We start from the raw sequence: 72,089 nt of genomic DNA on the forward strand, positions 1-72,089 counted from the left end.
CCTCGCAGCTGGTATCACCATGGGTTAAACAGGCTTCTTTCCAACTGTGCATCTGTGGCTCTTAAAATACCCATCCAGTCTCCAGTTGAGGTTTGCATATCATCCATGGTGACTGGCTGAAGCAGCTGCTGGGCCCAAGTGTTACTTCATGCCTTCTCTTCTTTGAGGTTCACCTTCATATCGAACTACAGTGCCAAGAAGCATCACATGTGGGATCTTGGGGAGCAATGGCAGCTAGGAGGTTGTCAATATCTAAGAGAGGTCTGCTCCAAAAGGAGGTGATGAGAGACAATCTTGAGATGGTTGGTGAGAAGTTGCAAGAAGAATCCTGCTTGATGTATAAGCCAGTGGTGATATTTGAAGGGGATATGAACAAGAAGGGCATATAAGAGGTGCAATACACTGGATAAAATGGGAAAAGAGGACAGAATGGGAGGGGAGCAAAAAAGCTCCCACCTCATTTGAGCTGAGGAGTATTCTGACATTCAAAAGCACCAAAACATAAACACACACACACACAAGTACTTCTTTTCATGATCAAGTGCATGACTGATGTGTTGGCAATGTTTCCTTGCTGCTCTGCATGGCTTTTAGTTGAGGTTACCTAGAAACAGAAAGGAACAAAAATGTTTCAACACGACTGAACTCTAACCATGGGAGAGTTCATAGGAAAACCAAAAACTACCATGGAGAAGATTGGAAAGTTGAATTATATTTTCCTTAGTCTTTTTAGTTTCCCTTTTATTTGTAGGTTTTTAAAGTAAACAAACAAAACTCAAAAAAACCCCAAACAAATAAAACCCCAACCAAGCACATAAAACCCAAGCAAACAGACAAAAAACTATCCCCAACCCCCCCCAACAAACCAGAAGGAAGTTATGCAAACAAGTTATGGTTTAGTTCCTTCCTGTTTATCTTCTACCTTTTTTTCCCCACCTTTTTTTCCTTTCCTCTTTTCTCATATAGGGAAAAAAAAAGAAGGAAAGGAGAAAGAGAAGTGAAAAATAATTAGGTTTAGTGTCCTTAATGGAAGCAAAAGTTACATTTTTAATCTCACTACAAATTTTCTTAATAATTTTCATTTTTTTAATGAATGACAAAGTTTTAATGTTTGTTGGAGAAGCAAACCCAACCAATATGCATGGAAATGTTAAACCACTCTCTGCTTGCCAGAGTGAACAAATTGTTCCTGCTCTCTGCATAAGCCTCTGCCTCAGCAGAGCTGGAGATGCAGTATACCTAAAGGAGGTATCATAACAATACCATTTGCCAAGCTGCAGTGCAGGTCACATTTTGTGTGATGGGTTAAAAAATGTGTTTGAGCTGAGCCAGCTCATGCATGGACAGCAAATAAATAAATGAGCTGCTAACAGGCTATCAAGGATATGAAGCCATTTTGTGCCCTTTGTCTAATTATGAAGTTTAAAAAAAAATATGCACATATACACAGAAGTTCTGAGATCAAAGTGTCCCTGGGATAAAGAAAGGAAAAAAATATAAAAGATTTGCTGGAGTAAAGTGGTTTCCAAACAAACTCTGGATAGTTACACTGTTAGTGGAGCCAAGCCCCCTGAAAGCTGCCAGCCATGCTGTGTGTCTTTTGGCACCTCTGCCACACACATAAATAGCTGGAGACCTTTCTGCAGCCAGGAACAAGTGAGATGAGAAAAGGCCCTGTTTCTAAATTTGAAAAGAAAGCTGTAAACAACAGGCATGCTGATTGTGAGTATGCCAGGGGACTTCATGAGTCTGCCCTTCGGCCCTCTCTGCAGGCAAGGTCAACTTCCCCTCCGTTTCTTTGTAAACACAAACTGTGTATGAGCACAGCCTGAGACTGCTCTTTCCTGAGGAACAAATCCCAAACTGGAAAGAGGAAACTCACCCTGGTGTGATCAGAAGCTCCACACTTGCACCTTTGCTTTAATAAGGTGGCACTTACTAGTTGTCCAGAGTGACAGGGTAGGTTAGGGGTACTGAGAGCAATCACCAGAGACCTTAGGCCATAGGACATGGTGCTAAGTTAAGGAAATGGAAATTCACTACAATATGAGTGGTGTAAGAGTCCATATGCTACCACTATCCAGGACCAACATGTATTTGATATTTGGCCACAAGAACCTGCAACAGCTGTTAAGTGTCTTAGCTGTTTCCCTGGTGCTATTCATCTGCCAGCCATATTTTCAACCATGACCTCTGAGGCTGCACCTCAAATACTGGGTTCAATTTTGGTCCCCTCACTACAAGAAAGACATTTAGGCGCTGGACAATGAAGCTGGTGAAGGGCCTGGAGAACAATTCTTAGGAAGAGCAGCAGAGGGAACTGGGTTTGTTTGGTCTGGAGAAGAGAAGGCTGAGGGGAGACCTCATTGCCCTCTAAAATCCCTGAAAGGAGGATGCAGTGAAGTGGGGGTCAGTCTCTTCTCCCTAGTATCAGGCAATAGGACAAGAGAAAATGGCCTGAAATTGTGCCAGGGGAGGTTTAGGTTGGATATTAGGAAAATTTTCTTTACTGAGAGAGTGGTCAGGCATTGGAACAAGCTGCCCAGGGAGGTTATAGTTTTGGGTGAGTGGCTGGACTTGATGATCTCAGAGGTCTATGCCAACCTTGACAGTTCTATGGTTCTATTTTGCAGAAGTGTTTTTATAATTTCACCAAACCAATGTATTTGGAACAGCCCCTGTGTCACATCTACATGTTTGTGTATCTGAAGAGAAGCATAACCCCACAACATAGCTGAGCACTGGCCTGCAGTGTTACATCACAGCATTTTAATTCCTTTAGGAAAAAAGGTTGTATGATACACCAGGAGCACAGCTGAAAGCAGTGGATACCTAGGTGGTGGTGCACACCAGTGAAAACTAGAGCTGAGTAGGGAGGAGCAAATGGTGCATTTCACTCCTCCCCAGCTCATAGCCACTGGAATAACTTGTTAACTGCTCCTTCTTGCAAGCAAGCTTGTGAACGCCAGAAAAAACATAAACCAATGTCTAATCCCCTGAATGGATTAAAGTACTTCAGTTTATTTTCCTTTTTTTGGCTTCTTTTTGCACTTGGCTTTTCGAGTTCACCAAAGTGATTCTTCTAAGTTACCAGCACTTTACTGAGGAGCTCTGGCTTACAGGCACTATTTGTTAGCTTTTTTGCTTATATAGAATCATACAGCTGTTTTGGTTGCAGAAGACCTTAAAGATCACCAAGTCCAACTGTTGACCTAGCACCACCATGGCCATTAAAATATGTCTTGAAGGGCCAAGTCTACAGGTTTTTTGAACACCTCCAGGAACAATGATGCTACAGCCTCCCTGGGCAGCCTGTTCCAATGTCTGACTCTTTCAGTAAAGAAATTTTTCATAATATCCAATCTAAACCTTTCCTGGCAAAATTTTAGGCCATTTCCTCTCATTCCATCATTGATACTAGGTTGAAGAAACCAACACCCACTTCTCTTCAACCTCCTTTCAGGGAGTTGTAAAGAGCAGTGAGGTGTCCACTCAGCCTCCTCCAGACTAAACAATCCCAGTTCCCTCAGCTGCACTTCATAAGACTTTTCTCCAGGCCTTTCGCCAGCTTCATTGTCCTTGCTCCAGCACCTAAATGTCTTTCTTGTAGTGAGAGGCCCAAAACTGAACACAGCATATGTTTCATGTGTTTCAAATATTGTTCTTTAGAGTAATTGTTTTATCAGTTTTTTCCTTCCATCTTTGTAAACCTAGCAGATGCTGATCAATTTTTATACCCTTTTTTTTTCTTTTTGAGGAGGGTTAGTTCTATGGGCCAGCAAAAGGTTTGTGGTAGGACTCTCTGTTCTTCTATTTGCAAAGATGCTTCCTCCCTCTGGCCAATCACATTTACCCAAGTGGTTTTTTCCCAACACCTATAGCCCTTTTATCACAAATGGTCCAGGAGTGTTCAACCACTTTTGCAAAACTTGTCTTTTCAGCAATCTCCAGTCTGCTGTAGGTTTGACTTATCTTTTCCATGATGTACTTGGAAATATCATGACACTGTCCAATTCATTGCACCTATCACCACAAACCCCTCAACTTTGTTAGTAGTATGTAGTACTAAAAATTATAGTGTTTAATAACTTACACATCATCGTCTGGATACTACAAATGCTATCAGTTTCTCTCTTTCACAAGGGAGCACTGTTCCTCTTGTTTTACAGAGGACAAGGCCTTGAAGAGATTAACAAGGAAACCATGCAAAACCTGGTTTATTTCCTACATCCTTTTCTTTTTATCCTCATCAGAGGACAATCCTGCCTTGCTGGCATTGCTCTGGTACTGTGGACTATGGCCTGCTTAATTGCCAAGTAGCGGCATTCTTCCATGCAAGAATATTTTGTTCTCAATCTTCTTCACTTCAAGACACAAGAAATAACTATGTGGATGAAAGAGCTGTTACTTCAGACCAGCTGTTCAAATGCACATAAACACCCTGCTGAAATTGCTCTGGCTATTTTGCATGTGATTTACATTAGTAAGAGGCCTTAATAACTCTTTCTAGTATGAAATTTCATCTTGTGCTTACAGCAAATGCTGGTACAAGTTGCAGGAGATTAGAGTGCTGACAGAAATTGTTTCTGTGAAATTACCTGCTGAGGGTGGAGGTGGCTGGGGGAAAGCTGCCTCAGGAGCACATACTGGAGGACATTTTCCTTACCTGTTGCCTAATGTTTTTTATCAATTTTATCTCCAAATTTGCTACTCCTAATAGCTTCCTAATGTTCTCTGTGCTGGGCATTACACGCATAGTGAAGAGTTTCTGTATTAACATAACTGATACCTTTGTATTTTTCTTTGTATTATCATAACAAAGAAAGAACCAGGGCAGCGGAGAAATAAAGCTGTTCCCTCGGGGTGGGGCTGGACTAAAACCTCATTGTTGTGGAATGAAAATATACTTGAGGTGCAGAAAAAGAGGGGGCTGCAATCTCCGTCACACTGCTGCTCTTCTTAGAGGAGAATATTTTTCTTCTCACATAATCAGTTGCAACATGACTGATGTGAAAACAGAGAGACTGATCCAAATGAGACAGAGCTGCGTTTTGGACGTTCAGTACAACTGCAGGGAAAACTGCACGGGATGATCATAGTATCACAGAATGGTAGGGTTTGGAATGGGGCCTCCAGAGATCATTGCGTTCAAACCCCATGCCAAAGCAGGGTCACCTAGGGCAGGTTACACAGGAATGCATCCAGATGGATCTTGAATGTCTTTAGAGGAGACTCCACAACCTCTCTGGGCAGCCTGTTCCAGTGCTTCAGCACCCTCACAGGAAAGAAGTTTTAACTCACATTGAGGTGGAACTTCCTGCATTCTAGTTTGTTTCCAATTCCTCTCATCCTACCACAGGATACCATAGAAAAAAGACAGGCCCCTTCTTGACACCCACCCTTCAGGTATTGGTAAACATGTCTGAGATCGAGCAACAAAGTTGGTGAGGGGTTTGGAACACAAGCCCTACGAGGAGAGGCTGAGGGAGCTGGGGTTGCTTAGCCTGGAGAAGAGGAGACTCAGGGGTGACCTTATTACTCTCTACAACTACCTGAAGGGAGGTTGTAGACAGACGGATGTTGGTCTCTTCTCCCAGGTGGCCAGTACCAGAACAAGAGGACACAGTCTCAGGCTGCGCCAGGGGAGGTTCAGGCTAGATGTTAGGAAAAAGTTCTATACAGAAAGAGTGATTGCTCATTGGAATGGGCTGCCTGGGGAGGTGGTGGAGTCGCCATCACTGGAGGTTTTCAGGAGGAGACTTGATGGGGTGCTTGGTGCCGTGGGTTAGTTGTTTGGGTGGTGTTGGATTGGTTGATGGGTTGGACGCGATGATCTTGAAGGTCTCTTCCAACCTGGTTTATTCTATGTATTCTATGTATTCTATTATATTCTTTCAGTTTGATGTTTTGATAGTAAAAACAGATATGTGCATATCCATGTTGATCAGATCTTGAAATATTTCCTTAAGCACTACATCTACACAACTCTTAAATACCTACAGCAATGGGGACTTCACCACCTCCCTGAGCAAGCTGTTCCAATGCCTGATAACCCTTTATGTGAAGAAATTCTTCCTTATATCCAACCCAAACTCCCCTTGGTGCAACTTGAGGCCATTTTATCTTGTTCTGTCACTTGTTTCTTGCTTGAGCAGACCAACCCCCACCTCTCTACAACCTCCTTTCAGGGAGTTGTAGAGAGCAAAGAGGTCTCCACTCAGCCTTCTCTTCTCCAAATTCAACAAGCCCAGCTAGCTCAGCCTCTCCTCACAGGACTTGTTCTCCAGCCCCCTCACCATCCTCACAGTGGGAGCTGGACATTGATTTTCCAGCACACCAGCTCATGCTCTCAGTCACAGACCAGTCCCCAGTGAAAAACTGTGGTGCTTGGTGTCAACGTTTTGGCAGTGGAAGGCAGCAAGGCAGCCCTGTGAGGAGAGCTGGACACAGCTGGTTTCAGCCGGCACCGACTGGCTAACCACTGGGCACAGCTCGGCCCTGCCGCCAGAGGGGACCTCGGGCAGAGCCTGTGTGAGGAAGGGGGAAACACTGTCTGACAGGGAAGAGCTAAGAGGAAAAAGTGAGTAACAGCCCTGTGAGCACTGGGACGAGGTTGGGAGGAAGGGGCAAAGCTGCTTCGTGCTCTGCAGGCCCCAGGACTGCAGCCAGCAGCAAAGAGCTTCTGCTGGGAAGATTCTCTCCATGACCGTGAGAGTCTGCCTTTGGAGATATGATGTTAGAATCCAGAAGCATAGGCTGCTTCCAGGCTGTCTCTAGGGCCCCTTTTTCCTCCCCAAAATGCTGTTAGCATCTTGAAGTTCATCCCAGTTTAGAAACTGGGACTTTGTGAGGCTGGAGAGGGTTATGAAGGTGTGGGGAACTGTATCTGATGTGTTTGTCTGTGGCAGTTTATGCTGGATGCCTCCTGTTCCTGCCACACAAGTTGCACCTCTGGTGTCCCAAGGGTCCAACCCAGCAAGGTGGACACATTAAACAGCCTATTTCATACCCATAATATCCTGTGCCCTGTAAGTCCATCTGCAAAGTTATTTTCTTCCTCATGCTTCCCTCTCTGCTCCCATGAGAGATGCTCCCTATTGGGTACTGGTGGGGGAGCATCTCAAGGCCTGTTAGGCCTGGCTAGGCCTAATGCCAGGAGAAGGCGGGGTGTGTGTGTGTGTGTGTGTGTGTGTGTGTGTGTGTGTGTGTGTAGTGTCAGACCTGGCCAGCCTGAGATGAGCCTAGCAGTGGGGTAGGGGAGTGGAAGAAAGAGTCCTGGGGGCTTTGGGTGTACCCTCAGGTGGGGAGATGGGAAATGTTAGGGACCTTTGGGTGTGCTGGAAGGGACTCTGTGTGCTTTGGGGTATCGTTATCACTGTGCTTCTAGTTTCTGTAAAACACTAATTGCTTTTCCATTTTAACTTTCCATCACTTTGCAATCCATTTGTGTGAATGTCATTCTTTTGCCCCTCTCAGGGGCAAAAGAGGATCTGCCTGGCCTCAAACCAGGACATTGTCAGAGAGTGATGTGGCTGTGTAAGTGAATACTCCCTTTTTCTAGACCCAAAGGAATGAAATTTTGCCCATCCCTGTGGGCTGTACTGCTTTAGTTTACTTGCAGACTGATAGATAAAATCATCTGTTACACAGAATGGGAAAAATAAATTTTCAGTTTATTTTCTGAATGTTAAAGTTAGCTTTCCAGCCAGGGCTCCCAGAAGGCCAGTCTAATGCCTTCTTGCACAGGGACAGTACACCCATCTAAGCACATCTGTGCTCTGGAGATTTCAGCCAGAGGGGCCAAGGATTTTTCAGTGATTTGAATGGCACCTAGTTTTTCTGAGACTCCTGGCTTTCTGAAGAGATAGAGGTTTCTGAGCAACCTAGATGGCTTCCTTTAGAAGTTGCCTTGGAGGGTCAGTTACTTGCAAAACTGCACTTCTTGGGGCATGGTGATCTTCGGACCAGTAACGGGATCTATGATAATGAGAGAAGGGCAAGGTCAGGCTGTCTGCCTGGGAATGTGTCGGACATAGCAAAGGACCAGTAAGACATTGCATACTTCTTCCTGATTTCAGTGTGCACATTTTGTGGCATCTAAAATCCTTGATCCTCCAGTGAAGTTGCTGGTGAAGCTGAGCCCTCGTCCAGATCCAGGTAGAGCCTATTGTGCAGTTCCATGGAGTCCTAAGATTTTTGATTTATTAAGTGAAAAAAAAAACACAAACAAGGGCCACACCCAAGTGTGCACAAGCACAACAGATGACATTGTGACTGAAGTCGGTAGGGGTTAAGAGAAACAAGAGCTTTGTGAAGAGAGGAGAGGGAATATCATCTGGGTTGAAGGGCAAAAGTAATGGAAGGGTAAATTTGAAGGATGGAGGACAAAGGTTTACTGGACAAAGACTGTCAAAAAAAGAATATGCTGGTGCAATTTTGTTTTGATGAGCTATTACAGGCTGGCACCAAAGTCTCTATGTAGTTTACTTTAAAAAATCTAGATGAGCTCAACAGTTAATCTTCACTCAGCAATCAGTCACTTGCACTGTGATATGTTACAGAGAGAGACTGTGTTTTAAATAAAGTGATTTATTGAGAGCAAAACTTCACACGCCTGTGTCAGGATATAAGGGGAACAAAGAGACTGATACATTTGCAACTACACATTTCCAGCAGCCTGATTACAGAACCTGCATCTTTTAAGTAAAGGATGTCACATTTTTAAACACAATTAGATCCCCAAGGATGTGCAGAGCTGCCTCGTGGCACTCACAAGATTGTCTGCACACCCTGCTTCAGGGCAATAAGTGAAGTTATTTTCATTTCATTACTTGCATTTTGGATGGTTAATTTTTTAAGAGGCTAATGCTGGAAGGTCAGATCTGCCACAGTTTATTTCCTGTGCTCACAAGAACTCTTTAAACATTTTTGCTATATTTGTAGCTGTCATACAGCACACATGTCACAGGATTATTTTAAAGCATTCTATATGCTTTTAAAAGGAGCTTAGTATTTTCTTCTTACTTTCCCGTTTTCCTATAAAAGGCATAAACAATACAAAGTATTGTAACAGGAATATGTAACTGATCTGAATCTGGCATGACTTGTGGAGCCTACTGTGATTTCCTTTTAAACAATTATCCATCTCTTCTAGAGAGATTTGATTTCCCAGTGAATGCCTAATCATGCCTCTTATTATAAATACTGAGTTAGACTAGGCATGGAAATGAAACATCACCTTTAGCAGAGGTGAGCAATCAAACAAACCAAGTACATGTTGCAGAATGCACAGACTGAAATATGTATCAAATGCAACAACATTTTTCATCAGTTGTTTTTCTTTTCTCATTGCTACTTCATTTTTTTCTCTATCTCCTTCCTTCTCCTGCTTTGTATTTCCTCTTCTTTCTCTTTGCCTTTCCTGTTTGCTTTTCTTTTTTTTTTTTTTTTTTTTTTTTTAGGCAGACTCTAATAATGAATGCAGAGACATAAATCCCATTAGCTGGAAGGAATAGGATTGTGATGTGCCTTAAGTTTGCAGGTTGAGTTTGGATGTTTTCCCATTATTTATATGGTCCCTTAGTGTAAAACTATCTCATGTTGTGCTATGCAACCTCCAAAAAGTCTTCAGAGTGTATTGCTCATATTATACTGATAGCTAAGTCATAAGAGTCTAACAGGGGAAAAAATAAATGAAAATCATGGAATATGAAGACTTGTGATGGCTGCTAAGTGGTCTGCAGCACCTGATCACTAGAAGCTGTAATGCAGATAGGACTGAAAAAGCTAATGCCAAGAGAAAATACCAAGGTCACAGGCAGAATTTTGCTTTTCTTATTTGGATATTAGCTTGAACTATGTATTACCCTGTAGAATTAGCTCTCTCACCAGACCTCAAAGCCAATGTTCAGACTTAATATTTTTAATGAGAAACAGGAAAATCATCAGGAAACCAACCAGGTCACTTAACTTTCCTTGTGGGCCACAGGGTGATACATTCTGCAGGTAACCAGTTCATCAGTCTGCCTGCAGGAGGGAGACAAACCTCTGCAGCCACTTGTATTGGAGCTGTGCCTGGCATCACTTTTTCATCCTCCATCCCCAGAGCTGCTTCCAGAATCACAGCAAGGGAGCCAGGTTAGCAGCCACTCTGGAGCTGCATTCCTGCTACATACCCCTGGAGATTCCTCTTTCTAAGCTGCCAGAGACACTAATAAAATCAGTAGCTCTTGATGTGCCAACAGGCTTGAAAGAGTGTCCTGCTGGTCGTATCCCTAGTGTCTGTCAGATTACTATTCAGCCTTCAGTGGTGAAGAAGAGTGGGAATTCGTGGTGCTGAGTCAAGCACCAGTACAAGCCTGGGAGGAGGTAAATGAGCCTGAGAAAAGGATTTGTATCATAATTAATGTTATTGAACAGTGCTGGGTAATGCTTGTTCTTTCTGTGAAGTCACTGTGGGTGATGGTTTGAAAATGTAAATACTCTCTGGCTAGCTGGCAAAAAGATGCAAGTTAAACCAGCTGCATTCCCGACAGGGCACAGCAGTACCTGCTTGTGTTATTGCTGCTTCAGCTCTTGGAGGAGAAATGTGGAAAAGCCAGGGGAACACAGAAATCTCAGTGAAGACAGAAAATGGTAGGCATCAGCTACTCAACCATGGAGGCTGTAGGCTTTCCCTTCCTGCCACTGATAGGGTGTTCAGTGCTCTGACCAGCTTTCTACTCTGGTGGAAAACAAAGCTGGCAACAGTCCACTGATTTTCCACAGCAACCTAAGAACATGGTCTTGCTGAGAAGCTTGCAAACCTGTGATACAGAAACAATGCTTCTGTGGTTATTCTATAAAAAATTCCTGAATGTATCCTTTGACCTGAATAATTTAAAATTGATAGTAAGGAGGTGTATGGAAGGTCCAAGAAGCAAGAAGGTGCTGAATGACATGAAATGGATTTACTTCCATTAAGAACTAGAAGACTTTGTTTTTTTACTCCACATTTCTGATGCAAATCATTTGCAGCAACAGTTTTAACATTAGTTTCTCAGTAGAAAATCAGACTGAATGTGGGATGTTTGCTATAGGAACATCTGGGACTTTCTTTCACCCTTGTTGCAAATCTCCACTTGAAAACGTCTTTACTTTCATGCAGTGGTGCACCTGCTTTCATACTTTTCCTGACTGCTGTTTGTGTAGCCTCACAGAACTCTAAAAGGAATTTCCTAAGAACAGAAGTCCCCTGTAGTGGCCATGGCTGACCAGCATCTTACAGCACTTAATACTTTGTTAACAGCTACTGTTGCATGTATTCCCCTCTGAAAGTCCAATACATAATTCTACCAAATTGATATCTACAGAAAACATTTGTTGCCATGTTTCTAGCTTTCCATGGGCTGAGATTTTAACAGGACTGAGTATTGTATGCAAAGTGTACGTTTAATTTCTGTCTAATTTTTTATTGTCACCCTCATAATTGAGGCAGGATGGATACTGAAGTATGGGGTAAGAGACATGATTGCTTTTCATTTCATTTTCATTATGCAAGGAAGCCAAGGAACTGAAGTGATTGCCTGCACCTTGTGTGTTAGCCCAGATAGCACAAATCAGGAAGCTGTTACAAGCTTCTAGACATGATTTTTGGGGAAGGAGTTTTCAGGTGAAAATTCCCACCTTCCCCAGGCCTGACACAACCTTTGCTGACTTACATTTGGTAAGGCTAGTTCTCTACCTGGCTTCTTCAGCAGGTTTTGGCTGGATGAAAGCATATGAAGAAACTGTTCTTCTATGGCAAGTGAATGTGGTGCTATTGTAGTTTGTACATTGGCTTGTGGGTTATATTCTGAGTCCTGTATGCATTGTAGTTTTGACAAACAATATAAATATTTAAAGCCTGTGCTTCCTTCTAATTCTCAAAATGGGTGTTTTAATGAGAGACAGAACTGAATAGTATGTGTTTCCCATGAAATCATTAAGATATGAACTGGGTTTTGACTCTGTGCTGATTGAGCCCACCACATTCAGAGGTTTATGTACAGCCATGACGTGACCTAACTCTATAGAGAGAGATGGGGAGCTGTGGCAATGTCACATAGCAATAGAACAAGAGGAAATTGGTTTGCATTGTGCCAGGGGAGGTTTAAGTTGGAAAATTTTCTTTACTGAAAGAGTGGTGAGGGGTTGGAACAGGCTGTCCAGGGCAGTGGTGGAGTCTCTATCCCTTGGGGTCTTCGAGAAATGTGTAGCTGTATCACTTCAGGCTGTAGTTTAGTGGTCATGGTAGTTGAATTATGATTGGACTTGATGATCTTAAAGGTCTTTTTCAACCTTAATGATTCTATGATTCTGTAGTGCAGGACTGAAGATTGCACTGACTGGTGCTGGTAGAAAGGCTTCATTTGCTAGTAAATGTGTGGTGGAGTCCACAAACCCAGCATTTAGGGAATGAAGGGAATACTGGTTTTGTTTTTCAAGACCTTATGTTTCATTGGCAGTTCATGAAGAGCTATTAATGTTGAATGAGGAAGTATCATACATAGTGAAACTCTTCTCAGGGACAGAAATAATGGCTTCTGAATTTATTAGCAATGCTGTATGTATATGCTCAGTGGTTGCATTCTTTTTGCCTAGTGGTGCTGTTTACTACAGTTTCAGTATACAAATAAATAGGCAGATGTGGCTGTATAGTGTTCAGTGGTTTCGTCAGGCTTCCCCTTTAGCTAGAGCATGAGCACAAATGAGTAGGAAAAGCTTTACTAGGGCTAGTTCCTGGTCTCCTGAGTTGCCCAGGCAACATCCTTATAATATTGACTTCTGCCCTCTGAAAGGAATCAGATTTAAACCATCAACTGATTTCTACAGCCAAACCAGATTAAACCAGCTTTTGACCACTGTAAAAATGGACCAGGTAGAGGTTGTGTGGAAAATTATATGCAGCTGTATTACACTCATTGGCCCAGATAGGTCTACTCAGTTCTCACCTCAACTTTGCAAGAGTTTTAACTCAGTTTAATTTCAGTTTCTATGCTAATAGTAGCTGAGTAATTTATTTTTCATGCCATCTTTGTCTTGTTTCTTCATCTCTACTCAAGATGCCCTTTTGCCATTATGAAATAATGAACAGGTTGAGACTTTTGTGGTAAACTAGAAGATAGAAAGGAAAATGTAAGTGTCTAAGGATATAAAGGAAAATGTAAGTGTTTAAATGTAGTTTTGCTAGCAGTTATCACTCTCCAGTTTTATGATATCAATTCCTAACCTCATAGTTATTCAGATCTATCATTTTGTGCAAAGATTCATTATGAATTTGAAACAAACAGGGTGACTGCTCCTTTGGGTACCCACACACACCTACACATTTTTTACCTTTTTTAAAATTCTATAATAATGAGAGAGAAGCCCAAGTAAGAATTATGGCTTGGCAGAAATTTAGATTAGTTTATGTTGAAAGGATTTGATATTGTTTTGACGTAAAAACAGTTCATTTCCCTTGTGTCAGAAAGGGCTACATAAATCATCATCTTTTACCTAATTACTTCTCTAATTCTCTTCCTTGATGAAAGGATGTGATCGATTGCCATAAGCTAGATAAATTGATTTTCAGTGTGCTGAAAGAAGCTAGTAGGATGCACAGGCAAGAAACAAGGTTTAGTGGCTGACTCCAAGATCACCAAGTCCGGCCACTGACCTAAGATCACCATGGCCATTAAATTGTGTCCCAAAGTGCCATGTCTACATATTTCCTGAACATCTCCAGGGATCCTGGTTGTGTGATTTTTGCAGCAGTGCAGCTCTATACTCTGCTCATAGCTACTATTATATATCTCCTCTTTCTGTGTGAATAAATGGACAGTTATGCTTGAAAGGCCTACAGGTGAAAGGCAAGAGACTCAGAGGGATCAAGGGATGGCCTGCTGGCATTACTGTCAGCCTTGCCCGGGTGCTTTGCTCCCTCTGTAGAAGGGACAACATGCTCCAATTATGTGCTAGAGGGCAACCTGTGAGAACCACCCTCGGGAATACCTCAAATGTGTTCAGTTTTGGGCCCCTCAATACAAGAGGGACATTAAGGTGCTGGAGCATGTCCACAGAAGGTCAGTGAAGCTGGTGAAGGGTCTAGAGAACAAGACTTATGAGGAATGGCTGAGGGAACAGGGGTTGTTAAATCTTCAGGAGAGGAGGCTGATGGGAGATCTCATCACTCCCTACAACTACTTCAAAGGAGACTGTAGTGAGGTGGGGTCAGTCTCTTCTCACATGCAAGAAGGACAGGAGAAGAGGAAATGGCCTCATGTTGTGCCGGGGGAGGTTCAGGTTGGATATTGGGAAAACAATCTTCACAGAACAAGGAAGCAGTGAAGTCACTGTCCCTGGAAATAGTCAAAAGATGTGCGTGTATGTGATGCTTAGGGACATGGTTTAGTGGTAGTGGCTTAGCAGTAGTGGTGGGATGGGGAGCTCTAGGTGAGAGGTTGGATTTGATGTTCTCTAAGGTCTCTTCCACCCTCAACATTTCTATGGTTCTAGTATGCTGTGAGAAACAGGGATGGTGTTCATTCACTGTGTGTTGCTTTCACAGCCTCCCCAAAATAAAACCAGTATGCAAATAGAGCAATAGGATAGAGGGAGCAGGATTGCTGTTGCTGTCATGGCACTAAATCGGTATGATCCTGGATAAATCCTTTCTCCTCCCTTAGGCTCATTTTCATGAGCTAAAGAATCAGCCACTGAATGATATTTGCTTCTGTTATCATGAGCTGTAAATGACTGGCAAATGCTTTGAGGTCTGTAGGCAAATGGCACCAGATAGATTGAATACAATGTGCTGCCTAAAACGCTGAGCGTATTTGAAAGGGACAGATTAAACAGGGCTGATTATGGAGCCCTTTGATGTCTGTGTGAAAGTTTTCACAGATTTCTGTGGGCTCTGGATCAGATAATCATTGCGGAGGGAGAGAAAACCTTGTGCAAGGTCATCATCCACTCGTTTTTAAACAAGGAAACAATCTTGTAAACTTGTAGCTGATTGCCCTTTATACTGGTCCTGGGAAAGAAGGAAGGGGAGGTAAACGTTGTTGAGATCCCATTGATGTGCAGCCAGTTTAGGAAGAGATCATGGAAAGTCTCAGTGTCAATGCTGTCTGAATTTGTCTGAAAATGAAGCCCCTCTGATGAACACACTCATAAAACTGGAAAGAATGCTCTATGCTGCAGCCCTGCCTGGCAAATCCTCTCACAAATAGACCCTCCAGTTACTCAGAGTCACGTTGCCTGGGTTATTTCAAGGGTCAGTGCCCGGGTGAGGAATGGGATGCCTTGGGCCATTTATGTAACCACCTAATCGTGTGACAGGTGAGCAGGGAGCCCGTGTACAGTGTAAACAAATCCCTTTGCCATTTCCCCCTGCATTGTCAGGGTAATTCTGATGAAGAAAGCATGTGAAGCTGAAGCCAGGGAATCAAGGCTTGGAGCCTGGCTGGAGCTGTAAGAGGAAGTGCTTCAGGGAGGGTACTTTCCGGCGTGTTTCAGGGGAAGGCTAAAATATTTTTCCCACCTCTTTTATCTCATTTGTTTGTTCACTTCCGTGCCACCCCGGCTGTGTGCCGGAGATACTTGTGCTCTGAGGAGACAGGGTGGTTGGCTCTGCAGCATGTGGCTTGGCACCAGGACCTGTGGTCTGTGTGCAAGTTGTTACTTGGTCCTTGATCAAGTTACAGTGTCTTGGTTTTGTGTCTGTGAGCAATGCATTATAGAAGAGGCTGTTTTCATTTGGTGCTTCCTGAAGGAGGAGCTGAGTGTCTTCATTGTCTCTGCTACAGAATTCTCCTTACCTGGGATCCAGTTAAGCACTGGCTGCAGGTGCCCCTGACTGCACTTAGTCCCTAATGAGCAGGCACAGCAGCTGGTAATCAACAACTTTTCTCCCTCAGTGAATTTGTGCAAAAGAAGAGCTCCTGCATCTACTGCTCATCATCAAAAAAGAACATTTATAATGAGCACCTCTTCATTGTTCCCAAACCATCAATTTACTCAGCTGGTACACAGCATAGATTTTGGCACGTATTTCACATCTTTGGCAGTTTCTTCTCTACTGAAGTGCAGCATGCTCTTATACCTAGGAAACTCAGCCTCAGATATTTCTCTAGGTTTACCAGGGCTTTGCTGTAATTACAATTAGCAACTAGTTGCACTTTCTTGAGAGAAATATGTGTGTGTACAGAGAGCCATTGCTTGATGCCCAGTGAATATTTTCTAGCCAAGTTTTGTATGTTGCTTGATTTTTTAATGTATTTTTTTAAAGGTATGTTTTCTCTGGCAAGCATACAGTTACAGACAGCCTTGTACATATTTTATACTACCTAGTAAATATTTTATTAGCGTTATTAGTCAGGTCAAAGGGAAAAGAATAGAGAATTAATAGCTTAGGTTAAGCTGATCTCAGAAGGCATATAAACTCTCAGAGCTAATATATTTGTCACATTTCCTAGATGGCCACCAAAGTGTCATGTATCTGCCCAGCACTCCGCTGGACTGTTTCCCTCTGTGCATGTAGTATTTATCATTACTGTGTCCATTATGTCAGCATGAAGTTTGGACTAGATGATCCCTAGTGGTCCCTTCCAACCTCTACTATTCTGTGATTTTATGTGATCTTAGAGGTCTTTTTCAACCTTAATGGTTCTATGAGTCTGTGATCCTTTAATGGATCTTCGTGTTGCTTGTATTTTCCCTTTGTAATGATTATTTCACATCATATATTGGGGGAAGATAAAAAACAAAAGCAGCAGTGCTCTGATAATGAGTCACAGTGAGCAGGACATCTTACTCTGTATATGAGTGTGTGTACCTGCAAGTGCATCCTCACACTGCCTCCCTAAGTCAAGAAAGAACTCATCTTAACTCTGTGCATGTATACATCAGAATAACAGCAGCTCCCTTCAGTTAACACAGCTTTATATTCTGTCCCTGTGTAGATGCCCTTCCAAAGCCTCCTGAATTCCTACAGAGCTGGTTTGTCAGCTAAGATTGTCTTTGTTTTACAGAACAGAGGTAGGAGAAAGAGACTACTACAAGCAAGTAAACATATAAGAGGGTTCACAAGCAGTCACTACTCCTGGATGTTACATAGAATGCAGGCAGAGGGAGAAGTACAGAACTCTTTTGTTCATCTAGGAGTTCCAGAGGTGGATCTTCTTTATGGAATGCTTAGTGAAAATGTCCATGGAAGTACAGAAATCTCAGAAGGAGAGATACTCCACTGAGAATCGTTGACAGAGAACTGCAAATCTGCACTTCTCCAGTCCTGTTTGAAATACCCTAAGTACAGGGCTTCAGCACTCAAGCACTCAAAACATCCAAGCAGTTTGCAGAAACAGTCTTTATGTTTTACTGCTAAGCAACTGAGATTTTCCTATTTTTTTTTTTTGTTTCCTTCAGTTTGTGCTAACTCATCTTTAGTGGAAACACAGCAGTGAGAGAATGGAAACAATTTAACAGGATTTGCAAGGAAGGGAATGATGCTGTACTAAACCTGACTCACAGTAAACCCACTAAGCCCCATGGAGAGCCTTAGTTACAGCTTTGGTGTGGAAAAATATGTCAATAATAGCTCAAAAATGAGGCAATTTCAGCATTACGGAGAGTTTTCCTCTGAGAATTCCTGTGTGAGTTGTGCCTATGTCTGATGCGCTTAGCTTACTGTATGAAGACTGCCTGGATCACCATGCTCTGTGCTGTGCTCTTCCTTTGCTCATTTCTGGACCCAGTCCAGTGTCCCTGACATCCCTTCGTTGATTGCAGCTTGCACTAGATTAAGCCTAGCAGTCGCCTAAGCATATTCATTTCATAGCTGTTTGTGGGTTATGTTTTGGAGGTTATTACTGACTGTTATAAATATCTTTATAGTTTGGCCATATAAAATTGCAGTGCCTCCACCATGTTCTCATGCCTTTGTTATTACAATTACTGAGCTGCCCCTTTTAAACACTCCATGATTTAAAAGTGGAAAAAAATTCCATTACAAAAACATAGCAACCTCCTCTGTAGAAGAATATGCTTTGATACGAAGTTGTTAGCCATGGAGTATTTTGACTTAGCTTGTGAGCATTCACCCTTATCTACCAGGCAGTGTTAGTTCCACAAGGTGAGTCTTAGCTCACGCCACTCCTCACTCAAAGTTTTTCTCTAAGCTCTGTGAAAAGCTGTGCTAACTTGAACAGTGACTATGCCCATATGTCACGAGCTATCTATGGAGGCAAGTTTTGAGAACATGGAGCTAAAAAGGGTTCACATTTTCTTGGCTACTGTAACAAGCAACTTATGTCAACATCTTCAAGTTACATCTAGCCTTGACCTTCAGTGTCTGGCTTGGGACTTTCCAGGGTGAGATTCTTTAAATGAAAAGTACCAAGAGCTTGGAGCCCAGAGTCTAATCTCTTTTGTGTGGGCCACCACAGGAAATGCACATACAGATGCACTAAGTTTTTAAAGAGCTGGAACTTCGGCCTAGTGTCTTAGTTATAAACAAGAACACAAACTTTCTGGACATCTTTGAGTAAAAAGTAAATAAAATGGAGGATTGGATACAAAACATGAGCCTATTCCAAAAAGAAACAAAATTGCCCAGTTCGGTGCTTCAACATTTCCTTTCAACCCCCATCCAGCAACTGTTTTAGCCAAATGTATTTGGTTTCTGTTTGTGTATGAATCTTCCAGGAAAATCCTGACTGATTTATGCTGCTGGGCACAAACCTAGATGCTCAGTTTCAGTTGGTGCCAAACTTAAAACCCAACATGGTTCTCAGGTATCTTCCAGCTGCAGGACCCAATTGTTAGGCATTCCTCGGGCTGGCCGTCTGGCTCACAATGTGCACAAAACAGCAGTGATTAAGCTTACCTAGGGGTAGGTTGAACCAGCTTGAGATCCCTCCACTGCCTGATTTAGAGTAAGAATTTGCCTCCAGATTTTTCACTTGCTGCCTCGTCTTCTGGCCCATATTGCTTGTTTTTCTGAAGTCCCTCTCCTCTAGATGATAAACTTAAGATCTGTTACAGGAAATTGCTTTTCACAGTTGAAAATGTGAGTTATCAAGTTGCTCTTTCTCAGTGAATGCTAGCAGTGTGTATGCTGCTGTGGGCTTGCACAGAAAGTTATTTTCTTCTGAGATGAGTAGGAGCAGTATGGAAAGCAGTCCTAGGTTTGAGAGGAGGTTAAGAGGTGGTTAACCTTGCCCAGTGCCATAACCATGGGAATCTTCCTGTGCTGAATGGGGAAAACCACACACATAACACACAGGCATGTGAAGGTCTCTGCTTCCTGATAACCTTCCTCACCTGGGAGACCTTTACTCCTTTATAGGAAGATCCACATGAGGGACTGTATGTGAGTGTATAAGAAACAGTTTTTCAGCCACCAAATCAGTACTAGTAAGAAACTATAATAAGCAGCTACATACTATAGTATGTTTCTCAAGTCTTGGAGGGACTTGGTTTTTTCTCTCTGAGTAAAACCAGTATGTTGTTGACTGTTTAAAGCATGCATATGCCAGCTTCTACCTCTTTTACTTCCTGGAATGGGAGGTTGAGATAAGAATAGAAGAACAAAGGAAAATAGCAATGATTTATGATGGTGCTTTTGAATTAGAGAAATCTATTCTTACACCCTGTGAAGAGTGTAAAATGAAGCATATTGAATTACTTGGGTTGGTAGTAACACAGAAACACAAGTAGATCACAGCCTGCACTCTCCCGAACACAAAGTGTATGTCTTATACTCTAATACAAAAATGATAGCTCTGGTTTTGGGGGTAAATCCTTAGATAGGTGTCTGTGTAACATTTTAATCCAAGTGTCATTTTGATCCTTTAAGAACCTGTTCCCTTTTTCAGCAGCAGAAGTGTACAGTGATGGCTGGGGAGTGTCCTTTGTACCATGTGTTTTATCTGCAGCATTCTAACAGTTTGTGATCAGGAATGGATGAGAACTGAAGGCCTGGTAACTTAGGGGCAGCAAAGTAGCTCAATAGCTCTATCATGAAAGACCCTAGCCCAGAAAATAGGTAACTGGCATGGCTGAAAAAGGTGGAATTTGCATAGACCACTGGTGCACTTTATCTTTTCAGCAAATGATCCTTGAAAGGTGTAGAGAGCCAAGTCCAATTCACAACTGCTCATTGACACCGTCTGTGTGTGGTGGCTGACCTGGCAGCAGAACACCAAGTAAGAAGGGTGCTGGTTGCTTGTCATGTGAGTTGTTATAAACCACTACTTTCAGAAGAAGTAGCCATATTTCACAGAATTGTCAGGGTTGGAAGAGACCTCAAGGATCATCTAGTTCCAACCCTGCTGCCATGGGGAGGGACACCTCACATTAGATCAGTTTGCCCAGAGCCACATCCAGCCTGGCCTAAAAATCTTCCAGGGATGGGCTTCCACCACCTCCCTGGGCAACCTGTGCCAGTGTCTCACCACCCCGATGGTGAAGAACTTCTTCCTAGCGTCTAATCTAAATCTACCCTCTAGCTTAAATCCATATCAGTTGATCAGTTAGAAATGGTGACCTGAATGGAGAACTTGGCATTGTTTGGTGCATTGTGCTGACTGTGCTGAGTTGGAAACTGCGCCTGCTGTGTTAGCTCTGAAGAGAGTGCCGGGCAGCAGAGCGCTGAGAAGCCAGACACAGTATTCTTGGCATTGGTACTCTGGACAAGCACAAAAGACCAGAGCATGAAGTCAGCACGATCACACACTATGATTCAACTGACCTGTCATGTTTAGAGGTATCCCTCTGCTGCCTTCTCACAAGAGTATCTTAAAGCCTCACTGTTGTCATTGCAGTGTCAGAAGTGATTATTTTCCCTTCTTAACAGAAAGAGAAGTGAGATGCAGAGAGACACAGGGCTTGTTTAATATGTCTAAGTTACACAGGAAGCAAAGCACAGTTTTAGTACTAACCAAACCATTCTGGAATCAGACAAGCTGCATTAGCTGAAGCATGTTCGTTGATTAATTAACAGCCTGGGCACAATGGAGGTCTTCCTCTGAGAAAGTGTGCTGCTCTTAGGAGCATCACCCTGCTCAAAGCTCACAGAGTGACCCTTAGCTTTGTTCTGCAATGTGGCATGGGACCATAACCTGAATGACCTACTCTGCTCACAAGGAGAGTGGATGGCCAAGCAGAACTGGACATGACCCTCTCAAGTCCCCATTATTTTAACCACTGAGTACTAGTCACAGTGGGACTGTTCACAGAGATTTATAAGAGAGGTTTTTTTATGGGACTAATCATGTCTCAGCCCTGCTATGGATGCTTATTCCTGAGGACTCCCTTGTTTTGTAGAGATTTCTTCCTTACAACCTTTCTTTTCTCTCTTTCTTCTCACTGTGAATGTCTCTAGTATGGCCCAGCCAACTTTTTGCCTTGCACAGCTTTCAAGAGTCAAATTGAAGCTTGAACAGCATTGTCCTCTGGCTAGAATAATAGATTTGTTCCTTCCATTGAAGTAATTAACAGGAATCAGGTTTTGATTTTCTTCACCTTTTACAGATTCACAGATTACATCTGTTTGGAAGGAACCCTCAAAGTTCATCCTGTCCAAACCCCCTGCAGTGAGAAGGGGCACCTCCAACTAGACCAGGACACCCATGGCCAAATTGTGTGATCTTGAATGTCTGCAGATACGGGGCCTGAACCACATCCCTGCGCAACCTATTCCAGTATTTTACCACTCTCACTGTAACAAACTTCTTCCTCATGTTTAACCTTAATCTACCCTGCTCTAATTTAAAACCATTATCCCTCTTCCTGCCACTACAAACCCTTCTAAACAGTCCTTCTCCAGCCTTCCTGTAGGTCTCCTTCAGATACAGAAATGCAGTTATAAGGTCTCCCTAGAGCCTTGTCTTCTCCAGGCTGAACAACCCCAACTCTCCCAGCCTGTCTTTGTAGGAGGTGTTCCAGATCTCTGATCATCTTCATGGCCCTCCTCTGGACCTGCTCCAGCAGGTGTATGTCTCTCTTGTGTTGGAGGTCCCATAGCTGGACACAGTGCTCCAGGTGAAGCCTCAACAGAGCAGGATGTAGTGGCAGAATCACCTCTCCCAGTCTGCTGGCCATGCTTCTTTTGATGCAGCCCAAGATGTGATTCACTTTCAACTGGAAGATGATACAGGTGTTTCTGCACTGCACTTTCATCCTGAAAGCCTCCTAAGAAACAGGCAGTGGTAATTATTTAGTTTGGAATTATCTTCAGGTTTATTATCCTGTACCCACATGAGCACACTTTGTTTTTTAAGATTTCAACTGACTCTTGGGTAGCAAAGACTCAAGATGAATATTCCTTCTTAATGTGTTTTAATTAAGGTTTTCACACTTCATCGGTATAACATTTAAAGACAACATTAGCTCTCTTCCTGCTGTCAAGTTGACTGCACATGATTTCAGGGTATATATTTCTTTTCTCCTTCTCCCTGTCAGAGCTTATGCTATTTTAGACATGTTTGTGGCTCTGGCATTCAAATCTATGGCAGAGCTTGGTGTGGAGTATAGGGGACCATGTTATTGTACCAATGACATCTGCCAATAATGAGGCAGATGTCACAGTCTTATCCTCTCCCATCTCCTATTAATCTCAGTTTCTGTCATTTCCGCCCCCCGCCCCCCCCCCCCCCCCCCCCCCCATTGTCCATGCATAAATCAGGAAAGTACAGTATCTCATTAGAGGTGCAAAATGAAGAACACTGGGGATTTGTCTGTAAGGCTCAAGGAAGTCCTGACCAAAGTATCTGGGATATGGAAATATATCTAACCATGACAGAGGTGGCCGTGGTGGGCTAATTTGCCTTCCTCCTCTAGAAATGTGTCACATAGCATTAGGCTTTGTATCAGGAAGAAATAGGTCTTCAGCAAAACCAAAGACCCAATGATAGAAAATGCAGTTTCAAGATGCTCTAGTGTGTCAGCATCACACTGCACTTTGTTCTCTGTTATGTGTAAGACCCTTGTTGGTAAATGGAGACAAAGGAGAATTCAGAAACAGCATAGAAATTAAGACATGTCTTCCATGGCCCACACACTGCATCATTCCCCTCTTTGTTTATTTGGCTTGACCATCTAAGCAGCAAACTGATAGCAGAGCCATTTTATTTTAATAAAGCAGGCAGGGAAGTAATACACATTAGCCACTTTTTTTTGCTCCTTCCTTCCTTCCTTCCTTCCTTCCTTCCTTCCTTCCTTCCTGGCAGGATGCTTGGTTGCATGGTTTAGTTGATTAGGTGCTGTTGGATGATAGGTTGGACACGATGATCTTGAAGGTCTCTTCCAACCTGGTTTATTCTATTCTATTCTCCCTTTGATCAAAAAGAGTTAATTCTTTGCTGCTGTAAAACTTCAGCTCACAAAGATGTAGCAACAGCCTTTTATCTTTGCAGGTATTCATACAGCATGCTATGGAAATATGTCATTAGCTTTATTGAATATGTATATAGAGTTTGAGTATTGGGGTACATGGGAATGTATCTGACTTTGCAGAACCAGAGTTGTAGCAATCTAACTCAAATAGAGGCAAAACAGATGGAGAACAAGCGCACACATCCACCATTTAACTAATTTGATATCCTATGGTAAGGTCACTTGCATAGTGGATGAAGGGAAGGGAGGGGGTTGTAGTGGGACTGCTGGTTGACAGCAAGCTCAGCCTGAGTTAGCAGTGTGCCGTGGCAACCAAGAGGTCAAACCTCACCCCAGAGTGCACTAAAGCATAAACAGCCAGTGAAAAGAGGGGATTATCTCACTGTATTTAGTGTTGATGCAATGTCTCCTGGAGTACTGTGTGCAGTTCTGGGTCCCACAATTTAGGAAGGATGTGAAGGTCCTTAAAATGCATCCAGAGCAAGGAAACAAAGCTGGTGGAAGGGCTGGAAGGAATGTTCTATGAGGAGTGAGTAAGGACTTTGGCTTTGTCTAGCCTGGAGAAAAGGAAGCTGAGAATTGACCTCATTGCTCTCTATAGCTTCCTGAGGAGGAGAAGTGGAAAGGAAGATTCTAACCTCTTCTTGTTATCCTTTGACAGGATACATAAGAATGGTTCAAAGCTAGACCAGAGGAGGTTTAAACTTGATGTTAGGGAGCATTTCTTACCGAGAGGGTGGTCAAACTCTGGAACAGGCTTCCTAGAGAGGTGGTTGATGCCCCAAGCCTGTCAATGTTTATGAGGCATTTGGACAATGCTCTCAACAGCATGCTTTAAATTGGACAGCCCTGAAGTAGTCAGGCAGTTGGACTAGAGGATCATTGTGGGTCACTTCCAACAGAACTATGCTATTTTATTCCATTCTGTTCTAGATGGCTGCTAGTATGATAACAGTATATATGCTAGTATATGGTAACTGTAGAGAGTACCCAAATGTGAATTTGCAGAACTCTTGCTATCAGAGAGAGATGTGTTAAAAACACCAGAAGAGTGGTTGCTAATGGGTTGAGGCTGTTTTTCAACAATACAGGGAGGTCCCACTGCACTGTGTTTAGGTATCTGAAATTCCATATGCTGTCAGCAATTTCACTGGTGATGTTAATGATTTTTGTTGTTCAGTCATTACAATTGTTACTACGGTGTCAGGGGAAGGAGATGGACATCCTAGAGAGTGTGACAGGAGCCAGGTCAAAGTAGTTGCACTGTGGAGTTGCTCAAGTTACACAGGCTACTGTTTGGGCAGAGCATAGAGGCTGAAGGGAGATGGTGGCGGTGAGATTCCTTGAGCCTGCTTAGCTCACTCCAAGCAGGAGAGGTTTCACTATTGCTGAGGAATCCATTCCATTTGTACTAGCCAGGGAATGAGGCAAGAAATTCAGTTTAACAGAAGAAAATAACAATCCCCAGTCATGACACATATTTCTTGCTAGTAATCCTGCAAATTGAATGGGTGCACAGCGCTGATGCTCTGACAGTCCCATTTCAGATTAATGCCATGGTGACCCATGCATGTACTCTGTTTGCTAAGCAGCACTTTGTTACTCAGAGCCATTTCACTTTGTTTTGTTAAATAATGCGGAGACTAACTGCAAATGATAGCTGGGGTTATTCAGATTCACAGATTGACTCAGGTTGGAAGGGACACTCAAAGGTCATTTTGTTAAACCCCTGTGCAGTGAGCCGGGACACTTCCAACTAGACCAGGCTGCCCATGGCCACATCAAGTCTGATCATGAATGGCTGCAGGGCTGTGACCTCAGCCACGTCCCTGTGCAACCTGTTCCAGTGTTTTACCACTCACTGCAAAAAAACTTCTTCCTTATGTCCAATCTAAATATAACCTGCTCCAGTTTAAAACCATTACCCCTCATTGGCCGCCTAGGCTGCAAGTGCACATTGTTGGCTCATGTCCAGCCTCTCATCCACCAGCGTCCCCAAGTCCCTTTTCTGTAGGGCTGCTCTCAATTTCACCATCTCTTATCCTGTACTGATATTGAAGATACTGGCCTGTGAATTCAGTATTTGCTGTGATGTTAAGTGCAGAGTCTGTGATGTGCTTGCCATAGTTCCCACCTGTAACAAAGGCAGATATCAGAGGTATCTGGAAAGCAGGTAATACTGAACCAGCAAAAAAGCAGCTGAAGATTGTGCTGCCAAAACTGTTCAGAGTTAGTGTTTCTAAGCGGTAGTGAAGGATGTTTGCATCTGTTTTTCTTTCATCTAGTTCTCTCCCTGGACCGTAATAAAATTGGAGTAGATAGCAAATAAAATTCTTGGAAAAAATCTCTTCCTCATGCTACAGTCCAGCCTGTGAGCTGTACCAAGTTCAAGACTGTTACAATTTATAACTGTCTGATTGCTGATCTTGAATCAAGTTTATGGTCATGAGTCAATTTCTAGCAGGGTAGCAATGGCAGCTGACATTACTTAAACCCTTTGTTGCTTGCCTCAGCAGAAGAGCTGATGGTGGGTAAGGCACAGATCCTTAACTATTGTCCTAGACACCAAAGACACCTAACCAGGGGAGGTCTGAGATACATGGCAGAAATGTGCTCTGTTATGTGGGTAGGAGTTTCTCCAAGACCACCTCAGATTTTCCGCAAGTCCCAAATTTACTCAGAAAGGGTAAAATCAAGATAAAGGAGGAAAGGATATTTCCTTTCAAGACCATGATCAGTATTTATTTATTTATTATAGCAGTACATCAGAAGGCCAATAGCAAACTTCATTGCTCTCTGCAGCTCCCTGAAAAGAGGTTGTAGTGAGGTGGGGGTCGGTCTCTTCTCTCTAGTGTCAAGTGATGGAACAAGAGGAAACAGCCTGAAATTGTACCAGGGGATGTTTAGATTGGATATTGGGAAAAAAAATTACAGGCACTGGAACAGGCTGCCCAGGGAGGTGGGGGAGGTGTTAAAAAAATGTGCAGGTGTGGAACTTTGGGACATGATTTAATGGCCATGGTGGTGTAAGGCTGACAGTTGGACTCCATGATCTTAGAAGTCTTTTCCACTTGAAACAATTCCATGATTCCATGAATAACATGATCACAGGAGAGGTATAGTGAAAGCACGGAAATAGACACCATCAATGCAAAATCATGTGAAACTAGAAGAAGAGAAGCTTGACCATGACAATTGTAGAGAAGAAGTTACAGGAGAGTATTATAATACCCAGGTTATATTACCCTGGCTTGGAGCAACAAGATGAGACCCACAGAAGGCCATCTTAGATGCTTTACAGAGCCATGTTCCCTGCCTCCCAAATGAAAACAGAAGCAAGGTTGAGGAGGAAAAAAACCCTTGTGATCTTGCCTGAGTATAAACCAGTTGATGCGAATCTGATTCACCACTGGACATAGCTGTGGTATCTGTTAGATTTCAGTGGAAAACAAAAGCACTTAATTTTATATGATCTGTGTAATTATGTCAGTGTTTTTCCTGATGAATATATCTATTTCCAAGTAAAGAATTTTTCGCTTTAAGATGGGTCTGAACCAAAGCCAGAGTCTTAAGCAACTTCAAACTTTCAAGTATGTTGAGCAATGTCTTTATGTTAGCTGAATAAAAACCTTATGCACAGCCTCGACAACCACAGAATGCTGAAAGCTCAGTTCTGGGGACAGACTTGTGTCAAAGGTCTGTTTTGTTTAGTTTGCTGAGGGTTTCTTTGCTTTGGGGTTTTCTCCTTACCTTTCTCTACTGTGATCTGTGATCACACCTTTTTTGTAGCCACACTTCATTGTTAGCTTATTCCTTGTGTTCTCATATCTCTGTTTCCATTGGTAAAGTATTAAGACCTCGTGACCCAGATTAAAAAATTCTGTCAGCGCTATCGTTTGGCTCTGCTTCATTTGGCAAATCCTCTGCTTTTCAGGGATGGTATATGCTGTACTGGCTTCATTTCTTTGCAAAGTTATTTGTGGAGCTTTCTCCAAACTCTTGAAATTTGCTGGTATTAAATTATCCTAGTCATCTCATTGCCTAAGACAGAGGAACTAGCATTTATTTTAAGAAATTACATAATGGCATACTCTTCAGGTGGCTTCATACCTCTCTTTCACTGTGCTTCAGTTCTTGTCATTCCTCTCATTTTTCCCTCAGACAGAACCATCCTTTGGTTTTCACTTCTGTCTTACTCTGTGTTCTCTGCATCTTGGGCTTATCTTTTTTTTGAGCTTCTCTTTTTTAGGACCAGGTTCTGCAATATGGTGAGTTGTCTGGCTCAAGCAAGGCCTGGAGAATTTGATCTTTCATGTAAACTAAAGCTCACATCCTTTGGTTTTAACACACTGGAATTTCTCTCTTTTGCATGGCTTTAACACTAAGCTCAGACTTGTGCAGGATATAAAAGAGCATAGGGGGAAAGCTCTCATTAAAGTCAGTGAGGAAATGGATGTTGTGAAGCTGATAAACAGGTAGGAAATCTAGGATTGATTCTTACACCAAAGATTTTATTTACTATTCTTAAATGAAGACAACCTAATGCAGAGTGTGTCCTCATTCCTCATGTGATTAGGTCAGTTAGATGTTTATGTCTGGGAAAGTAGGAACAGAATATGCACTGCCTCATCTGTTCCTGTGTATCTTGGCACACTCTTTGAATAATTCCCTCTAAGCCATGGTCCATTTTTTCCAATCTTCCTTACAGAGATGCATCAGCTAAGCTAAAATCCGGAAAAGTGGTTAGATGACTGATTCTTTTCTTAAGACTGAGCTCCATTGATTGTGACCAAAGTTCAAAGGCAGGCCCATAGATTTCAGTGGATGAAACTGAAATCGATGCTATTCAGATATGGAGCTCAGAAAGGCAGAGCCAAACTTTCTGGCTTTGACCCACAGGCACTTGTGCATGTCTTTCATTTTCAGCCTAGGGCAGTCCTGCTGCCTTTTCTAGGCTTCTTGTTGCATATGTCCCGATAACTACAGAGCATCAGCTACCACATACCAGTACACTGAAATAGTGATGCATAAGGTAGCAGCACTCTGTGTCAACTACTGTGTCTTGAAAAGTGAATTTAGGCAGAAGCAATGTTTTATGTTTGATAATGTGTTATTAGCAGAACTCCTCCTGCCTACGGTTCACGCCAACAACTCTAGCACAAAGTGCCACTACCAGCAATGTTCATACTCACTGCTTGCAAACAGTACTGTGGCCTTAAAGATGCAGGTCAGTACAGTAACATATGTTGCTGGTGTGATAAACGTGGGCTTGAAATAAAGTTTAGAACCAGAAAAGGATTCAATGGCTGTAAGTCAAGGGTCAAGTCTAAGTAAGCTTTCCTAAGAGCCAGCTGGTCTTCCGCCAGGTCTTCTGCTTCATCCCCAGACTGGTTTCCTTTCAGCTGTGTTGGCATCTATCTGCTTAGGTGATGCCATGACTCCCTGCCAGGCTTTGCTACTATTTCAAAATCCTGAACACTGGATTGGAAGAGTCTTTCTTGATTTTACAGGAAATATGCTTTATTTCAATGTAGTTGTGGATTTGCTATTTCTTCTTTCATCTGTGCTGTATTGCTAAGTCTGATACATTTATCATTAGTCTTATAGTATTTGATGTCCTGTAAAACTTATCCCAGTTCTCATTAAACAAGAATCTCATCATTCACTTAAAAACCACATTTCCAGGCTCAAAATTATTGAGAAGCAATTGAGAAGTGTAATTTGAAGCACTTGAAAAATACTGAAAGTGAAAAATATTGGAAGTGCTTATATACTGCAAACTGAGAAAACAGGATATATGAATAAAACCAAAGCTCTCTTTTGTTCTATCAAACTCCATGGGTTTTTAAAATTTATTTAATGTTGTGATTAGGAGGAAGAGCAATCAAGTCCTCTTCAGCTGTTTGGGGTCCATAGGATTTTCACACAATTATTTGTGTTGTTCTCTTACTCAGACTTCTCTTCAAGAGGAGTGGATCAAATGGATAATACGGGTCTGGCTTAGCACAAGCTGTCACTGAATTTCAGATGAAAGGAGACCTACAAAGGGAGTCGGTGTTGGTATTTCTCTGCTCCCGCTAGTCCACTCCATTTTTTTCCTCCTTTACTGTTTTATTTAGACTTAGAAAAGCTCAAAAGGTTCTTCTTGTCATTGTTTTTGAGTTGCTTTTTTATTTTTATTTTTTAATTTTTTTTGTTAAGGTTTGTCTGATTTCCCTTCACGAATGCAGACGTGGCTCTGCCCTAGCTTATCTGAGACAACCATGGACAATGCTTACGGCATGCCATCTGCAGCCCATGGCTGGGGCAGTGCTTGGCATTTACCTGAGTGCTTTTCTCTCAAATGTTTGAATTCAGTCCGTACTGGTTTCATTTGTTAAGTAACTCAGGACTTTATTTCTTGATGCTCTATTTATTAAAAAAAAAATAAATAAAAAAAATAAGGGTTTCTTTAAGATGTTAGGCTTACATGGGACTTCAGCAATGGATAGGGTCTGTGTTGGCTCTCAGATTAGGGATGGCTTTTACTCCACATAGTACAAGTGTGCGTGAGGTGCTTCTGTGGCATGGAACATGTGACAATAAGTTCTGTGGAGTCCCTGTGCTGGGCATCTGTGCTCAGTTGCACTTGATCTGAACAGGCACAACTCTTTTCATTTCCTTGCAATGGCATCTGGTTTGTGTTAGTAGGAGGGATAGGTGAATCAGCATTTGTAAGGTGTCCTAAGCAGGTTGAAAGTGTCTCTTTTCCAGAATGGGTTTAGGAAAGTGAAAGCAGGTTGATCAGGTTTTGAAGCCAGTGAACTTTTGCAAGTCAGGCTTGGTATCATCCTTGCTTTTTGCTGAGGAATTTGGTCTGTAACTGTATCAGCTTTGGAGCAATGTTTTCCCACACACAAACATTATCTAAATATTAGAAGTGGATGCTTCAACTTAGATAAAAACTAAGTTCTCTTCCTAGCTTTGCTGGTTAGCTGTCCTAGGACTTCACAGGAACCACTCTTTCTATGCCTGTGTTCTACTGCCTCTTTTTTTTGGTCTACATCCCACTTCTGTCTTCCCCTAAAATACATTCTGCTTCCCACCCACAACTTTCCTTATCTGAAAATTATCTGAAGAGGAGCCCTGTGAAATGTATCCTACACAGATGCACTGCTAGGGTGGAGCTGGGAATAGAGCATAGGTGGAAAGAAGTGATTGGAACAGGGATGAGGGAGAAAGGTGGCATAAAGGATGATATGACAATGCATCTCCAGTGGACAAGAGAGCAGAATTGCTCCTTTACATGGTCCTGTGAACTTAAACATGTTTAAGCTGATCTTGGACTATCTCTTCAGAGGCCATGGTGTGTGCACAGAATTGAGAGCAGCCTAAGTAGTCAAGATAAAGTTGTGTGGAAGATGAGTGTCCACCTAGAGCAGATGTTTCCAGAAAAGATCCTTCTATGCCTAACTATAGTGCCTGTCCTTTTCCATCAGCTCCCTGGTGTAAGCGTCTTCTGCTCTGGTGCTTTGCTGTTTGATGCTATGTTGGCCTGAGTTGCTTGTCCACCAGAGTCAGCTAACAAGGTTCTCCATCTTCCCCAAGCCTCTTGATTTCCCTTTCCCATTGTTACTTACATGGCTTAGCAACTGGCTCTCTCAGGAACTCCCGAGTCACCACCATGGTGTCTGAGAGCAGCAGAGGTTTTCTTTGTGTGGAGATTAATAAGACAGTGTAAGTAAACCCAAGAAAGAGCAATGTTTCAGCCATGCAAGACCTATTATTCTTTTATTGAACAAGTGTAACTTTAATACTCATACTTGAGGGTATGCTAGTAAATACATCCCAGATGCTTGGAACATGGAAACTAGCTGGCTGACGCCACTGTTTCCTGTGAAGCTTTACAGCATTAAATTGGCCCACTGGGTCATCATAGCCATTGAGCCAGCACTGCTGAAGGCACTGTTCATCAGCTAAGGAACTGACCCCTAAATTCTGGTTTGTTCAAAACTAAAGATCCTACCTCAGATCTTCCTGGATGAGATCAATAGACTGTCTTGTTGAATTACAGCTGCACAAGTGCTGTGCAATCTTGAAACACATTCCTTTACAGGGAATGAGATCCAGAAGCTGGAAGAACCGAAGTCACCTAAGTCATTAGCTTTATTTGTCTACTTTAAGCCAAGAATATATTCCCAAGAGCACCCATACTGGAAACCCAGTCCACCTGAAAAGTAGACTTCTGACAAGTATACATTTACTGTAGCCTGACCTACTCCAGAGCAGAGTTCCTGGTGTTCCTTAAAGACAGTATTAAAGACTCTCAGTTGGATTAGGCTTCTGTTTTTATTGATGGATCTACTCTCATTTTTATCAGGTAGTGATGTCATCCAGTGTTGTAAATGCCTGGAATTCCTCTATGCATGCAGACCAAGTACAAAGCAGAAGAGAGGAAAGTCTGGTGGATGTTGGAAAACTTACAACCTGTTTCCACCTCGTTTGGAGTGAGAGTGTTGGGAAGCAATGAATACGAAGTTGCTATCTGCAAGGAAGTTGCATGTGTTCAGAAGGGCTACACAGACAGATAGAGAAGGTAACTGTGCATATGTCTTAGACTTGTGCATTATAAACATGTATGTCATAAGCAGCTTTGCTGGGGTGGGGGGTGGGATACAACTGCCAGTGCAGCTTGAAGGAATCCCCCAAAACTGCTGTTGCAAGCACATGGGCTGGCAATTTATTTATTAGCTCCAGAGGGAAAGAATTATATCTTCAGCAGACAGCTGATGAGGCTTGGTACCTGTTTTTTGTGAGCCTAATTACCCTTCTCATATAATCACTGACCTTACTGCCACCCTGTCTGTCCCCAAGCTGTGCAAGTGGGGTACAGTCAATCTTTTAAACATTTTCAAACGGGCAGTCGTACTCTGTCATCCTGCAGACAATGAACTTCCACTGACGATCCCTGCAGGAAAGAGAGAAGAGAAAAATATCAGCCAGAAGCACAGAGGATAGAGCAGAGCAGGTAAGAACAGCATTACACGAGGCGCTGTGGCAACAAAACCATGTCTGCCATTAGCTGACTTTCCTCTGGGTGCCTTGTGTTTTCATGGGCTGGACGGAGATTAAATATGTCTGATAGTTATAATTTCTTCACACTCCCTTACCAGGTAAGAAAATTATCTCTCTGGAAAATTAACTCTCTGAATATCCTTCAGAAGACAATGATAATTGATGGTGATTGGTTCTAAATTGACTTTGAATTAGTGACACAAGAGGAAAAGGATGGTCCTGTCAAAAATTATTGTCATGTGATTTGTTTTTTCCTCTTTTCCCTACTAGATCTTCTAGCTTGTATTATTTATTAAGGATGTGAAGGAATCAGTAGTGAGAGAAATTAAATGCACATTTTATTCTGGATCTCCCCAAGTCATACATGAGGCAGGACAGTATTTATGAGTGTAAGGAGAATTTATGTTCTTCCTGGTTTGTGAGGAAGGGGCTGTCTGCATTCTCTTTCAGGAGAGCAATATGTTACCTATAACACCCTTTAGCAGGATGCGTGGCTGGAGCAGCAGAGACCAGTGATTTAGTGTCCAGTAGCTGCAACAGGCTGCAAATTTCCACCTTGGCTTATTATGTGTTAAATTTTCCCTTGACAAAAAGGCGTGAGCCCAGAGCATCCAGTACTGTCCTGCTGTGGAGCAAATGTTCAGTTTAGGCTGCTTGGTACTGGCCCACAGGAGCTTAGATCTAATGTACAGTTCTTGTAGATGTCAGCTGTCATTTACATTTACTAGTAGAGTGTTGTACTTGGAGATGTGTTCTGAAAGTCTGGATTCCACTAATAGTGATCTCCTAAACCTGAGGTATGGGACATGCAATGCTGCTGGAAGGATTCACAATAGGAGCTTGCTTTACAAGACCCCTGCACAATCCTGGTTTTCTGGTAGCTGGTTCCAAAAGGTGGGGAAACTGGTGCACCACCTGATGCCTTTCAGGGATGTTCTGAGACACCTAAGCCCAATTTTGTTGTTAAAGCTTTACATGGTTTCACTGTGTGACACTATCCTGGAAAAAGACCAGTTTGACTCTTAAGCCCTGTGTAGGTATAAAGTGTCTTATTTCAGTTTTCATTAACTGAAGTTTTTTAATTGGATATTTACTATGCCATTTCACCAGTTTATGTGGAATGTCATTTGCAACTGGGTATGTCTCATATGCAGCAGCAAGTTTGCCTTTAGTTATCTAGTTTATTTTTTGTTTTCTTTAGGCCTTACCTACGTGCACTGAAATTGTAATTTCTTTGTAAAACTATTACCAAAGGTTAATGGAACTCAAGATTCATTTTCAGGTTTATTTTAGGATGTCCTCATTTGGGCTATGTGCATACTCTTCAAAGACAGCTACTACTCTTTTGGTCACTGGGCTACCCAGAAAGACCAAAAGCAAAATAAAAATACTCATATGTGGGTTATCATAATTATCAGAGTCAAAGTGAAGGTCTTCTAAAGTAGCACTTGTTGTCAGGGAGACTTTTAGCTCTAAAGATGAGGTCAACTCATTTTTCTAAACCAGTATACTTCAAAGTTAAAAGTCAAGTTCTTTAAAATACATGCATTTCAATTACCTGAATTAATGACATGCTTGAAAATATTAGAACAGAATTATTTCTGAAGTTGTAATTAACACTTGCACTTAAGGTCATTTTAGCATATGTGCACATGGCTAAAGCCAGTAGGTTTATGCCCTTAATGTCTTAATTTTTTTGTTTTTCCTTATTTGTGTTTAAGTTAAGTATAAACATTCAGCCTTTCAAGATGCAGGCAATTACATTCTACCATTGGTGCTGTGTGTTTAATTCAGTAGTTATCAGCCTGTTTCAATTCATAGATCCTTTGCAAGTTTTACAGTGGGAGTGCAGATCCCATTAGGAATTGTTCTGTGTGGCATACTCTAGAATATAAATGGATGTACCTTTGCAGATCCCTAGTACTGGTTTATAGGACCCCTCCACATTCACAGAATCACAGAATGCCAGGTTGGAAGGCGCCCCCAAGGGTCATCTGGTCCAATCTTTCCAGGTGACAGCATAGTTGAAATGAGATGACCCAGCATTCTGTCAAGCTGTCTTAAAACTGTCCAGTGTAGGAGAATCCACTGCTTCCCTTGGGAGATTATTTTAAATTGCTAACTTGATGCTTTTTGTTGGCTTGGGGAGCCAGTAATGAATTGTCACTTTTCCTTCCCAACTGTTATGTGCTGTCAGATTTGAATTTTTGATGCCTTAGGAAAAATATCCTTTATCTTCAAATGTTACCCAATAATCTGTTTCAAATTCAGTTAAAAAACTCTATGAATTCCTATTCATATTAAGTTTGACAAAATCCTCTTTCTTTGGTCATATGAAACTTATTAGGGACCTAAAATGCTCTATAATTTAGGTCAGCTGAGCTCAGTAGATGTCCAGCATGTCCAGGCCTTTCAAATGTACTTACTGCTGGGGTTACCTGGGTGTCAACCTGCATTTCAGTGATAACGTCTGAGCAGTTAAGCAATTAGTGGCTGTTCAGGTCATCCAAAGAAATGGATCACAGAAGTTTTGTAAAAGAAAGGAGTTTATGACAGTCTGCATATGTTGGTTTTATACTAAGCATCAGGGTAATCTGCAGCACTTATCAAACATATCTGGTAATCCCCACCTCCCCCTCCAAGCAATGTGCTGCAGGTCAGGATGTGAGTGCCCCAGGGGTGCTCTCTGGACATGAGAGACCTATCCAACCAGACCACAACCCTGTAAGAAAGCTCCATGAGGGGGCCATGCCATCATCACGTAACGTGTTTCAGAGTTCAGGATGAAGCTGTGCCCCAACCCGCTGTGAAAGACCATTTAAAATGACAAACTTTGCTGACTTTCCTGAGGTCACCACAGTGTGAACATGAACTGGGGTAGCAGGCACTTTTTTTACTTTGTACACCAGGCAGCACAAGTTGGGTTTAGGGGCCAGAGAGCTCATTGGCACGGAAACATTTCCTATATTGCAATTAATAAAATGTTCTCTATAGTTTTCACCTGCTACTACTGCAGATTCATCTCTGCTGTCACAGCAGTGGTAGGACAAAGATGTAGGTGGCTTCTTTTTCCAGGTGCTATGTCCCATAACCTGTCGGGACCTGTATTCCTGATGTACATCCACATGACACTGCCTCTGCTCTTGGCCAGTTTTCCCACTGCCACCCTATTATGAAGACTGTGTTAAGCCTTCAGCAGTGACAGATGCTCAGAGGCACCAGTTACCTCAGCTGCTCTGTTTTCCAGGCCATCCTTGTGATTCCTGACTTACAGAACATCTGATGAAGGCTGGAATCCAGCTGCAGGGGAGTGCATTGTCTGCATAATCTCCCCCACTCTTTGCCTCAGCCATGAAAAACAAAGATTAAGAATAGCAGTGGGGAATATTTCACAGAAAACCCCCCAAATGTACCAGGAACATAACAAAGACTTCTCTTGCAATCTTTTACATTCTTAATCTAAAAGGATATAAATAAATACCTTTGAGTCAATTAACTGTGAAAGTTACTCTCCCACTTGGAGGAACAATTTGCAGACATGGCTTCCATTTAAACAGGCTAATACATTTTAGTCAGAAAACTGTGGTTCTGGAGCTGCAGTAGTTTGACAATACATTATAATTTTGGGAGAAGTCTCCATATTTTAGGTAATCTTTTCGCTGAGGGCTCCCTAGTGAGCTCCAGCAAGCTGAGAGCATCCCAGTGACAAAAGCACCACAGCTCCTTTGAGGGTTATTAGAGACAGCTTGAAATGTTGCTGTGTTTATACTCCCACTTCTCTCTCTTCTTTCTCCACTTCTCCTGGCAGTCATGGCAGTGATAGACTAGTGAGCACCCCTTGCCTTGCTGTCTGTGCTGCTTGATAACCAATGCTTTAATACACTGGACTGAGATGTCAGCAAAGAAATAGCTCACAGGTGATGTATTAGAGGTCAGCTTGAGAGGAAAGACTCAAGATCCTTCTCCCATAATCAGGTTTCAGTGACTGCTCACAGTCTCCTTAGATCTGCTTTGTTAAGATCTCTCTAGTCCCAGGCAGGACAGTGCTGTGGGGTTCATGTTAAGGACACATTTTAAAACTTTGCAATACTGCAGAGTAAAGAGGGAGCAGAGTAAAGAGCAATTATGAATCCATTTCTATGACTGCAACTTCATTAGCCATAAGGCCTTACTCAGGAGGATTAGCAAATGCCAGATAATGACCAGGACTGACCAAGAAAAAGTAGCTAACTCATTTTCTGGATCCATGTACTACAATGTTGTTACATTAGCACATGTACAATTAGTACAATGTACTTGTATCAGTTCCTCCAGTCTGTTAGAGTTGTGTTGCATTGGATTGAGCACTTTACAGCGTACATGTTGCAGTTTGTATGGTCTTAGCCTTGTATGCTGGCAGATTGCCTGCTTCTCTGCAAAGAAAAGTGGGTTAAAATCAGACCCTTGTCACCTGAGAGGACAGGGTGTTCAGGCTGAGTTTCTATTGAGTTAGATGAAAGATGCTCCAACCAGAAGTAGATGACAAACAATATTGATGATCTGTGACAATTTATAGAGCTCACATTTTGCCCACACCACTGCTGCTATATTTTTTGCTACTCAGATGGACATGGTAGATGATCCCCTTGTGCATGAAGATGCCTTGTTCCTGATACACCATCCTGGACAATCAGCCACACACACTGTTAACTCTGGTCCTCAGAAGTACCAGCCTGAGGCTGAGAATGTAGCCATGCAGTGTTTGGGGAAAATAAAAATTAAGGCCTTGGTTGTTTTGGGTTTTTTTAAAATTTCTAATGAAACAGATGAAAAGCATGCAAAGCAGATGAAAAGCAGATGAAAAGTAGATGAAAAGCAAACCTGTCCACAGCAGAGAAAGTTGTTGTTGCCCCACGGATGTAATAGTCGTAAGTGTACATCATCATGTCCATATCTTCTCCATAGTGTCCTGGATATTCTGTTGTTAACCTGTATGTGAGGGGGGGGGGGAAAGAGGAGAATGTAATTTATCACTCTACAGAAAAGTCCAGTTGACTGAATACAACTCAGAAAAGCTTCCCTGCTTCTTTGAAGTTCTTACCAGCACTACGAGATACAGTCTTACCTTCAAGGTTGTCTTTCTCTTGTACACAACTAACTCAAGTGGCTGTGTGAATAAATTTCAGTGACTGTTGGGAGCAAGCTGGAGTACTGTATGTGTGTACATAGAATCATAGAATCATTTGGGTTGGAAGGGACTTGAAGATCATCTAGTTCCAGCTCCCCTGCTGTGGTCAGGGACACATTCCACTAGATCAAGATTGCTCAAGGCCTCATGCAACCTGGCCTTGAACACTTCCAGGGAGAGGGCATCCATGACCTCCCTGGGGAACCTGTTGCAGTGTTTCACTGCCCTTACTGTAAAGCTATATCTGCAACGCCGGGATAAAAAGAGCCTGAGCAAGAATGTCAAGCTTGTCTACTGATGTCTTGATTGCAGGGATCTGCTTCAGCCTCTTGTGAGTCTGTTTTGTTTGCTGCTATAGAGTGCTGTGAATGTTGCCAAGTCAAGCAAGTATAAGCATTTATCCATTTATGAATTATATTATGTAAATAGAGCAATTAATCCATTCCTCTTTGTTGTTTCCACTCTCCACCAAGTTTGTAATATGGGCCTGGACAATATTTTTGTGGTGTGTTCATCTGAGAAGCTCAAAGTACTTCTGCACTTTTAAATCAAATTATGGTTACTGCTTTCCTGGGAACAGGCAATATAATTCTGTACTGGTTTTACAGACAATGTCCAGATGCCAGAAGGGGACTGGGATCTTGACCAGTACTTAAGACGACATTATGTTAGAGGTCAGGAATGGAAACCTGGCACTCAATCTTTCCTTGTATTACACCATTTTATGTGGGAGCCACTAGTGGGGTTGTGCTAGCTTCACTGTCAGGGAGCCTGTCTGTGTGGAAATGAGCAACTTAACTCTTGGTGAGGCAAGCAGGGTTAAAATGGCTTTAACGAAATCCCAGCAACAGTTTCTCCGACTTAATTCAGTCCAGCAGCAGTACTGGAATGATTCCTGAGGGTGATCCTAGCACATCCCAGATGAGCACTCCTGTGCATGCTTACATTTTGTTAAATTGCTGGGGTTTGAACATAAACTTAAATAACATCCTTAACAGGAATTATTGGGATGTTTTTAAATTTTTTTAAATTAAATGCTTTGGGGGGCTCTTTGGAACCCAAACCAGTAACTATTGGAGTACTCAGAAACTGAAACTTAACTGAAAACTGAGGGACCTTAGCCTTTATAGCCTTTATAGACTCTGGAATATTTGCCTACTCTCAAATTAGAAGAATTTGCTGTAACAAACCAAACCAAAACCCCCCACAAAACAAGCAAACAAACAAATCTGAAACAACCACCACTCTCTATATTGTAAATGTATTTTTGATCACTTTGTTTATACTTGTGCTGTTTACATCTTCTTTGTAAAGCAGATGGGACTTAATTTCAGGTCATTTTTCAGCTTTTGTAAGTGAAAGAAAAACACTGTTCAGTTGGAACATTGTTCCTAGCAAATCACTAATGGGACTGAGTGTAAAACTCAGGCATGGCCTTTCAAGATCCTGAAGTCTGTACAGTCAGCTTCTTTAAACACATCTTGTTCTCACACCTCCTGTCCTTCGGTCAAGGCAATCATCAAACAGATGGAACACCCATCCCCAAGTGTGTTTGGGAAGCAGAGATCAGGCTTGATCAGTGTCTGCTGTCAGAGCTCTGACCAAGGACCCACAAATCTGCAAAGCCCTTGCAGTGCTGTGCCATTGACAAGAAATGAGTAGCAATATTTTACAGGTCATGCAGACAGACACCAAGGACTAGAAGAAACAGGAGAATCCACGTACACCAGCAATTGTCAGGATGAATAAATAGATAGACTCATCAATATGCTTTTCAAGTGGGAAAAGCAGAGCCACAATTTTCAGCTTCCACCAAAAATCCAAAATGAGACCACTATGGATTTTAAGGGAACTGGCTCTGACACAGACAGAGAAAGTATATACAAATACTACCAAAAAAAGCTGCTTCTCATGGCATCACACCTGTTAGCTGGTGGGTTCATCACCTGAATGTGTTTCTGTCAAACCATGGCAAACTTAATTTATTTGTTATTTTATTTGCAGCCTGACATCATAATTTCTGCTTTCGGGATATCTCCCCTTGTGCTCCCAAGTGTATATTTATTTGCCAGTGTCAGACAGTTTACAGCTCTGGTTTGACTACTTTTATACTTAGAGAACTTACAATTTGAATCTGTAGTACACCTTTAGAGTCTCATAAAAGAACCTTAACCTGAATATAAGCTGGTCCTTTGGGGTAGCCAACTTGCTGAAAGCCCTCCAGTTTGCAAAGAGCTGCTTTTGAGGCCCTGCACTCCATGCCCAGAGCTGTGATGAAAGCTGGAGCATACTTCACAATGGCTGGCCTCTGCTACCTGATTTGTGTTTTATCCATTGTCTTTACGTTGAAATCCAGACCTTGAGGAAGACTTTTTGCATGGCTACAAAATCAGTGAAGCCATGAATCTGAATGTGGGAACCAGTCAGTATTTCTGGATCCAGAGGCAGAGGCCAAGAAGGGGTGCTATATATATGACAGCAAATTAAGCACCACCAGAGAATGTTTCTGGACACTCTAACTTGATTGCCTAGATGTGAAAATTATTAGAACAATCCCTGGGACAGCTTTAGCCCAAACCAAGTGGGACAGACCCAGAGTTTGTGAACTATAACATGGTTGGTACCATTCCCAACAGGCAGAATGTGGACACTGTTTTGGAGGGTGGGAAGGTTTAATGGTGTGGCTGCTCCTTCAGCTAGAGGAGACTCCCAATATTTGGTTTACTAATTTGAAGCCTGAGTGTCTGAGATCACAACTTTGAAGATTCTTGGATCATAGCAGGTTTTAAAAATGTGGCATGGAGACCAGCTCTGGGATCAGGATTTCCTTTCACATTCCCCTATCAACTTCAGATTTTGGGGCTTCTTTGAGGTAATAGTAGTAGAAAACATCAAGACATGTGTTTATATATGTCCTGCCAAATGTGTTTCACAACATCAGTTTGGCATTCAGCAAGGAAAATACTCTGTAATCTTGACCAGCATTATGTGCTGGGCAGATGACTCTGTGTAAAACACAAGGCTGTAAAGTCATTTTCAGCTCTACTCAGAGACAGAACTGAGAATCAGTTCTTTAAACTTGTTTCATGAGCCTTTTAGTTGAAAAGTGAATTTGATGACAAGCTCCTGCGTTACTGTTAAGAGCCTCACAGACCTTTTGCAGAAGAAGGCAGTGTTATTCTGAAGTGAATGGATGCAGTAGGGAGCCTTCATTTAGCTTCCCTCTCTTTTCTTTCTGCCTGCTGTCATCTCCCTCTATGAAGCTCTCCGTATTACCATACAGCCTCTTAAGGCTCCTCCACTAAGGAATATTAGGAAAGTAAATATATGCAATTACTGGAAGTAAATTATTTGAGGGCTTGAGCTGCTCTGAAGTCTGTCTTGTTCCATAGACAGATGCTTACTGACTGCTTTTGTTCTGGAAAGAAAAGTTATAAACAGTGCTGTGAGAGCAGTGTTCAAGTTTGCTTGGGTCTGTGTGGTCTGTCTGTCTAACTGAGTTCTCTTTGGTGTTTGCTCTACTCATTTAAGAGGCTGTTCCCTTAAGCTTGTGCATCTCAAGGTCATCTGGGTTGCACTGTATCCTCAGAAAGAAATGTGGTTGTCCCTATAGCGAGGCTCTGCGGTGTGACCCAGCATTTCTCTATCAACCCTCATTTTGGAATCCTGGGGATGAATGACACAATGTACAGCTGTACTGAGAGATGTTCCAGTGTGTAACACATAGGGATATTCAGTATGTGGATTTCTCATCGCAGAGGGGAAAATGATCACCAAACTCATCTGTTACGAGTATTCTCAAAGTGGTCTGCCTGGCAAGGGACAGTGGTTCCCTCATCAGTTTTTGTGGCTCAGCATGTAACCTCGTTATCAAGTGCTTTGCTCTAAATATTCAATCTTTTACTCTCCAATGCATATCAGTTGTGAACGACCTACCAGTGCCCTGATTTATTTAGAGAGGTGGTAACACTTGTAAGCCCCCTGTGGCAATGTTTGGTTTATACCTGAGAGGAGCCATGAAACAAGCAAGAGAGACTTTTTGCCCTAGTAGGTGTGTATACCCGTGGAAGTCTGGACTCCCAAGAAGTCCAAGCCCAAGGGCAAGACCTATTTGGGAAGAGCCATCCACAGTAAGCCCTGTAAGCACTTCTGGCATTCACCTCTTAGAAAAACTAGGCTAGGAGAGCAGTGAGAAGGTTAGGAATTCCTAAGTGCTGAGACAAAGTTGCTGCTGCCCTTGGGGTTGACCTAAGGTCTCTAGAACCACGCAGTGGTGCTGTGGTGCCTGAAAGGGTGCACGAGGGAAGGCCCTAGAAGAGAGGTTTCAAAGCAACTGTGAGAAGACTTGTGTCATACTTATCATGGGACCTAGGCACTGAGTAATTTGATGCCAACTGAACTCTAAGGAGGCATAGGATCTGTGGAGGGACTACCAGGGTGCAGTTAGTGGGATTGTTTACTAAACCAAAGTATGCACAAAGGTGTCAAGTTTGGGGAAGGATTGTAGGAGAGAAAATAATAATGTGAGACCTGATTGAGAGGCTATTTCCAACCTAAACAATTCTATGATTGCTTCTATGGCAGTCTTTTCAATCTCTTTGATCTATTTGAAAAAATCAGTACAGAAAGGACAGGAATTCTGGTTCAGCTTTGCAAATCCAGGTTGATATCAAGTGGGTGATGTTTGAACACGAGGCTGGAGCACTAGTGGCATTGTCAAGAGAGGAGAAAACAGGTAATTCTATGTTAAAGCTTGTGAGGAGGGATACAAATGGCTTGGCATGAGTGTGGGAGAGTGGGACAACCTGACAGAAAAAGGTATTTCCATAATGGAGATTTTAGCTGGTATGGAGTTGATGTGGGATAGTTTATCTCCTGCCTAGTCTGCATCACCCTGCCCACCCCCATGTTTTTCTAATGTACTTTACTATAATCCTGTAAATCTTACTCTGTGTAGGAAGTGTATTGGAAAAAGGCATTATTTTTTTTAACAGGATTACTGTTGTTATTATTCTAGTCTGAAACTAGCAATGTTGTTTATTTTCCATGGTGAAGAATCACTATATTAGGGATTAATAGAAAACAGTTACTCATTTAGCACTGAGAAGAATGTTTTGTACCAATCTACAGTGATCCCTAACACTCTTTAAACAACTGACTTCAGAAATAGTTGTCATGAATCTATGTTTTTACCAGTAAGAATATGGAGTCACACCAATGGTTTTATCAATATTGTAGAGCCAGCCCCTTAGAGAAGTATATGGGAACTAGGGCTATGCCTTGCTTTCAGATATAAAGCAGCCAAATCAAGTGAGTCTTTTTACATCATAGAATCAGTTGGAAAAGACCTCCAGGAACATTAAGTCAGGCTGTCAACCTAACACTGCCATGGCTTTTAAATCATCCCCCAAGTGCCACATCTACATTGCTTTTGAGCACCTCCAGGGACAGTGACTCCACCACCTCCCTGGGCCTGACCACTCCTTCAGTAAATTTCTCCCAATATCCTCACAGAGCTCATGGTTTCCTGCTCCAGCTGTTGAATATACTTGTTCCCTACTACCCAGTGTTGTTTCAGAGTGCTTTACGCTTTTCACTTCTCATGCAGCTACATTGCTAACGAGATGAATGGCTTCTCTTTCACCTTCATTTTTCTCCTTGCTGAGGAGCTCTACCTCTAACAATGCCACAGCCAAAAGAAGGAGCTGTTCCATTTCAAGAGGAAACCACTTGACTTTGACTTTCTGACCTTTGAGGACAAGGAGTGTCCCCTGAATGGCTTTACTATTTTGGGTGCTATTTACAAGTTATTTCAAGAATATGGCTTTCCTTAAAGGAGAATTTTGTTTCAGGAGCTGTAAGCCTGCATATTACATTCAGTGAACATGGGCCAGCTTAACATTGGCCAACTTTCCAATGTTAAGAAAATGTGTTTCTCCTAAGATGTCTTTGGAAGATGGTCCTGGAGACTGGACTGTAAGGTTGTGTTTGTTGGGATATTTGGGAAACAAAACAAACCAAAACAGTTAAACCCCTTTGTGGGTTTGTTGTTGTTTGTGGTTTTTTTGTTTGGTTGTGGTTTTTTGTGGGTTTTGTGTTGGGGGTTTTTTTGTGTGTGGGGGGGGGTTTGTTTGTTGTTTGTTTGGTTTGGTTTGGATTTTTTGGGTTTTGTTTGTTTTTAAAGAAAGGAGGAGAATTAGGTTGTCCAGAATTCCATGTTTCTACCATATCTATTCTGATGTTGCCATAATCTTTGAGAAACCTGCAAAGGATCTCATCAGTTTTAATATGGCTTTGGTGGCATGTTGAGTCAAGAAAACAAGTAAGTTCTTTAAGTCCCATAACTCTTGGAAAATGTAATTGTTATCTGGACAATGTCACCCTGACAGAGAGCAGCCACAGCTTCAGACAGACCTTCTGGGACTTGGACTGCTGGTTGTTTGGAGAGGAGAAACAGTCATAAACAGTCTGTTCAGACTTGGGGCTGCTCTGTGAAATGTTTTTGCTTTGGAGAGTATGGTGTCAAGCAATTTGCTAGCAAAGAAAAAAAATTGAGCTCTAATGGGACCACTTAATAACCCTGTCTCTACAGCTTCTTCCTTTATGGTTTGGATCAGCTCACAGTTTATTTTACTGTGGTAGCAGTCCCTAGCCGGGTAAAATAATGAGAGCTTTTCTGCCTCCTGTGAGGAATGTTAATTATTTTCAATATGGTAGAAATGTGCAGAATCCATGACAAGGCTTGGCATGGTGTAAGGAAGAAATCAAAGTTAAAAAACCCTCATATATATATATATATATGTATATATGATTTTTTAATATTTATATATATATATAAATAGCAAGTGCAAAACTATAAGACTGGAAAAGATTAATGTATTTAGTTTCCATATGGACCTACTGCACAGGTAAATTGGGAATTAATTGTGGAGAAGATGAACTGTGAAACAGAACTGCTAGGCTCTAAGAGTAAGAGCATAGATGCTACCAAGAAGTCTTTAAGCAAGTATTTGGCTTTAACCATGTTGTTAGTTCAGTGTTTAAGTGTGGGTTTTAGTGAGCATGATGGGGTCATAAATTAGTATTCCAGTAAGTATTACCAGGATTCAATCACAGAAATGCTCCAGCTGTAAAAACAGTGCTAAATTCTAATAAACTGCTTACAAGGCTCATGTACATGGGAAAACCTCTCTTTCTTCAGTGTAAGGAAGACCACCTCTCTTCAAGAGGGGTGTAGTCTGAAGAAGAGCTGAGAGAAACCATGCATAAGGATCAACTATCTTGCTACTTTTGTATTTACCAGAGAGATCTGTAGTTACCAGAGAGCTCTGTAGAGAGACAGCTGGAAGAGGAAGGGATCAAATACCCAAGATGAGAGCTAATTTAAAACACAGAGGTGTGCTGCACTTTGATATTGTCTGTTTTCTAAAAAAGGCCTTTCTGCCTATATTTGGTTTCATAAGGAAGGATTCGGTGCACACTGAAGTTCAAGGCTGCTGAGAAATTCTGCAATGGGGATTATCTTTGAATATAGATTTTTCTGTGTGTCATGCATGCTCCATGAGGCATGACAGTCATTGCATATTTTCCTGGTGTTACTTTTCCATGTGGTCATATACTAATAGACGGCTTCACGTGAAATGAAGCTGCTTCAGTCAGGGAAGAGGGGTCAGCAGCATATTAATAGCTGTCTCTCCACAGACAGTTTATTGACAGCTAGTTTCTGGAACAGAACAAATACCATTATAGATTGGGGCAGAAACTCTAATAAATGATGATAGGCACACACATATTCATTGTGTCTTATATGCACATACATTTTGAGGTACTACACCTGATAGCTCAGGACTGCTTTGTATATTGTTTGGGAAACACATTTTCTCTGTCAAATGTATCTTAAATAGAGTGCAGGAAACAGACCAGAAGTGTGGTGTGTGAACAAGGTTTTGTGACAATAACTTGGAAATGCCAAAGGAAGTGAAGTTGAGAGTGAAATCACCTGCTCTTAGGGAATGGGAATGTTATTTGCTGCACACTGGAGTTTAACAGTTCAGACAAGTCACATCTGTAGGGGTGAAACTGGTCCAAAGCCCAGGGTTTTACACAACCACATTGCAGTTCATGTTGTTTATATGTCAGCATAACAACTAGCCCTCTTCCAGACAGTGTCTAGGCAGAGTAAAGGGAATAGAATAAACTAGAAAGGAAATCATTCCCAGAAGACAAAGAGGCAAGAGGTCACTGTTTTGGAGAGGATTATTTCTCTTCATGGTATGGTCCCTCCAGCAGATGAATCCTCCTATTTGGGATCACAAGAAAACTGATGAAAAGGGACTTCAACAGGTCTCAAGTATAGCTATCTGTTCAAAGCAGAATCAACCACAAACTCTGATCAGGCTGCTCAGGGCTTTATCCAGTCAACTCTTGAAAACCAACCAAGGTTGGAGCCTCCACAGCCTCACTGATCAACTGTCTCACTGTCCTCATATCAAAAAAAGGTTTCTTTATACCTCTCTGCACTGCAGTCCTCCCCAAGTGTATCAGCTGTTCCACTCAGTTTCATGTTGTATGCAAACTTGGGTGGTGGTGTAGTCTGCCACCTCTTGAAGATCATTGATGAATCATAGAATCATGTGATGGTTCAGGTTGGAAGGAACCTTAAAGGTCATCTAGTTCCAGGTCCCCTGCCTTGGCAGGGACACCTCTTGCTAGACCAAATTGCTCAAGGCCTCATCCAGCCTGGCTTTGAATGCTTCCATGGCTGGAGTCTCAGGGTGCAGTTACAGTTCTTTACCCAGGCAGGGTATCATCCTTTGACCATCACTCCCCATTTTTTTATCCGTCTAGTTGTGTCTCTATTCAGACAATAACGTCCTCATTTGTACAAAGAGCTTATATCTACCTTGCTAACTCCAAGGGTAGAATGAGAGCTTGAGTGAAATCAGAATAAATATACTGTAAGGAGGCACTTCAAGAGAGTAAGGTCAAACAATGCTCTCAAGTAGATGCAACCATCTTCCAGACTGAGAGTGGACAAGTAAGTCAAGATTGGCCAGCAGCTTGAACAGAACAAGCTGGGCTCCAGGTGAAGTGACAGTGCCTAGCAATACAGGGTATAAAACAGTTTTATAATCTCAGACAGTGCACCAGAGGCTTCTCAGAAGCCAGGTGACAGGCATTCCCAGGGGTTTTACAGCTCTCACCTCCAGAAGAATGTGAGCACGTGGGGTTTCTACCTATTCCTAGTGGGAAAAATGCTGCACCTGCCATTGAAATGTTGCCTTTTCTGCATGGAAAGGCAGTAGCAGCTGAACTGCATAAGGAATTCTTTTCCAAGCATGAAAATGGAGAGTTGTCACTGTTGGAAATGGAAGGGCAGTGTAAGAGCCTGTGTGCAGCTGGGATGGAAAAGCAAGACATCAGTAAACCCAAACATTTACATTAGGATTTGCATTACTCTGAATGCAAATTTGTAGGGCAGAGGCAAAGCTGTTTCCACTTGTCAAAATGACAGCTGAGGGAAACAGAACTGTCAACAATAACAGAGTAGGTCAGATTTCTGTTGTCTCTCTGAAAATGCATGAAATATTCAAGGTGTAAGAAAGCCTGGAAGAAGTGCTTAAAATTTAGAGTGAGATTTCCTCAGATGAAGAGCCTGGGAAGGTATGTCAATAAACCCCCAGGTAGAGAACATCTGTAGGCAGTAGAAAGAGGGCAGAGGAACCTTCAAAGACTGTTCCTGACACTTAAAATCTTTTAAAATAGTGGTAATAAAACATGTCTTTTCCTCTTGGCTGCAAGGAGGCTGAATGATGCAAAGCAAGGCACTGCTGTTGTGTTTGCCAGCAGCCAGCCAGTAAGACCAAGCAAGGGGTAAACAGTTTGTGTGCATCTCAATGGAAAGCTCATTTCTAAGATGAGTTCTGGAAACAAAGCAGCAGATTTCCCCCTCCTGTTTTCTTCTCTTAAAAAAAAAAAAAAAATAAAAAGCTGGCAGGTTATTGTTTACTCTTCTGTGAGAACAGATGGATTAACAGCCCTGGGGAACAGAATCATCAATTCTGTAACACAGAATGGACAGGAGCAATAAGAGCTTTTGTCAATAATAAATTATCTAATATCCAAGAGTAGTGGAACACCCTGAAACTAGTCATACTAAGCATCTAGCAGTCACTAAAAGTCAATAATTCATATTTGAATATTATTTTAATCTCTATTCTTTCTCAACAGCACAGGTTTCACAGTCTGCATCTTCCCTTCCCCCCCCCCCCCCCCCCCCCCCCCCCCCCCCCCCTCCCCCCCCCCCCCCCCCCCCCCCCCGCCCAAATTTTCCCCACTTTTCCCCCTCAAACCCAGAGCACCTGGGCTCTGTTGGAGTCTCCTCCCACCCCAGGTGTGGCCACTTTGCCCTTCCCACCCACTCCCCTTTTAAATCCCCCCCAGGAAAGGGCAAAGCCCTAAGCTGAGCCCATCTGGGCTGGAGGATCCTCCTCTCATCGCTGGTGAGTGCCCATGGTGTGTACTGGGTGATGGTGGCAGTGACAACAAAGGCTGGGGGGCCTGGTGGCCCCCCAGTTAGATAGGGCAATGATTGATGGCTCCTCCAGTGTTACAGAACTAACCAGCTTGGGAAAGACCTTCAAGATCATTGAGTCCTAACCTCCAGCCTAAACTTCCCCTGGCACAGCTTGAAACTGTTATGAGCCTGGAAATAACTTGGTTAGGTCCATAAAGGTCTTATGAGGAACAGCTGAGGGGAGGTGTTCAAGAGGGGATTGGATGTGGCACTTGGTGCCATGGTCTAGTAGTCATGAGGTCTTGGGTGACAGGTTAGACTCAATGATCTTTGAGGTCTTTTTCCAACCTTATTGACTCTATGAACTAAGGTTGTTTAGCCTTCAGAAGAGGAGACTGAGGGGAGACCTTAGCACCCTCTATAGCTACCTCAAAGAAGGTTGGAGTGAGGTGGGGATCTGTCTTTTCTCATGTGCAGCAAGTGACAGGATGAGGAAATGGTCTCAAGTTGTGCCTGGGGAGGTTCAGGTTAGATGTTAGGAAGAGTTCCTTCATAAGAAAGGGTTATAAGCCCTGGAACACACTGCCCAGGGAAGTGTTGGAGTCACCATCCCTGAAGTGATTTAAAAGATGCATGTGATGGGGTGCTTAGGGGCATGGTTTAGTGGTAGTGGTTTAGCTGTAGGGGGGGGATTATGAGCTCCACGTGAGCACCTGGACTTGATGATGTCAAAGGTCTCTTCTAAATTAAACAGTTCTATGATTCTAGTCTGTGAAAAACCCAGTTAACTTATACTGGGATGAGGTTTTTGTTGGGCTAAATGGCCAAAGACTGTTTGAGGGACTGCTGAGGAAAAAGGGCTATGAGGTTTGGTTTCTGCTTGAACTCACCAGCATGAATAAGGGCACCTCCGGCTATAGCGGCAGCAGTAGAATTGCCATTCACGGTCAAGCACAGATGGAAAGTACTGACTCTGGAAACCAGCCACCAGCCCATTGTTTGAGCAGGTTTGATACCTAATAAAGAGGAGAAACAAAGAAAGGAAAACATGATGTTAGATTAGTTTCAAGCATTTCTTCAAACAGAATTACAATATTTGATTCAGAGTGGAAGCTAAGGGTTTGAATTTGCATTCAGAAACACTGTAGGCACTTGCTGTGTACTGATTAACCACTTTGTATAAGCAGCCTGTAGTTAACTAATAATGTCTTAACATTTATCATTTATGCTGCACTTAAAAATAAGTATTTAATCATTCCAGTATGGTAATTAGGCAAGGAGATCATTCTGGTGTTGACATTCTCACTGTTTAGAAATTGTGAGTCTGACTTGGAAGTAGTACATTAGTACTTCTGTCTTTCACTCTTGGTGTTTGAGGTTCATTGGTATAATTTTTTTCCCCACTGCCTTTAAAAGAAAAAAAAATACTTAGAAAATATTTTCTGAGAGAAGCTCAGCAATTTCTATTATTTTACTCCTTTCTCAGACTGAGAAGGGTGATTCTTCCACTCTGCTCTGATATTACCTCTCCTGGAGAACTGTCTACATCTCTGGGGCCCTCAAGACAAGGAAGTTGCAGACTGGATGGAGATGGTCCAGAGGAAGGCCACAAAAGTGATCTGAGGGGTGGAGTACTTCTTCTGTGAAGAGGGGCTGAGATCTGGGTTGTTCAGCCTGGAGAAGAGAAGGCTCCAGAGAGACTTTACAGCAGCCTTCCAAAATCTGAAGGGGGCCTAAAAGAAAGCTAGAGAGGGACTACTCACAAAGGCGTGTATCACTAGGACAGGAGCAATGGTTTTAAACTGAACCAGGGTAGATTTAAACTGGGTAGTAGGAAGAAGCTCATTACTGTGTGGGTGGTGGAACACTAGAATAGGTTTCCTAGACAGGAGGTGGAGGCCCCATGCCTTAAGATGTTGAAGGTCTCAATGGGGCCCTGAGCATCCTGATCTCCTTGTAGAGAGGTTAGACTAGATGACCTCTGGAAGTCTTTTCAAACCCAGTGCATTCTATGAATTACTTGCCTCCCACAGAAGTCACTCTTCATCAAACATTATAGGCTTGTGATGAAATCATAATTTGCTAACAGTATCACAGTATAACCAAGGTTGGAAGAGACCCCAAGGATCATCAAGTCCAACCTGTCCCAACAGACCCCACAACTAGACCATGGCACCAAGTGCCACATCCAATCTCCCCTTGAACACCTCCAGGGATGGTGACTCCACCACCTCCCTGGGCAGCCCATTCCAATGACGAATGACTCACTCAGTGAAGAACTTTTTCCTCACCTCGAGTCTAAACCTCCCCTGGCACAGCTTGAGACAGTTACATGAGGAAAACTGAGACTCAGATGTTATGAAGTACGACTCTCAAACAGTATGACTGCATTTTGAGAAGTGTGCTGCTTCATGCTTTGTTTGTACTGGGGAATTCTCTCATACTTGTGAATCACTGCCTTCAAGTAGACTAGGCATGGTCTCCAAGAGCAGAGATGTATGCTTCTCTTTGCACACCCTGCAATCATCTGGACACTGATACAGAAAGCAATTTGAGTGATAAACAGTTTGAATAGTTTACTCCTTGGAGACCAAAGAGAATGACAGCATCAAAACAGATAGCTCATTAACTCAGCTCTTGAGTGTTCTTTCTTTCAAGCACCCTCATACCCTCATTGTTTCCTATTGCAGAAAATTACAGGAATTCAGTTTCTTCCACTTCCTTTCCTTCTATTTTTTTTCTTCCTTTCTCTTTTCTTGTTTTTGAAAGTTTTTCCCTTCTTGAGGAAATTGGCCACCTGGAGCTGTCACAAACCTTCCTTGCAGTATTGTGAAATCAAATACGTTGATATATTCAAAAGATAATTTCAAAGGCAAGCTCATTATTAACAAATACCAACATTTTTGCCTGGTTTCATCCAATGACCTCATATTTTATTTTAATGGGTCTGGAGTTCCTAGAAGGGAAAGCATATCCTCTAGCAGGGTTTGCTGTTTGGGAAGTCATTCACTTATGCATACAGGTGTTAGAGCTCACAAAGCATGAGGATCAGATGCAAAAGGTAAAAATCTGATCAGCTTTGACCACTGCAGGGATGAATTCCTCTGCATAACTTTCAGCTTCCACCTGTGAACCAGAGGTGTTTTCCATTTGTCCCTTCTGGAGTGTTCTGTTGATCAGACAACAGTGTTTACATTTGTTTGTGTCTGCATCTCCTACGTTGCTGGGGCCACACACATTGCTGTGCTTTGTAAGACTTTTTGGAGGGCCTTCAGAGTAAAGCAATGATGGGGGACTCTGAGTTGCTATGGTATCACACCAAGTTAGGCAGCTTGGCTCTCACTCAGGGGATTTCAGCAAGACTTTGATAGGAAGTTGCTTTGTTTTTTGGCACATAGGCCACGGGAACATATGGCTAAGACTCTGTGTAAATGTGTTGGATAGCTGCAGATGATTGGTGGTATCCTGATGGAAGAGAAGTTGATACATAGAAATAAGGAATAGTTGTACCTGTTGCAAGATGACCATTGATGTGTGAAAAGTAAACCCAAGCTTCCATCTCTTTGCCTTCAGGATAAGGACAAATTTTTTCACTGTGAGGGTGATGGAAAACTGGAACAGGCTATCCAGAGGGGGGTTGTGGATTCTCCCTCTCTGGAGATATTCAAAACCTGCCTAGATGTGTCCCTGCTCTGGCAGCAGGGTTGGACTAGATGATCTTTTGAGGTCCATTCCAGCCCCTAGCATTCTGTGATTCTTCAGCCTTTTCCCCTTCCCAGTTACCTGCATTTTCACTAATCAAGTCCTTGTGCCCCTGGGACATTTTCCACCTCTTTTGCACAGGCACAAAGATGGGAGCACTTTGTTTCTTTTTCCTTTGCATTTCATCTCAGTCTCAGCATTGCCCTGCAATTTCTCATCCCCACTAACCAGCACCTGGTATTTCTGCTCATACTTCTTTCTGGGAGGTTCTTCCTTTTCTCTCCCCACCTGCTTGTGTTTGGTCTGGGAAATCCTGACTGCTTTCCTGCTCTCTTAGCCCTACAAAACTTATTTACTTGACACCTCCATTAACAGAGTCCAGTCTTGATGGAAAGATTCATTTCGAGAGAGATCTCACACATGGACCCTTCTCTCTATAGTGGTTTGAAAACCCTGTAGCTAACATAGCAGTGTTATGTTTACAAGTGTATATATTTAGGCACCAAACTTTAGAAAGGTTTAGTTATATTTTTTTTTTAAATTATGATTTTGTCTTATGAAATGTTTGTTTAAAAAAAATAAAACAAAACACTGTTTTCAGTTGCCTTTAATTATTTTCAGATGGGGAGTATACCTGGACATAAGTCATGTCTTATAATTAAATTGTCATTTTAGTTTAAAACATTCACAATAAAATTTAAATGTGCTTTTAATGTCATGACCACTTCTCCCTCTCTACTTCTGTCTCATACACATTAAAGTCCTGAAATCTGTTATTCAAGCTCAATGTTGGGTTCTGAAAAAGATGATTGTGATATAAGTGCCCTTCTTGAGCTTTGAGATAGGATGTTTTCTCCCTGAACTTTCTAGTTTTTAAGCCAGATAATTCTCCAAAAATGAGGAGATGCTCTCAGAAATGGGAGTGCTTACTTGGGAGCTTGTATAAAATATTTTCTTCTCTTCTATAGAATCATAGAACAGCCTGGGTTGGAAGGGATCTCTGAATGTCATCCAGTCCAACACCCTCTGCAGTAAGCAGGGGCATTCACAATTACATCAGGCTGCCCAGAGCCCTCTTGAGCCTCACCTTGAATATCTCCAGGGATGGGGCCACAACCACCATCCCAGGCAACCTGTTCCAGTGCTCCACTAATCTTTTGGGAAAGATCCTGTTCCTAATATCCAATCTCAATCTGCTCTTCTCTAGTTTGCAGCCATTGCCCTTCATCCTGTCACTACAGACCTCTGCAAACAGTCTCTCCCCATCCTTCTTGTAGGCCCCCTTCAGGTACTAGAGTGCTGCTATTAGGTCTCCCCAGAGCCTCTTCTCCAACCTGAACAACACCAGCTCCCTCAGCCTGTCCTCACAGCAGAAGTGCTCCAACCCCCTGATCATTTTTGTGGCCCTCCTCTGGACCTGCTCTATCAGGTCCATGTCCTTATACTGAGAGCTCCAGACTTTGGCACAGTACTCCGGGTAAGGTCTCACCAGAGCAAAGTGTCAAAATAACCTCTCTGGACCTGCTGGCAATGCATCTTTTGATGCAGCCCAGAATATCTTTGGCCTTCTGGGCTGCCAGCACACACTGCCTGCTCATGATGTTCTACTCCTCCATCAGCAACCCCAAATCCTTTTCCAGAGGGCTACACTCTATCACCTTGTCCCCTAGTCTGTATTGATAGTGATTTTTCTTTTAACAGTTAGCCTCTTTCCTACAAGCAGAAAGTAATTCTTCAAGGGAAAGAGACAACTTTCTAGTCATAGGCACTAATCTGAAAGGGGGGGAAGCCTTAATATGTCCAGATTTCTTCCGTTCTTGATTTCACTATTCCTGTTACAGAAAATCCTGCCAACCAGTACAGTGAATAAAAATTAGTGGTTCAGGACTTTTGAGTTTTGGCTAAGCAAATACAAGGGGGGGAATATAAAAAAGAATAAAGCCTTTTTCACTAGTCCACTCTGCCCTTCTTAATAGGGGATAGTTCAGTATTCAGAGTTAATATCACTGAATGCTCGCTTATGAAATCCTAACGTTGCTAAAACGAGAGGAAGCTACCACTTAGTAAATGAATGCAGAAGAGCATGAGAAGCTGGCTGGGGCTGTGTGGGATTCAGCTTGGCAATGGATAGGGTTTTTTGTTGTTGTTTTTCTGGTTGGCTGAAGTTGTGGTGCATGTAGAGCTGCCTTTTGGATGTTGCATTGGGAGGAGATGAGCTGGCTGGTAGAGGGAGCAGTGGGAAGATTGGTAGTGCTGAAGGTTGGGTGCTGTTGAATGGGAAGCTGCCCTTCCCTCATTTACATCTGCTGGAAATGACTGCAGTGTTTCATAGAAAGTAAGTAAACTCTACAGCCTTGTATTGGTATGAGTTCTGTGTAGTAAGAGGGATATGGTAGCTGAGACTTTCCAAGCCCAGCTGCAATTATTGTGGAAAGCCTTTCCTTCATCAAACCTCCTTCTAAACCAGCTAATGAGTGTTGTATAGCTGAGTTATGTCATGGCATCCATGTCATAGCAAATTGTGCTACCAGCCTAGTTAAGCTTAGGATTGCTATACTTCACCAGTGAGAATCTTGCTCATTATCTGTGACAGCAAACTTGAGCTGGCTTGAAAGAAACCCACTCAAAATGTATGTGTGGTGTTTGAGTCCCTGCACAGAGTTTCACCCTCAGATTCACTTAAATTGTGCCTTGTTATTTGCCAACATTGATACAAGCTCTGGAAGCAAGTGTTTACCTCACTGACTCAAGAATTGCCTGCCACACTGAACACAAATATTGCTTGCAACAGTGTAATTACTTTGAGCAATAGCATTAAGTGTGGTGATACTTTCATAATTATGCCTACACCTTACTTTTGCTCTTTGCTAGACAAAGTCTTAGTGTTGTGCTCTGTCTAATACTGGTGCTGTGCTGTAAACCTCCCTGTGAGGAGCCCTGTCCTTCAGATACCTCAGGAATATAGCCCGAGCAGGGTGCTGCCCTGAGGAGAACAACCCAGAAAGGAAGCTCATTCACTACAAATCCACTCAAGGAAGCCCAGGTTAAGATGCAGCAAGTGGAGCTGCACTGAGTGCCTGCTACACTGACTGGGTAGAACTTCCCAGAGCTCTCTGGGGATGTGCAGAATCTGACTCACAGCTGAGTCATGATCTTTTAAGGGTGATTTCTTCCTTGTAACAGGGTAACCTGAGAGTGTCATACTATGTACTTCAAAAAATATCCTACTGTTTTGCTGTACAGCAGATGGCTCCTGTAAAGCTTACACCATTAATTAATTTAGAGCTATCTCTCCAGAGCTTGTCACAGCAGGATGAATTGATGTGTTATGGAGCTATGTCAGACACAAAGTGACCCAACAGAAACAGCACTGCTTGCTTTCACATGCAGTCCTCCTTGAAGGAGAGGTGGAGAGAGGTGGCCTAACCTCACACAGCCAGTAAGGCTTAAGTTGAGTATGGCAGGCATTCCCCAAAATCTGTCTTTAAATATTCAGAACTTTCCTCTTGGTACAGCTGTGGAGAGGAGGCTCAGTCCTGCTCTCCTGAGCTATTTTTGCAGTGTCATCTTCTATTTAGTCACATGATAAAAGCTAATTTAATGGTGACTGTTACAGATGAGTGGAGAGAGAGAAGTGACTGAGGGCAGGCTCAGGACACTTCAAAATCTGGCACTCGTACAAAGGGAGTGACTTTTCCACGTTTGATTAGGCTGTGCCAGTCTCCAATGGCCACTTCTATAAGGAGACTCCACTATCTGTTGTGGGGTGGTGAGATGCAGTGTTGCTACTTCCACATGCCAAAGGCAACCTCACTATCATCTTCTATCTCTTTGATCCATTTAGTGCTCAGTGATGATTTTCATTCTCCTGACTTTTTGATTTTTTTTCAGACAGATTCTGATGAGGCCTCTTTGTCTACAAAAACATCTCCTCAGATGTTCCCCCTGGATTCAGTACACTGCAGCTGTGCAGATTGTAACACTATCCTTTAGCAGAAACCTCGGGCTTTGAAAAAAATGAACTTGTTTGCATAGATAGCACCACAAATGGGAACACTTTGAAAAGGCAGCTTGACTATCAGGTTTGGGTAATACAGCCTCAGCACTGAGACTTGGGATTGGTCACAGGCTGTGAACAAAAACTGTTCCTTGCAGATGTACTGGGGTGTGCTGCCAGTGCCTGAACAGGAGGCTCCTGCAGACACTTCCTTTGCTCATGAGCCTGTCTTTGCACCCAGTTTGTGGGAATCGGGGTTGTGTGCCAGCTTGAAGGATCTACATGTGTGCCTGTTTGTGCACTCAAAGAGAAGGCAAAGGAGAGTGAGGATGGAGAATCTAGACATGTTTCTTCCAAATCCCATCCAAACACTTTCTCAGAAGTCTAAACATGGAAAAAAGGCAATAAACATGCATTAGATACCACTTGGCTGGAAATGTTTCTGCTTTGTGCCTTATGGGAATAGATTGGGGATATGGCACGCTTCCATCTGCATTATGTTGTGTAAAACAAACATTTTCTTCTGGAAGGAAGAGTTGTTTGTCTTTCACTTGCAAAGTTTTGATCATTTGTGTGATCCCTGTCCTTTGGTACAATAGCTTTCTGGCAAGAAAAGTAGTTCGTCTTAGGTATCTTGTTTAAAGAGTGGCCTATAGAGACTGCTCTGTGGTACTCAGCAAAGCAATGAAGAACAGTCTAACCCACCATCACTCAGACCTTACGCTTTCTTAGCTGGTGAAATATTTACCTAAGGTCAAACTTCCTCCATTAGAAATGGAGCTCAGAATATGAGGTTTGTTCCACCTGAAAAGGCAAGATTCCTTGATGTCCCAGCATACAAATCATTAGAAGGACTGTATAGAATCAGGGGATAATCGGAAGACTTTTCCCTACTCCAGACATGAGCATTTCTAAATTATCCAGAAATGGATTCTGCTCCCAGTATTGAATAGCACCCTGGTTAGCAGATATTCTCTGCAGGAGTAAGGTGTTGGATCTTGTGAGATTCAAGAAAGGCTTTGCACACACACTTAGCTTTAAACATGTTCACAGATAAATGAAGCTGAGAAGGTATCCCTGGTCATCTGTTGCTAAAATTTTCTGTGTTGAGTCTTGCAATGTGTTCACAGGTTTCTCAAGTCCATTCAGCAAACACACAAGAACATGTTCTCTTCACAAGTTTATGTATCTACCACCCTAACTTCAGAGATGCATTTACTAGCAAAAGCACCTGTACTTAGATTCATTCTGAAATGCCAGCAGATAATTCTAGGCAGCTGTCAGAGGTGTTTGGCCTCTATGAGTCTGCTTCTGGAGAGAGATGGGGAGCCCCAGAGAGCAGTTTATAGACCACCTGTTTCTCTTCATTGATCAGGGAAAGGGGCAGAAGTCATAGATGTGGCATCATGGTTAGATGTGTAATGTGGATCTGTGTGATTGCCCTCTTTCTGTTAAACAACTTTTTATATCTATAAGATGGAAAAGCTTGACAGTTTAGTCCTGCAAGTCCATATATTTCCTAGCATTAGTGTAGGAAAAACAGGTGCCTAAACCAGCTGTCAGTGGTTTCCTCCAGCCCCCAACTCTTCTACCCCAAGGCTCTCCACATCCATTTCTGCCATTTCCACCCACCAGTGTTAATGGTTAAAGAAAATAAAGACTTTGACCCTTTCTTCTCTCTGCTTTATGTTCCCACTTCATTTCCTCTCTAAAGCTTTTCTTGATTTGTTGTGCTTTCCAAAGAAACCTCTCTTGAGTTTAACTCTATTGTGCAGCTGCACAACAGTCAGGGATGGTGATTCGTTAAACACCTCTGAGAAATTATGGTAATTTTTTGGTGATTTTTGCCTATAGTTACTGGGGCACTGCTGAGAAACTGAAGGGAATTCAGGGGAGAGCTGTATGTATCATCAGCACTTGCTTAGAAGTGTTGGAACATAAAACTTGCAAAGGAGAACCAGAGTGCAGACAGGTTCAGCCTGAAAGCAAAAACATGGGTGAAGGTGCGTGGGTAAGGGAAAGGCAGAGCTGCAGCCTACTTAGAAGTGAAAGATTTTACAAAGGATGCACTGTGCTTGTTCTCATTTTTCAGTGCAGGTAGGGCAAGAAATAAAAAGGCTCAATTACAGCAGAGGAAATGTGGCTTAAATTTTAAGACAAAATGGTGCAAGCCATTGGATCTCCCTGGGTGTAATGTGCAGGGTGAGACAAAACTTTCTGAGAGGCAGAGCTGAAGAAAGAATATTACAGTCCATCCAACACAGATGAGGAATGGACTAGCAAGTCCAGCAGAGTGCTGACAGAGCTATTGGTCACCAACAAGCTGGTTGATCAGCAGGGAAGCAGAGATTCCAAGCAGGAACTAATGGCACAGATTGCAAGTCATATTTGTGGTTCTGCTCAATTACTGAGTGCACCTCATTAGAATTGCAGATGTCTCTAAACAGCACTGAGCAAGGAAGAAAGAGAGAAAAGAGATGTGAGAGTACGACTGCCAGGAGAGAAGGTGTGGGATTGTCAAAGGTTCTGCAGGCTAAAGGCATGCTGTCATGCTAATTTGAGGTTTGAGTTTGCACTGAGACACTCCAGGCTGGCTGGCTGCTGGCCCACATTTTCACTCCTGTCTGGAATGATCCTACCGGGTTCTTGGGCAGTGTGTCTGAGCACAGTGAGGACATGGTGGCTCAGAGCAAGCCTCGCTCCTTGAAGCATAGCAGGTGCAACTAACTCAGCCCTAGGTGCAGACAACTGCAGAACACAACCAGGCGCAGCTAGCTGAGATGTATGGAAACAGCCCAAGTAATTAGGAGCACAAGTTCACCTTTGCAAAGGGGTATGTGTTCTGTAATGGCTTTGGTGTATTCTCCCCCATAAGCAGATAGAAGAAAGAAGGAGATCCATGTAGAGGAGACAGATGTGATGATATTGGACTGGAAAGGTGAGCTAGGAAAGAAACTGCTAAAAGAACTCCAAAAGCTAGGAATGGAAACAGAGTGAAACAGAATTAAAGAGGGGTTGGAAAAGAAATAGGTTTGGAGAAAAGACAGGATTGGCACTAGGAAAAAAAAATGTAGGCAAGAAAGAGGGGGAAAATGGAAAGAATTTTTTAAGAGGTGGAGAGAATCAGGTGGGTGACTACATCACTGTGGATGTAATGCTAAGCACATGGAGCATGGTGATGAATGTGGCCCTATGGTCAGACAGCAGAAGAAAACTTTCTCTATAGACTTAAACATTATCCTGCTTGTGAGAAGCATCTTGAATAAATGCTGCCAGGGATTTCTAGAAAGAATAATGATTTTATTTTAAACAATGGAGAAGTCTAACTCACAATTACTATGAAATAAGTAGAAATTGCATCAATGTATGAAAAATGAAGTCAGCCAGGATTATCACAATGTCATCTTTTTTTGCAGCTCTCCCTCTTTTCTGTTCTTTTTCAGAAATTATGAAGGATAGGGTAAATTTTTCCCCCTAGCAATTGCATCAGCCATAGGAATGTGTCACATGGTAAATGAAAGGGTATGAATAAATCAGAACAGACTTTTGAATCATTTAAAAAGCAGAATCTTCACATTCTATTGTTAACCTGCTCCCATATAACATGAAATGTACAAAAATCACATTGCAATTGCTGGAATAAAACCATTTCAAGTATTGGAAAACATTCTTGCATCCATTTAATTCTGTCCAAAGACTATTTCAGACTCAGAGTTGTCGAAAACTGTTTTGCATCATGGCGGGGGGGGGGGGACCAAAAGAGAATTATTTACCTGTTATGTGCTGCCTAAACATGACACACTAGTACATATCTCCAGAAATAGTGGCCATAAAATTTGATCACCTTTCCTTCTAAGGCTGATGGAAAATGCTATGTTTAGTTACCTAGAATTGATTATATTCACAAATTAACATAATCTTCTGCTATCATTGCCATACATATATGTGCCAACATCCTCACTTGTTAGTGTAGACTTCTGGCTCCTGTAATACCAGCCTGACTAGAAAACAGCTTTGGACTGTGCCTAAGCCAAAAAGCTTAGCAACACAAACACAAAGAGAAGAGTGGTGCAATACAGAGACGAGTTTTTTTCGTTTAGTTTTGTTATAAGAGCAGGAGGATGGATGAAGGAGTTTGAAACAGTGACTAAACTGGGGAACCCACTGTAAATGTGTGGCCTTTCACGAGGGACCTTATTCTCACCAAAGGTCCATGCCTCACTTTCCTCATCTGTGAAACAATATCAGGGCCAAACCCCTTTGCAGCTGAGGTTGAGAGTGACCAAATGACACAGCATTTGTAAAGCACACTGAGACCCTCCATCAAGAAATTGCTATAGAGGAGGCAGATGTGATGCTGATCACTTCACACACATGCGACTTAGTTAATGAGCTTCAGGCACTGAAGCCACTGGTTGTGATGGCATTTGTGTGTGTTGGCAGTGCTCTGACTGCAGTGTTAGCACCCACTCTCCACAGGGGTATCGGGGCTGTGCCCTCTGGGGATGGTTGGGGGTGTCCTACCATTCAGTTCCTGCCCTGTTGATCTCTTCCCACCAGCACTCTGTCGGCTCACCGAGGCTCTGGGCCGCTGGCATGCAGGCGTAGTTCCATAATCTGTCGGAACCTTCCTTCTTGCTGAAAACACTCCTGACGGCCACGACCACCTGCCCGTGCGGGCACTGGAAGTTGAAGCCCTGCCGGTACACATTGACCCATTCGTCATTATCCCCATAGTTGTAGGGACCATACTGATAGTCACCATACTGACCCCATGCCACAGTCAGCAGAGGCAGAAACACACAGAGAAGGACCAAGTCCATTCTGAGGAAGTTCCTGGCTGAGGAATGCCCTGCTGGTTTGTTGGGCTGGCCCTTTTATATCGCCTCTAACATTTGGCTTCCAGATGTTATACTTCAAGATCCAAGTGCAATGTGTCATTGCTTAGCAAATCTTCTCTGAGTTACAGACACGTCCAATTACTTTTAAGGTGGAATTCTGCAAGTACAGTAAAGCTGTAAGAGCAGGGTCTTCCCACCACCACAAACCATCTGTGATCCCTTGCTGCAGAGCTACTGTACAGAGCAAGACACATGTTGTAGCACAACTGTCATAGACGTCCCACTTTTATTCTCAAGGCAGCAGTTAAGTTTGAAAACGACTTTATTTGAAGTTGCCATTTTCCATTACTAGTAACATGCAATAAAATGTGATTATGTGTGTCCACCCTCTTCCCCCTAATGCTGCCAGTTCCTAGAAAGAAGGGAACTGGGCAAGATGGGGAAATTCACTTCTGTTGTTTGAAACAAACAAAAAAAACCCACAACAAAACATACAAAAAAGTCCTTTAGACATTTTGGGTTGGTTTGGCTTGGTTGGGTGTGAGGTGGAGCCCAAATGTCTGAGACTCTGGCTTGGCACGGAAACAGCTCACCCAGAGAAGTAGGGCATTGGCTTCCATGCAGAACTAATTTTGCTATGACTGTCTATGAACACTGTAAAACTGTGGACTTGGCAAATGTTTCAATGTGAGGATAGAGCAAGTTATGATGAGATAAGCTTCATGTGTCATCATAGTCTATTGAGATCTTTGAGCAAGGCTATTGCATTTCCCATGGGCTAGAAACACGGGTCTTCTGGGGAGGAGCTTTGACCCCATCCCCCATAGCAAACTCCTGGCCAAGCTGTCAGCCCGTGGCTTGGACAGCAGCACTCTGTGCTGGGTTAGGAACTGGCTGGAGGGCCGGGCCCAGAGAGTGGTGGTGAACGGTGCCACTGCCAGCTGGCAGCCAGGCACTAGTGGTGTCCCCCAGGGATCAGTGTTAGGTCCCATCCTCTTCAATATTTTTATTGATGATCTGGACAAGGCAATTGAGTCCATTATCAGTAAGTTTGCAGATGACACCAAGCTGGGGGCAGGTGTTGATCTGCCAGAGGGTAGGAGGGCTCTGCAGAGGGACCTTGACAGGCTGGACAGATAGCAGAGTCCAAGGGCACGATTTAACACATCTAAGTGCCGGGTTCTACACTTTGGCCACAACCGCTCCATGCAGTGCAGAGGCTAGGGACAGAGTGGCTGGAGAGCAGCCAGGTAGAACGGGACCTGGGGGTACCTGTTGACAGCTGGCTGAACATGAGCCAGGAGTATGCCCAGGTGGCCAAGAAGGCCTAATGGCATCTTGGCCTGTATCAGATATAGTGTGGCCAGCAGGCGCAGGGGTCATTTTTCCACTGTACTCAGCACTGGAAGTGTTTAAAAAGAGACTGGATGAGGCACTTGGTGCCATGGTTTAGTTGATTAGTGTTGGGTGATAGGTTGGATTTGATGATCTGGTTAGGCCACACCTCAAGTACTGTGTCCAGTTCTGGGCCACTCAGTTTAGGAAGGATGTTGACTTGCTGGAATGAGTCCAGAGAAGAGCAACAAAGTTGGTGAGGGGTTTGGAACACAAGCCCTACGAGGAGAGGCTGAGGGAGCTGGAGTTGCTTAGCCTGGAGAAGAGGAGACTCAGGGGTGACCTTATTACTCTCTACAACTACCTGAAAGGAGGTTGTAGACAGACGGACGTTGGTCTCTTCTCCCAGGCAGCCAGCACCAGAACAAGAGGACACAGTCTCAGGCTGCACCAGGGGAGGTTCAGGTTGGCTGTTAGGAAAAAGTTCTATACAGAGAGAGTGATTGCCCATTGGAATGGGCTGCCTGGGGAGGTGGTGGAGTTGCCGTCATTGGAGGTTATCAGGAGGAGGCTTGATGGGGTGCTTGGTGCCATGGGTTAGTTGTTTAGGTGGTGTTGGATTGGTTGATGGGTTGGATGCAATGATCTTGAAGGTCTCTTCCAACCTGGTTTATTCTATGTATTCTATGACTAAGATTGGCAAGCAGGTCTTTTCCAACCTGGTTAATTCTGTGATTCTGTAACTGCTGTGCTGCAAATTCAAAACCTGACTTGCCACTTGGAAATACGTTTATATATCACATCCTCAGGTAAATTCTGTATGAGGAACCCACCCTAATTAGGAGATCATGGAACAGGATGCTTTATTTAACTGTGTACTTAGCCCATAGAAAAATGTGGGACCTGAGCATGTAGTAAGACAGTCCAAAGTCAATGTAACATAGTCTGAGTAGGTGTACGATACCTATGCTGTATTAGCAGTGAAATGTGTGACCTTTGGAACAGCTACAGATTCAGATTCTGTCTCTTCCACTGAAATGACCACAAAGAACCCAGAGATTGTTTATTGCTGCAAGGTTCTCCTCCCCTCTTTTCACTGTCCCTCTTCCCCTTTTGGGCCACACACAAAATAACTCCAAATGTGTCAGCTTTTACCCTGTTGCTGATACTATCAGAAAGAAGACTTGCTGTTCTCTAAGATCTGCAAATCCATTATGCCTGTTCATTGCTTTGCAAGATCGTAAGCATCCTAGAAGGTGGGTCATTTTACTAACCAGCCCCAGATCTCATAAGTTGCCTTCAGCCTTATCAACCAGTACTTTGGTGCCTTTGGCTAATAGCTTTTTTGGTGGCAGAGCCTTGTTTGGCAAAACTCTAAGTGAGGGTTCATCAATGTTTCAGTTGTCCACCCTCACAGCCAGTGCAGTTCCACAAGAACCTGGCAGCAAAGAGCTGCTGATCTGGCTCTGTGCCTCACCTTCAGCTCTAGCAGCCCCAGATGCCTGGGGAAGAGGGCTATGGAGACAGCACAGAACACCCCTTTCCTTGTAGCTGCCCACTTCTAGATCTTAGCTAATAGTAGGGGACACAGGTAGCCCAAGTCCAAGGAGAGAGGAAATATAAGATTAAAACCCCATAGATACCTGATGGGCATGACAGTACAGCTTTGAACTGCATGACCTTTTCAGCTAACTCACCGGAGTAGGCTTTCCGCCCCCGCTTGCTTCCTTAGACACGTAGTCACATCTGGAAGCTCTGCACACTGCTGTGTATGCCTGGAAGGCATTCTGGAAGACATCTGAGCAGGAAGCACCACATTAGCATATACATATGATCTTTGCCTCACATAACCCTTTATAAGCACCATTCCTTGGAAGCCAGTCCAGACAAAATCAGGGTCAAAAGGGGATGAGAAGAGGGAGGAAGGCTCTGTGGGCATTAGAGCAGTCTTCCTTTGTCTGCCTTTGGCATGAGCATGAAGCTTGGAGGTGTCTGTTGTCAATTCCTATACACAGTCTGCCCTGCATGATCTCAGTGGGTAGGGTGGTACTTATGTGCTGCACTGTCATCAAGAAGTGGTTTGGCTGGGAGAAAAAACTGTGCAGGGAAGATGGTTAGCATGAGAGAGGTGGAACTACAGGTCCCTGTAGCCTGTAATCCACAATCCTGCGTTCCTGGATCCAGTGTTTTCTGGGAACTTCTAACAGAAAATGTCATGCTTCATTCTGATACTGAAGAAAAACAGATACAAGTAGAATTTCTTGCAGGAGGGACACGGTAGTTTTTTACTTACCTTGGAGAAGGGTGGTGTTTGTGAGTGGGAGGAAGTGTGATTAGAAAAGTCCTGTAGGTTAAAAAAAAGAGAATAGTGTGTGTGCATGAATTTTGGGTTTGAATAATGCTGGTTCAGATTTGCAGTTCACAGCTGCTTGGTTCATGGACCTAGTCCTTGTTTTGATAACATTTCACACCAGCGCTGCAACCCAGACAGTCCCACTGGTGTTGCCAGTGCTGAGAGTTGCAATTTTAGCTGTGTTTCCAGTGACTCAGTGGCATATCGAGCACTGTGCCTTATGCTGTTTCAGCCAGTGAATCAAACATAGAAATTCAAAAGCCAGTGGATAGAAGAGCTGCAAACTAATCTGCAGCTTGGTGACTTTGGGTAGCTTCAGCTGGCTTCTGCACTAGGAGAGAACACAAAGATATTAAAAACCAGTCTCCCTCTGAAATTACTGACCCTGTAATTTGACTTTAAAAACATCAGCTGTATGCCTTGTACATCCAACTTCTGGAAGAGCAGAAAACATTGATGAAGTAGTAAATATAAGGTGCTAAGACCAGACTATCATTATATATATTTTTTTTTTGCCATGGGCATTGAAATAGGTTGCCCAGGGAGGTGGTGGGTTCACTGTCCCTGGGGGTGTTCAAGAAACATGTAGACCTGACGCTTTGCAACATGGTTTAATCACCACGGTTTTCTTAGGTTGACAGTTGGACTAAAGGATCTCAGAGGTCTTTTCCAACTTAAACAATTCTATGAACTTATGAAATCTATACTGGGTGGTAATTTCATTCCTCTCAGTTGTTAGAAATAGTGCATTTAATCCACACAAACAAGCATTTCCTTGCTGTCTTGCCCAGTGATGGTGGATGAAAGTGATTATTCTTGATACCCACATGTCCTGGCCTAACTTTGATGTTAGCTGTGCTTCGGACATTAAGAGGAAGCTCTTCACAGTGAGGATAGTGAAATATTGGAACAGGTTGCTCAGAGATGTGGTGGAGGCCCCATCCCTGGAGACATTAAAGGTCAGACTTGATGGGGCACTGAGCAACCTGATCTAGATAAAGATGTCCCTGCTCAATGCAAGGGACCTTCAAGGGTCCCTTCTAACCTAATGCATTCTATGATTCTATGAGTGCAGGCTGGCCTAAAGGCCTTAAGAGGAATGTGCTTTCCAACCTGAATTATTCTTTCTCTCCTGCTGTGGACAACGGATGCAGCATTACTTAGCACTGCAGCTGTTATTGGTGCTTTGGAGCCATCAGAAGAAATGCTGCAGTGGTCTCCTACTGTGCCATGCTACAGCCATGAAATGCAGAGCGGTTGCAGTGCTTGGACCTAAAATCACTGGTGCACCCTTCAAGTCCATAACAGTAGCCAGCTTAATGGGATTTATAGTAGCACCCAAGCTTGATTCTAAAATAGAAGAAAGAACAGAAAAGCTTTATCCTATTTGGCAAACACAAAGATGCTTGATCTGCAGTAAGAATAGCAAGGGTTCAAACTTGGCCAGTGACAACTACTACTAGAGCTGTCTACAAAAGCAGGTTGCGTGAAGGTAGTGCCATCTGGGTTTACTGAAGCTGCCATGCTACTGAAGTTCCTACATATGCAAAGGTCTAACTCATTGGCTGTGGGGTTTTTTGTTTACCCCACAATGAGCGCAGGAGGGTGCCGATAACACCAAGCTGTGTGGCGCAGTCCACTTGCTGGAGGAAAGGGATACCATTCAGAAAAACTTTGACAGGTTTGAGAGATGTGTCCTTGCAAACCTAATGGAGGTCCACAAAACCAAAAGCAAGGTCCCACACATGGCTTGTGGCAACCCCAAGCACAAGCACAGGCTGGACAATGAGTGGGTTGAGAGCAGTCCTGGGGAGAACAACTTGGGGGTGTGGTTGATGAGAAGCTTTATGAGTGATTGTTGCAACAGGACAAATGGTAACAGTTTTTAACCAAAAGAGGGTACATTGAGGTTAGATATTAGGAAGAAAATTTTCACTGTGAGTGTGGTGAGGCACTGGAACAGATTGTCCAGAGAAGTTGTGGATGCCCCATGGCTGGATGTGTTCAAGGCCATATTGGATGGGCCTTTGAACAATTCAATCCAGTGGGAGGTGCCCTTGTCCATGGCAGGAGGGTTGGAATTAGGTGATCTTGAAGGTTCCTTCCAAGCCATTCTGTGTTTCTATGATTCTATGATACATGGGTGTTAACCTCACAGCACTTCATCCTTTAGATGCACAAGAGTGATTCCATCCCATATTACTCAGGACTACAGACAGAAGTGAAGCTTTCTATTTTGTGTTGATGATGGTGCTGAGTGTGTGTTCCCTGAGCCCTGAAATCCTCTGCACATGAATCAGGCAAGGCAGAAGCAATGACACTGCAGCAGCAATATACTCCTGCATCCAAGCTAAGGCAGCTGCACCATGGCATTTCACAGTGAGAAGAAAGTGCTTTTCATGCCTGCTCATTGCATCAGTGAGGTCACACATTTTGAACACATTTCCCATATTTTATGACACACTGTCTCAGAGTAATGCTTGCAGTTCTGAGAAAGCAAAGTGTCTGGGATGAGTCAGGGAGGCTGCATGATCTGGGAGCTGTAAATGGAATTCAATTACTGACTACTTTTTTGTGACATCTTTGTAGCATGCCTTTTTTTTCTTTAAATAAACTTCTTTTTCTTTAAATAAGCTTCCTGCATTTTATCAGTGTGAGGATTTAGGGTGCCTTCAGTATGTTTTTGAAATTAGGTTATAGAAGCCTTGATAATATAGACAAGGGTGAAGCTGTCTTTCACATGGGGCAAAGATCATTCTTGTAACTTTTTAGCTCAAAGTTATTACCTTTTTTTCCAGAGTAATGTATATGGTGAAGGCTGGAGTTCATTTGTCAAGGCTTCCTACTGTTAATGATATTTTTTTTCCTTGCATGTTTCATTTGATTAAGTATTTTGATTGAGTTCAATCACCTTCTTGAAAACTAGAAAAGGCCAAACCCTGCCCCACCCCCCTTATTCCACATGGTAGGTCCAGTGATCTGTCCAATGTCCACCAGTACCTCAGGGCAAGAAACAGATTTTAAACTCCACCATCTAGACTGTCAGCATCAGACTCCATCTCTGAGAAAACACATCTTTTCCCAACCCTTTCTTCCTGACACTCCCTTACAGAGACTGCTGATTCAACTTCCTCTTGGTGTAGCTCTTCGTAAAAAGGAAAATCTGCTGAAGCTCCTGTGATACTAAAGGATACTGCAGAGCTGTTTTCTCTTTGGAAGCAGCTTTAGAAAGTTCTGATAAGACGCCTTTTGGAATATTGCTGTAGATATAAAAAGTGTAAGCCAAAGTGCTCTTTTCCAAGGTTATCATAGACTTTTGGATTACTTTTGTGATAGCTTCCTGCTTACATGTGCAGTGTTAAATGACAAGTTAAGTAATAGAAGCAAACAGGAAAGGCAAAACTTAAACCATAAAGTCTCTGAGGAGAGTAAGGAAGCTGCAATGAAACATAAGTTAAATAACTGAACCAATTTTTCCTGGTCTAGGAAACCGACTAGATGCCATGATAAATATTCTTGATCTACAACTCTGAAATCTATCACTTTGAAAATGCAGTTTTCAAGTTACCAGTGAACAGTTGTTTCATCAGTGAATCACCATTTCTACATCACATGAATCCCCAAAACTGGGTATACAAAAGTGGCAGTAGCCTTTGTGACAAACTTTTCCATGCTGGCACAAAACTTTGAGCATGAAAAAGCCAAGGAAAGGAAAAAAGCTAAATTGGTGCAAGGGGAGACTTACTTATCAACTGTAGGGCTTGTGCAGCACCCTAGAATTTCTACACAGAATATTCTGCCATTGAATAACCCATGAGCCTATTGCCATCATTACTGACTTCCACAGATCTCTCCTTAGAGATGGTTTCAAATAGATTTACTAGGGTATATTTAACCAGTTCTGACCACAGCATCACAGAGTGGCAGGGGTTGGAAGGGACCTCTGGAGGTCATTGAGTCCAACCCCCCCTGCCAAAGCAGAATCACCTAGGGCAGGTTGCACAGGAAGGAGACTGCAGTGAAGGAGACTCCAACACATCTCTGGGCAACCCTTTCAAGTGCTCCAACACCCTCACTGTAAAGAAATTTCTTCTGAAGTTCAAGTGAAATCTCCTGTGTTCTGATTTGTACCTGCTTCCCCTTGTCCTATCGCTGGACACCACTGAAAACAGCCCAGCCCCATCCTCATGACCTTCAGCTTTTAGATATTTGTATGCATCAAGATTCCCTCTCAGTCTTCCCTTCTCCAAGCTAAAAAGCTCCAGGTCTCTCAGCCTCTCCTCTTACAAGAGATTCTCCATTCCCTTCACCATCTCTGGTGGCCCTTTGTTGGACTTTCTCCAGTATTTGCCTGTCCCTCTTGAAACTGGCAGCCTAGAACTGGACACAGTATCCCAGAAGAGGCCTCGCCAGGGCAAAGTAGAGGGAGAGGAGAATCTTCCTCAACTTCCTAACCAAACTCTTCTTAATGCACCCCAGAATATCATGTGCCTCCTTGGCTACAAGGGAAGTTTTCTGGTTCATGGTGAACTTGTTCTCCACCAGGACTCCCAGGTCTTTTCTGCAGAGCTGCTTTCCAGCAGTCAACCACATACCTCTACTGATGCATAGGTTCAGGACTCTACACTTGCCCTTGTTGAACTTCATGAGGGTTACCTTGGCCCAATTCTCCATCCTGTCCAGACCTTGCAGAACAGCCTGGCAGGGTGTCAGCCACTCCTGACAGTTTTGTATCACCAGCAAACCTGTTCCTTCATCCAGGTCGCTGATCAATATGCTAAACAAGAATGGACCACTAAACAAGAAAGGAGCACCACTAAACCCTGCACCTTTGATCATAACCCTCTTGTGCTCTGTCTTTCAGCCAGCTCTCAATCCACCTCACAGTCCACTCATCTAAGCTTCCCTGTGAGGATGTTATGAGAGACACTGTCAAAAGCCTTGCCAAAACTAGAGGTAGACAGCATCCACTGCTCTCCCCTCATCTACCCAGCTGGTCACACCATTGTAGAAGACTATCAGGTTGGTCAAACTTTGTGAATCCATTCTGATATCCTTGACAAACTTTTCCTCCATGTGCTTAAAGATGACCTCCAGAATGAAGTCCATTCCTCAAACTGGGTGATAAGAAGCTGTCTAATTTGACTATTATGCATATATAGTAAGAAGCCATGCACTGCTTATGAACAGAAAATGATGTATTTTTGTTCAGATTCTCTAGCAATGAAGAAGTTAGATGATTCCTGCTTTTTCACCTCCTTCACCTTCTGAATCATAGTAATTCAGGCTTTTGTCACCAGCAACATAATTGCTCCTCCCTGCTCTGCACATCAGCTGTAAAAGTTGCCCTCTTGTGCTAACTCTTACCACTTGTGCTAATAAATTCATTCTCTAGAGCTGTTGCAAATTACAGAGCTGTTGTAATGACAGTGACTCTTCCAGCATCATTACTATGAGGAAAAGGCAATCTGATGAGTGTTTGCCACTACAGCTTCAAATGTCAAGACAGGGCATGGTATTTTTCCAATTACATGTCACTGCTGAGGGCTAGGTGTTTTCTCCTAGTTCTCTTTGCTGAAAAGGTTTTTCCTTCTTGCTTGCAGCTGTTGTTAACACTGTTTCTTTTAGCCTGCATGCTTAAAATCCATAACAGGTGTCTAGCTACAGTCCCATATTAAGCCTAGACAGGCAGGGTGCAGTGTTTGAAGGTGGAGCTGCCAAAAGAGAATGAAAAATGCCTTGAGGCTACAGGAAATTCAGGTGGCACTGATTCAGGAGAGAGCCAGATGCTTCAGGCTGAGTCAGTGATGAACCTCCTCACAGATTTAGCAGGCAGCATTTTACCAGGACCTTTTTATACGTGAGCTGAGCAGCTGAATCCTCCTTTTCATCAAAAATTGCCTCATCTTTTTTTTCAATATACCAGCTTGATATTTAGCCATTAGGCTGAATTCAAGTATGGCTATTACTGTGTGGTCGAGGAGTTGGTGGTTCCTAATTGATAGAGCTGGAGAGCTTTCTTGGAAGAGCAGTCAACACCAGATCATCAGGGAAGCAATGTTCTAAAACTTTGTATGACTTCTTCAGAAAGAGATTTCTTTCCCAATGAGCTTGTTAGCCATTTGAGTGAAATTAGCACTAAACCTAATGCACAGGGAGTTTTGAATCGATCTATTGAATCGATCTATTGTCTTCTCTGCCTTTCCACTTAAGTTTGGCCTCAAGATACGTAGCTTCTCGGAGGATTCTTGAAGCATTAAGGATGCCTGTTGTGATAAGATGGGTGGGGAAAATGTTAAATTCTAACACAGAAGTTAGAAAAAGCAGTCAAAGTATTTTCAGGCTATTCTTCATGATCTGGGAAGAAATACCAAAGATGTGCAAGTCCTGCTTTGTTTTCTTTGGAAGGCTCACAAAAAGCTTGTTTCCACGTATGTCTCAGTTCCCTTTTCTTTCAATTTGATGCACAGGAAAGCTTTTAGAGAAGGTCACAGTAGCTAGCTATAGTATTTTCAAACTCCAAGGACCTAGGCCACACTTTTCCAGGGGTGTGACTGTATCTGTCTGAACAGCATTAAGAGGTCAGTCAGCTGTCATCCTTGTCATGGAAACCAGCCGTTATGGACGGTGAGCAGGTTTCTCCTTCAGAGAAGTTTAGTATCATTATAAAGTTCTCCCATGGCTTTCACTAGCATAGATGGTGACCTACAGATCATAACATTGCTGCGAAATGCTGGAGGGGAAAATCTGAACTAATCACTCATAATAACTCTGCACAGACCCACGGGGTAAGTCTGAGGTCAGGGCTGAATTGATCTTTGATGTGAGAATGGCAGTAGCTGTAATTTACTCACTGGTCATGGGAATGACCAAATCCAATTTTTTTCTGAGCTAGATAACAACGTGACTTAAGGGTGTCTCAGTTTTGCATGCAAAGGTCCCTATCTCTGCATGAGCATTTGGGCCAATGAAAAGTGAATGTTGAGGAGGAACACTCTGAGTTTGTGGTGATTTACGCTGGTTTTGGACTTCACACAGATTTCTTTGTGTCAAAATACAGTCTTAAGAGTTCAGAATGATCTTGCTTTAACAGTTACTGAAGCTGAGTGCTACCTGGAAGCCCATGTTATGTAGGAAATGAAGGGAGATGCTTAGCTGGTCCCTTTTGGCCATATGGTTTGTGAATTTGAATAGCTGGAGTGACAGCACAGCCATTGAAAATCAGCTCCCAGCCCAGCTTCCACTGCCCTCTGTCTATTTGCATTCTAGTCATGAGAATGAATTTTATTTACTTTTTTTTTTTTTTTTTCTTTTGTGGTACTGCAGATGGTGGGGGAAAGCTGAGGGAGAAGATGAAGAATTAAGTCTGGGAAAGGGGCTTCTGCATCCTATCACTATAATTCATTTTCATGTGACCTTGTGGATTTTCAGCCCAGCTCAGCCATCTACCACTTCTCATGTGACTGTCACCTCCCATTATTGTAATTAGCAACTGCCAGCCCAGAAGATTTGATGGTGGAACTGAAAAAGTCTGAGCAGGTCTTTGCCAATTTAAAGTTAACCCTGTCACTGCAGGACCAATTATCTTGATCCAGAAGTAGCTCCTTGGCATTTCTACTGACACAATCCCTTGCTCCTGCTGCTGTAATTTAGCTCCCTGGCCTCACTCTGCTTTCTTCTTGTGTCCTCCCAGCTCCCAAGTCTGCTTCATTCTCCTTCCTTCCCAT

General features: G+C 42.8%; 1 protein-coding gene across 1 annotated transcript; it reads right to left on the bottom strand.

The window, feature by feature from the left end:
• Positions 1-32,059: 32,059 nt before the first annotated feature.
• Positions 32,060-60,656, bottom strand: DPT (dermatopontin). The gene is made up of 4 exons (XM_009907931.2): positions 60,358-60,656; positions 49,025-49,150; positions 37,312-37,419; positions 32,060-32,344 (listed from the first exon to the last, which is right to left on the bottom strand). Exons 1-4 carry the CDS (start codon positions 60,654-60,656, stop codon positions 32,278-32,280), a joined length of 600 nt encoding a protein of 199 aa, XP_009906233.1. The 3' UTR covers positions 32,060-32,277.
• Positions 60,657-72,089: the final 11,433 nt, after the last annotated feature.

The sequence above is a fragment of the Dryobates pubescens genome, chromosome 8 (genome assembly GCF_014839835.1).
Source record: "Dryobates pubescens isolate bDryPub1 chromosome 8, bDryPub1.pri, whole genome shotgun sequence".
Lineage (NCBI taxonomy): Eukaryota > Metazoa > Chordata > Aves > Piciformes > Picidae > Dryobates > Dryobates pubescens.

Bases quoted from the DNA above. Each gene is read 5' to 3' on its own strand.
- DPT (XM_009907931.2), bottom strand. From the start codon at position 60,656: ATGGACTTGGTCCTTCTCTGTGTGTTTCTGCCTCTGCTGACTGTGGCA. The intron at 49,151-60,357 runs GTAGGACACCCC...CCTCTTTATTAG, and splicing joins AACAGGGCAGGAACTGAATG to GTATCAAACCTGCTCAAACA. The intron at 32,345-37,311 runs GTTTGCTTTTCA...TCTTTCCTGCAG, and splicing joins ACTTTCTCTGCTGTGGACAG to GGATCGTCAGTGGAAGTTCA.